Source organism: Bubalus kerabau, chromosome 1 (assembly GCF_029407905.1).
Source record: "Bubalus kerabau isolate K-KA32 ecotype Philippines breed swamp buffalo chromosome 1, PCC_UOA_SB_1v2, whole genome shotgun sequence".
Lineage (NCBI taxonomy): Eukaryota > Metazoa > Chordata > Mammalia > Artiodactyla > Bovidae > Bubalus > Bubalus kerabau.
In genome coordinates this window covers 177561173-177633261 of record NC_073624.1, presented here as the reverse complement: position 1 = coordinate 177633261, position 72089 = coordinate 177561173, and the positions used below count along the sequence as shown (strand labels likewise).

Sequence of the window (72089 nt, the reverse complement as noted above, 5' to 3'; positions counted from 1 at the left end):
TCCAGGAAGAGAATCAGACTTCCACACAGAGACCTTCCCTTCAGAATTTCCATGTAGGTGAGTTCAAGAGTCCGGAAGACACAGCAGAAGAAGGTTAGAGACAATGAATTAAGAATGTTTACCTGAGTCCACCAGAGAACCAACTCAGCCTAGGTCAGAGAACAGAGAACACTGTGGTTAATTGCTTGCATGATTAAAATATATCAATGTTTTTTTTATAATGCTAAAAAGAGAACTGAACATTGAACTTGGTAAAGCAATGTTCAGTGATATCAAATAAATGATAAAAATGGAAGCCCAATTAGGAAAGGGATGTGAGGCATAAGGGGCTTCCCAGGTGGCGCAATGGTAAAGAATCTACCTGCCAATGAAGGAGCCACAGGAGATGCAAGTTTGATTCCTAGATCAGGAAGATCCCCTGGAGGAGGGTATGGAAACCCGCTCCAGTATTCTTTCCTGGGAAATCCCATGAACTGGCGAGTTACAGTCCATGGGGTCGCAAAGAGTTAGACACTGCTGAGCAACTGAACACACACGAGGCATAAAGTGCTTCCAGTAAAAGTAGAACTTATGTCCAAGTATCTTATTAATGGTTTGAGTAGAGAATTCATATATTAGTGATGTAAGGATATAAATATAATTAGGTCATTTCTTTCTAATTTTTTTGATGAAGCATATTTGACCATGCTTCAGTATTCATTAGAAAGACACACTGGGCTTCCCTGGGAGCTCAGTGGTGAAGAATCCACCTGCCAGCGCAGGAGACATGGGTTTGATCCCTGGTCAGGAAGATCCCATGTGCCTTGGAGAAACTAAGCCTGCACACCACAACTACTGAGCCTGTGCTCTAGAGCCCGGGAACCACAACTATGGAGGTCCTCACACACCCTACAGCCCATGTTCTGCAATAAGAGAGGCCACTGTAATTAGAAGCTCATGCACTACAGCTAGAGAAAAACCACACAGCAACAAAGACTTAGCACCGCCAAAAATAAATAAGCAGATATGCACACCAAAGAATGCTTGTGAATATATCCTTGCGACAGTATTTGCCAGATATATACACTTCACAGTATCTTCTGTGAAAAATAATTCAAATGTAAAGAGCGGGTGTGCTGACGAGCTTGTTGTTTTGTTTAGTCGCTACCTTATGTCCAACTCTTTGTGCCCCGTGGACCGTAGCCTACAGGCTTCTCTGTCCATGGGATTTCCCGGATAAGAATACTAGAATGGGTTGCCATTTCCTCCTCCAGGGGATCATCCAGACCAGGGACTGAACCTGTGTCTCCTGCATTGGGAGGCGGCTTCTTTACCTCTGAGCTGCCAGGGAAGTGCTAATAAGCTTACCTTGCGATTGTTTCATTATCTCTGAGGGTGAATATGTGTGTGGATTTGTCAGCCACTTTCTCTATCTTAAATGATGTGTGCGAGTCGTTTGCTTTTCGACAATAGGATCAGAATAGGATTCCTATCTTTGAGTGCAATCTTTCAAACAAAGAACTGGAGATGTTTATTAGTCATTAAGATGTTTCATTGTTAAATCACGTCCGACTGTCTGCGACCCCTTGGGCTGTAGCCCACCAGGCTGTTCTGTCCATGGGATTTCCCAAGCAAGAATACTTCAGTGAGTTGCCATTTCCTCCTCCAGGGCATCTTCCCAGACCAGAGATTAAACCCACGTTTCCTGTATCGGCAGGTGGATTCCTTACCACTGTACCACCAGTGCGGTCACCGTTCCTACCTTTTATCCCATTTGCCTTCTTTTTTTTTTTCAATTTTCCTTTTTACTCAATAGTTTCTCACTGACCTGCCTCAAATCACAAGTATAATAATGAATTCACTATTTTTATGGCAGTACAACAGGTCTTGGTATGCCTATACTACTAACACTTTGATGGTCTTTCATATCCTTTGAGCTTCCCTGGTAGCTCAGCTGGTCAAGAATCTGCCTGCAATACAGGAGACCCCAGTTCAATTCCTGGGTCAGGAAGATCTGCTGGAGAACGGATAGGCTACCCACTCCAGTATTCTGGCCTGGAGAATTCCTTGGACAGTATAGTCCATGGGGTTGCAAAGAGTCAGACACGACTGAGCGACTTTCACTTTCACTTTAATATCCTTTATCATTTAGTTGCTATTCTACCAAAGCTACACAATATGTTAAGATAGTGAAATTCAAACTCTGACTATAACTGTGGATGGTTTCGTACCTCAGGGATTTTTGTCTGTCACACATGGAAGGCTCTATAGAGTCAGGGATGCTCTAAATATCTTATAATGCACAGGACAGACGTCACCACAAACAGTGATCTGGCTCAGAATGTCAATGGTGCCAACACTGCTGCTGCTGCTGCTGCTAAATCACTTCAGTCGTGTCCGACTCTGTGCGACCCCATAGACGGCAGCCCACCAGGCTCCCCCGTCCCTGGGATTCTCCGGGCAAGAACACTGGAGTGGGTTGCCATTTCCTTCTCCAATGCATGAAAGTGAAAAGTGAAAGTGAAGTCGCTCAGTCGTGTCTGACTCTTCGCGACCCCATGGACAGCAGCCCACCAGGCTCCTCCGTCCATGGGATTTTCCAGGCAAGAGTACTGGAGTGGGGTGCCATCACCTTCTCTGGTGCCAACACTGGAGAACCCTTAATTAAAGAATACCTGTATTTTGTTTTTTTAATATAAATTTATTTATTTTAATTGGAGGCTAATTACTTTACAATATTGTATTGGTTTTGCCATACATCAACATGAATCTGCCACAGGTGTACACATGTTCCCCATCCTGAACCCCCCTTCCTCCCCATACCATCCCTCTGGGTCGTCCCAATGCACCAGCCCCGAGCATCCTGTATCATGCAGAATATCTGTATTTTGAATGTTTATATCTGTCTTCAGGTTTTTCCCTAAAACATAACACTTCACATTTCTGGCAGAAAAAAATCAGAGTCTCCTTTGCTACTAGTCCAGAAGTTCTCAGCTCAGATTTGACCAGTCTTCAAGATTTTTCCCAGGACCATGGTAGGAAAGAGATTTCTTGCTGCTTTCTTAAACTACATACTGAGCTAGAGCAAAGATTTATATATTTGGTCACCTTTTTGATTTGCCTATTATTATGTGGGGGCTTCTGTGGTGGCTCAGTGGTAAGTTAGAATTTGCCTGCCAGTGAAGGAGACGTGGGTCCGTCCCTGGGTCAGGAAGATAAATTCCCTGAAGAAGGAAATGGCAGCCCACTCCAGTATGCTTGCCTGAAAAATCCCATGGATAGAGGAGCTTGGCGGGCTACAGTCCATGGGGTCACAAAAGAATTGGACACGACTTCGTGACTAAACAACAAAAACAATAATTATTATTATTATGTACACATATTAGAACTGAACAGCAACACATATTTTATGCCCATTTCTACAGATATAAGCCTTTCAAATAATTCTTTAAAAAGATTGTTTTTCAGTTGATTTGTGAGCCATATATTTGGCCTTAAATTTTTTTAATTTTATTTAATTATATAGGTCTATTATCTTGTTTCTGAGTCTTTTGCATTATTTAAGGTGATTCTCCCCCCCCATTCATATTTATATTTACATGTCAAAGTGTTCATCTAAAATGTGCTGGCTATTCTTACACTAAGGATGTAATGTCTCTAATATTTGTAAAATGTTTGAGGTAAGCGAGAAACCATTTTTTACAAGATAGATATTTATGCCAGCTTTAGGAACATTTCAGTCTTTCAAAATAAATTGAAATGTAACCTTGACATATATTAAATGTCCATATATAAGGAGACCTAAGTCCTGATTTATTCAACAAATAGTAACTGAGCATATGGTACATGCCAAATTACTCTAGGAACATTATATATCATATTATTTTGCATTTTGATCATTGCCAATTTTATTAATACATATTGATTGCTAATTGCTAAGTCACTTCAGTCGTGTCCAACTCTGTGTGACCCCATAGACGGCAGCCCACCAGGCTTCCCCGTCCCTGGGATTCTCCAGGCAAGAACACTGGAGTGGGTTGCTATTTCCTTCTCCAATGCGTGAAAGTGAAGTCGCTCAGTCGTGTCTGACCCTCAGCAACCCCATGGACTGCAGCCTTCTAGGCTCCTCCATCCAAGGGATTCTCCAGGCAAGAGCACTGGAGTGGGGTGCCATTGCCTTCTTCGATACATATTGATAACATAACTTTTTTCTATTATATTTCTTCTTCAATTAGTTTTCAGTGCTCCATTCAATTCTGTTTACCACAGTCTTGAAACCATGCTATTTAACTTGGTTTCATTCTCTTTGTTATTCTTTTTATTTCCTAACTTTTCATTTATCGAAATTCATTTTTATACAAGGGCACATATATTTACATACTCAGTTAAAATACAAAGATAAACAAAACAGCTGAAGTCCCTCCATGTATGGATCAAGCATTATAATTGGGAAGACAGAGTGCAAAGAAGGAAATAAGTGTATAATACAATATCCCCAGATGACTAACATGAAGAGTGTTGGTGAAAAGGTTGAAGCTGTCACAGTGTATCCAGGTTTTATGTGTATGGATTTTTGATCTTTTGGGCAAAGATCAGAACCAGGGCTAGAGTGCACCCTTAGGACTCATCAAAAAAAAAAAAAAGATTAAAATCCAAGAATAACAACAACAAGAAACAAGATGTCACATATAAAAGGGGAGAAAGAGGCTTGCTCCTCTGCTTTCGTATAAAAACACTTAGTCAAACAAAAATGAAAAAAAAAAAAAAAGGAAAAACAAGTTTTTCTACCTGATATTAAAAATGGCCAGTGTTCAATTCCTATCCATTGTGCTTTGTAAGCATCCTTTTGTGAAGTGCTATTTTGTTCCCTTTACTCATTTTTCTCTTGGGTCATTCAACCCATAAGTATTTTAGACCATAAGTTATTGCTACTCTAGATAAATTTATTTTTTCTTTTTAATAATTTCTGCTGGGCATCAAGGGAATATAATAGCATGTGAAATGTTATAAGAACCAAAGAAATTTTCTTACCACAGTCTCTCAGGGACCATTTGAGTTTATCAGATCTGTATTCTCTTTCATGTCCATTCTCTATTTCTCTCTTTCTCTCATGTGCAGAAATATATATTGTTGTTGCTATTGTTCAGTTGCTAAGTCGTGTCTGAAACCTTGTGACCCCCTGGACTACAGCACACCAGGCTCCCCTGTCCTTCACTATCTCTCGGAGTTTGCTCAAATCCCTGTCCATTGAATCACTGATGTGATATAACCACTTTATTCTTTGCTACCCCCATCTCCTTTTCTTTCAGTCTTTCCCAGCATCAGGGTCTTTCCCAATGAGTCAGTTCTTTGCATCAAGTGGCCAAATTGTTGGAGCATCAGCTTCAGTATCAGTCCTTCCAATGAATATTCAGGGTTGATTTCATTTAGGCTTGACTGGTTTGATCTCCTTGCAGGCATATATATATATATGCTCAGTCATGTCCAACTCTATACAGTCCATAGAATTCTCCAGGCCAGAATGGTGGGTAGCCTTTCTGTTCTCCAGGGGATCTTCCCAACCCAGGGATCAAACCCAGATCTCCCACATTGCAAGTGGATTCTTTACCAACTGAGCTATCAGGGCAGCCCCATATATATATACATCCATATTTAAAGATATAATACTGATATATAATATAGTTGAATGCTGAAAAAAAATTATATGTCTTTAATACATGGTATAAAATGGTCATACCAAAATTAAACGCCAAGTTTCATTGATACCTAGGAAAATTACAAACTGGAATTTCTGAATACCATTTGTACATAATCTTATCTGATCAACTTGAATTGTATCTAACTCTAAATCATTTGTGGTTGTTAAGGGTGAAAAATTCATGGAAATAACACAGCCTAGGAAGCCAGGGTCTTATTGTGTGTCTTTTGTTTTCTTGCCTTGTGAAGGGTGAGAAGTCTTCAGAGCAGGGGTACTGAGCTCACATATTCCAAAGTGATTCTCATACACAGAGGCCAGAACTCAATCAGCAAAAGGTACTAAAGAAGAGATTCATTTAAATATAGGCTACGACTTCCCTGGTGTTTCAGGGCTTAAGAATCCACCTTCCAATGCAGGGGATGCAGGTTCAATCTCTGATCTGGGAACTAAGATCCCACATGCCACGGGGCAAATAAACCAATTCACCACAACTAGAGAACGTGCAACTACAGAAGCCTATACACAGCAGTGAAGACTCAACAGAGCCCCCACCCTCCCCCCCCAAAAAAAAAAATACAGGCCACCTTTGCAGCAATTTCATAAAGTGCTAGAGAAATGTAATACGGAGGAGGGACTCCTTGTAACTTGCAGTCTCAGCAGCAGCAAGGAGACCACCTTGCTCAACATCCTCTGACACCATCTCTCCTCACTCTCCCTCCTACTCATTTCCCTCACCACACCAGTTTCCTTTTTTCACCTAGAACTTCTTAAACGAGCACCTTCCCCAGGGCCTTTGCACTGGCTGTTCTCCCTGCCAGGTACACAGTTCTCCTGATAAGTTCATGGCTCCTGTTCTCTCTTCCATGAGGTCTCTTTTCAAATGTCACCTTATTTGTGGTCTTACCTGAACACCCATAAAAATAACATCCCTTCTTTACTCTTTCCTTTACACTTGCTTTCATTTTATTCATAGTATGTGTCACCATATGACACTATATTTATTTTTATTTGCTACATTGATTCTCCATGACTGGATTTCAGGAGCTTTGGATTACCAAAACACTGTACTCATTGCATGAACAAAATATTGACATTAATTTCCTAATCGCAAAATACATAAGGTAGCATTTCAACAATGTGAGTAATGTTCACTTGCATGAAAATTAGTCACGTTTTCTCCCTTTACTTGTAGTCGCTTCCACTACATGGCACCAAAGAACATCACAGAAGTTTCAGAATTTCTTCTTCTCGGATTCTCAGAGGAACAAGAACTACAGCCCCTCATATTTGGACTTTTCCTCTCCATGTACCTGATCACTGTGTTTGGAAACCTGCTCATCGTCCTGGCTGTCTCAGACCCCCACCTCCACACTCCCATGTACTTTTTCCTCTCCAACCTGTCCTTTGTAGACATCTGCTTCACCTCCACCACCATCCCAAAGATGTTGTGGAACATCCAGACACAGAGCAAAGTTATCACCTATGAAGGCTGCATCACCCAGATGTTTTTTTTTACACTGTTTGCAGGGTTGGATGACTTCCTCCTGACGGTAATGGCCTATGACCACTTTGTGGCCATCTGCCACCCCCTGCACTACACAGCCATCATGAATCCCCAAATCTGTGGGATTCTGGTTCTGGTTAGCTGGGCCATCAGTGTCCTTCATTCCTTGTTACAAACCTTAATGGTGTTGAGACTGTCCTTCTGTGGAGAGCTGGAAATCCCTCACTATTTCTGTGAACTCAATCAGATGGTCCAACTTGCCTGTTCTGACAACTTTCTTAATGACTTGGTGATGTATTTTGCAGCTGGGCTGCTGTCTGGTGGTCCCCTGTCTGGGATACTTTACTCTTACTCTAAGATAGTTTCCTCCATATATGGAATCTCGTCAGCTCAGGGAAAGCTTAAAGCCTTTTCTACCTGTGTGTCTCACCTCTCAGTTGTCTCCTTATTTTATTGTACAAGCTTAGGAGTGTACCTTAGCTCTTCAGCTACCCAGAGCTCACACTCAAGTGAAATTGCCTCGGTGATGTACACTGTGGTCACACCAATGCTGAACCCTTTCATCTACAGTCTGAGGAACAAAGACATAAAGAGGGTTATGCAAGCATTCTTTAGAAAGGCAGCTCTAAATAGGCCATTTGTCTTCAGCTGAAGAAGGCTACCTGATTGAAGGGTTCAAAACCCAGAGCCAGAAATTGCAGATCTTTTTTTTTTCAGATTCTTTCATTAGATTGAAGAAGTAGGACATGCTCCTTGTATTTATTTCCTAGAAGTTAAATTTCTTTGAACTCCTCCATATAACTTAATTTCACTCACTTGATTAAGATTTGTGATCTCTCTCATTTTCGAGAGTTTTTCCATGTTATGGTTTTCCCACTCTCTCAAATTTATTCTCAACATTGGATCTAAACAATTAGGGGAATTTCCATTATCGTGTGATTAGATATATCCCTTGATACAAATATACTATTATGTCATGTGTACAGGCATACTCAGTCCCTCTGTTGTGTCTGAGTCTTTGCTATCCCACAGACTGTAGTCCGCCATGCTCCTCTGTCCATGGAATATTCCATGCAAGAATACTGGAGTGAGTTACCATTTCTTACTGTATAGGTCATGTATATGTGGAATCTTTTTGAAAAGCCAAAATCATGCAAATCAGTTCAGTTCAGTTCAGTCACTCAGTCGTGTCCGACTCTTTGTGACCCCATGAACCGCCGCATGCCAGGCCTCCCTGTCCATCACCGACTCCCGGAGTCCACCCTTGCCCACATCCATTGAGTTGATGATGCAATCCAACCATCTCATTCTCTGTCGTCCCCTTCTCCTGCCCTCAATCTTTCCCAGCATCAGAGTCTTTTCAAATGAGTCAGTTTTTTGCATCAGGTGGCCAAAGTATTGGAGCTTCAGCTTCAACATCAGCCCTTCCAATGAACACCCAGGACTGATCTCCTTTAGGATGGACTGATTGGATCTCCTTTTAGTACAAGTGACTCTCAAGAGTCTTCTCCAACACCACAGTTCAAAAACATCATATTTTTGGTGCTCAGCTTTCTTTATAGTCCAACTTTCACATCCATACATGACCACTGAAAAAAACCATAGTCTTGACTAGATGGACCTTTGTTGACAAAGTAATGTCTCTGCTTTTTAATATGCTGTCTATGTTGGTCATAACTTTCCTTCCAAGGAGTAAGCGTCTTTAAATTTCATTGCTGCAATCACCATCTGCAGTGATTTTGGAGCCCCGAAAAATAAAGTCAGCCACTGTTTCCACTGTTTCCCCATCTATTTGCCAAATTTTGCAAATAGAGAGTAGAATAGTGGTTGCCAGGAACCCAGGCTTTTGGAGAGATGTTGATTAAAAGGTACAAACTTCCAGTTAAAAATGAAGATGCCTTGAGGAGCTAAGAGAGCATGATGACAACAGTTAATGAGTCTCTATTATATCTTTGAAAGTTGCTAAGAGAGTAATTCAGAGAAGGGAATGGCACCCCCTCCAGTACTCTTGCCTGGAAAATCCCATGGACAGAGGAGCCTGGTGGGCTGCCGTCCATGGGGTCGCTAGTGTCGGACACGACTGAGCGACTTCACTTTCACTTTTCACCTTCATGCATTGGAGAAGGAAATGGCAACCCACTCCAGTGTTCTTGCCTGGAGAATCCCAGGGACAGGGGAGCCTGGTGGGCTGCCATCTATGGGGTCGCACAGAGTCAGACACGACTGAAGCGACTTAACAACAGCAACATAGCAAAGAGAGTAATTCTTCAATGTTCCACCACAAGAAAAAAAAATGGTAATTTTTTTCAGGTAATGTTAACTAAATTTATCATGGTAACTATTTTAGAATACATAAATATATCAGATCATTACACTGTTGACTGAAAACAGCATCTCAAGTAACCCTGAGCAGAGAGCTCAAAGGATATGGGGGTAGGAACCAGATCATGCCAAAGTTTTGCAACAAGGGGCAGATAGTCTGAATGTCAAAAGATTTTTTGTAAATTAAAGAAAACTAAATACCCCATGTTAAGGACAAAAATTAGTCATGAAATATCTTCCAAATATTAGTCAAATTCCAGACCAAGAGGAGGAACTGATGAATGGAATATTTCCTGCCATATCAGTAAACAACAGATGTCAATAATCAGCAATTTCAGCCACCACAGAAGGTGAGCTGGTGAGCCCTGAGGGAACTCAGGAAGGAAAGATTATCTGCCATCTAGCAGCCATCAAACTGCTGCCACTCCCTATGGTGAGCCCCAAGGATGCTCGGGATGTAAAAAATACAGAATGAAAGTGAAAGTGTTAGTTACTCAGTTGTGTCTCTTTGAGACCCCATGCACTGTAGCCCACCAGACTCCTCTGTCCATGAATTCTCCAAGCAAGAATACTGGAGTGGGTAGCCAGTCCCTTCTCCAGTGGATCATCCCAACCCAGGGATCAAACTCAGGTGTCCCTCATTGCAGCGATTCTTTACCATCTGAGCCACCAGGGAACCCCAGATAGCTGAGGTGCATATCAAAGGAATAAAGTCTCATGCTTTGTCAGAATGGATGTCTCCTCAGACAATTCACTTCTGAGTGTTAGACAAGAGCCCACTCTCAGGCCCTAGGGGGTCCCCCTTCCTACAACAGATTACTCCTGGAGGCTCCAGGGAAGAATCCGTTTCCTGTCCTACTCCAATTCCTAGAGAATACTTGCATTCCTTGACTATTGCCACATCACCAAAGTTAGCAGCTTAAGATTTTCAAATATCTCTATGAGTTCAATTCTTCTGCCTCTCTCATCCATGTTTAGAGGATCACTGATTAATAATCATGGCTAATAGTCTTAAAGTGACTTATTAGGAACTTTATTCAACTAACCACCTTAATTTAAACATCCCTGCTATGTTAAATAACAAACTCAAGATTATAGGGATATGAACGTGGACTTCTTTTGCAAGCCCTTATTCTGCCTACTACACCAACTTTTCCAGAAGTGCATTATTTGGGGTGATTCAAGGGCCCTTTTTTGCCTTTTCATACTGTTCGTGGGGTTCTTGCAGCAAGAATATTGAAGTGGGTTGCCATTCCCTCCTCCAATGGACCATGTTTTGTCAGAACTCTCTACTATAACCTGCCTGTCTGTGTGGCCCTGCATGGCATGGCTCATAGCTTCATTGAGTTACACAAGCCTACTTGCCTCGACGAGGCTGTGATCCATGAATGGAACACAAACTGGATGCATATTTTCACAGCTTCTGGAGTGAATGCACGTGCTTTTCTTCAAAATTTCATACAAAGTTGATTTGCGATAGAGAAAATGTAAAACTCTGTAGAAGACTCTAAAACATAACCACAGCCTTATTTACTCAATAATGGTCAAAATCCAGTACCTGCATCATCAACACCATCCAGGAGCCTGTTGACTCACCAGGCAAGATCTGCTGATCAGAAACTGCATTTGAACCTGCATCTGGGTGACTGGTATGAATACTGATGTGGGAAAGTGATGGTCTAGGTTAGGTTTAATCATTTTCTCACTGTTTTCCTTTTGGGCAGGATCATTATTTGTGTTGGCTGCTGATTGGGCATTATAGTATAGCTGTTTAGCAGCACCCCTTCAGACATGACCAAATATCACCCAGGGTAAAAGCATCTCTGACTGAGAACCACTGGCCCAGAGTTTGAAAGCTGGAAACAACTGGGGAATTCCAGAGAAGGTCTCATACCTTACTCAGATTATAACTGGCAGATCACTAATCCCTATGAAGCTCATTTCTGCAATGGAAAATGGAGTTCATAGAAGTACTATCCTTCCCTGGAGGCTCAGATGGTAAAGAATCTGCCTACTTATGCAGGAGACCCAGGTTCAGACCCTGGGTTGAGAAGATCCCCTGAAGGAGGAAATGGCAGCCCACTTCAGTATTCTTACCTGGAGAATTCCATGGACAGAGGAGCCTGGCAGGCTACGGTCTATGGGGTCACAAGATTCAGACATGACTGAGTGGCTAGCACTTTACACTTACCACATAGAATGGGGTTTTCTAAAAATTAAGCTGTAGAAACCCCAAAAGGAGCTAAGATCTATGCATTTCTTATAATTAAAAACATTTTCTAGTGAAGAACTGACAGCTCTTAACTTTTGCTTTAAGTGCAAAATTCCTAACATTTTTTACAAAAGTGTAATGAATTCAAGCAGTGTACTGCCCAAGGTTTCACATTAAAAGAACAAATTTATCCCGCTGTTTGAAGGTGAGAATAGTAATTTTCTAGAGATATTAGAGGCTGGGACCCACCAGGAGTAAATGCCTTGATCATGGACCTAGTCAAGACAGAAACCTCGATCTTAGACTCTGGAGAAAATGTGAACTCAGAGTTGGGATAGGACCTTAAGTTTTACTCCTCCAGAAGGACAGGAAAGATTATGGAGAGAAATAATAAATACTAAATCCATCTGACACTGTCACCTAGAAACAGAAAATGAAAAGAAAATATTCCTATCTGTCCAGACCAGTGTCCCACAGGGATATCAATTATTAGAGATGGTACTAACAGGAGGGAATTGTACCTAATGAGCAGACATGGGGAGCTGTAAATATCTCCTCTGCTGCATCCCTCACCCTGGGCAACCTTGGGATGGACAGGGCATAGCTGTTGCTTGCAGACTCTTAATTCTGACTAGAAGACCAATGCTTGACTCCATCCCATTGTCTTGTCTGGAAACAGAGCCTCTGTCTCCATTATCAGTCATCCAAGAGCACCTGGGACATCTATGTTGCAAACTTCCCCTCAGAGACTCCACCCAGGTGAGTCCAAGAGTCCAGGAAATACTGCAGGAGAAGGTCAAATGGAATGGAGGCAAGAGCATTTACCTGAGTTCACCTGATCCAGTCTGAACTAACTCATAACCAAGATCGCTGGGGTTGTTTGTTTACTTGGTTAATTAATGTTTTAACTTATAATGCAAAAAGAAATGTAAATATTGAATTACTGGTGGCACAGTGGTAAAGAACCTGCCTTCAATGCAGGAGATGCAGGTTGGATCCATGAGTCAGGAGGATCCCCTGGAGAAGGAAATGGCAACCCACTCCAGTATTCTTGCCTGGAGAATCCCATAGACAGAGGAGACTGGCAGGCTACAGCCTATGGGGTTGGAAAGAGTCAGATATGAATGAGCGACTGAGAAGTGCAAGGGTCAGTGTTGGCCATTAAATGATGGACATAAAGGCTCCATTAAGAGAGTGACTTGGAGGTGTGAAACTTCCAGTAAAAGTAGAAGCAAAGTCCAAGGATTTTTGCTATTAACTGAAGTAAAGATACTGAGTATTAGCTGTGGAGGGTTGTGCAGACATGTAAGGACTTTTATTTTTTAAGATGGAGCCAAGTGACCACAATGAGAGGGATCCAGACAAAGGAATACTGGCAAACATTTCCCTACAGAAGTAGTTCATGAGACATACCTTTCACAGTATCTCCTCCCTCCTCATATTCAAATTAAAGAGTATTTATTATGTAAAAATGGACATGCTAATGAGCTTACTTTGCAATTATTTCATTACCAGTGAGGCTGAATATATTTATATATTAATAAGAAAGTTAGTTGAAAACTGTCTGTTCAATTCCTTTGCTTTTGCATCATGAATTTGGCAGGATTCTTGCTTTTGATTGTATTCTTTCAAAGACTAAAATTTTTTTCATCATTTTTGCTCTTTGCCACTTTGTTGTTTTATGTATGTATACAAGTTTTGTGCAGAATGTCTGAGACTTTATAAATTTTGTGTGGTAAAAATCAACAAGTCATTTATATTCTATTCTTTTCATTGCTTTTTAATTTTTTTAACTGAAAGAATAGAGCAGTCACTTACACGTTCTTCACTGCTTTCACCAAAAATGAAAATGAGCGTTCTTCTGCATTGTGTTGTTGTGGTTGCGTTAGTTGTTCAGTTGTGCCCAACGTTTTGCAACCCCATGGACTGTAGCCTGTCGGGTTCCTTTGTCCATGGAATTCTCCAGGCAAGAATACTGGAGTGGGTTGCCATTCCCTTCTCCAGAGGATCTTCCCAGCTAGAGATTGAATCCAGATCACCTGTAACACAGACAGATTCTTCACCATCTGAGTCACGAGGGAGGGCTTGATGCTAATAAATCATACTTATACATATTTGCAACTACTTTTCACATCCCTTATTACTTGCTTTTGTTCTTTGTGATTAGACATTGCATTTTTATTTCTTAAAGTTGCACCATATTTCTAAAACTTACATCATATTCAGCCACCATTTGGAAGGCATTTCTCTTTACACTTGACTAAATATCACCTCTATCTTCCATATGCATATTTGAATCTATATGTTTCTATGTAAGAAGAAATTGTAATTTAGATACGGCTTCCTCCCCACATTTTAAAAGACCTTCTGTCATATTTTTTTATTTCCAAGTTTTTGGTAATCTAAAATTGAGCCAGTGACCCAAGCTTATATAATTAAAACATGTTGCTGTTCAGTGGCTAAGTCATGTCTGACTCTTTGTGACCCCATGGACTGCAGAATGCCAGGCTTCGCTATCAGTGTCTCCCAGAATTTGCTCAAACTCATGTCTACTGACTTGGTGATGCTATCTAACCACCTCATCCTCTGCCATCCCCTTCTCCTTTTGTCTTCAGTGCTTCCCAGTTTCAGAATCTTTTCCAGTAAGTCACCTCTTTGCATCAGGTGACCAAAGTGTTAGAGCTTCAGCTTCAGCATCAGTCCTTCCAATGAATATTCATGGTTGATTTCCCTATGGATTGGTGGTTTGATCTCCTTGCATTCCAAGGGACTCTCAAGAGTCTTCTCTAGCACCATAATTTGAAAGCATCAATTTTCCAGCACTCGACCTTCTTTATGGACTAACTCTCACATTCGTACATGACTACTGGAAAAAACCATAGCTTTGACTGGACAGACCTTTGTCACAAAATGATGTCTCTGCTTTTTAATATGGTGTCTAGGTTTGCATAGCTTTCCTTCCAAGGAGAAAAGTGTTTTTTCATAAATTTAATTAACTAATTAATTTTAATTAAAGTATAACTATTGTATATTTTTGATGAAAATATAATGTCTATAGTTTTTCTTCTAGAAGTTGGTTTTGGATTTTCCTTAAATTTTGTTTCATATGGCTGTGGGTTTTTTTATATTGAATTTCATAAAGTGCTGGAGATGTGGACGAGTGGAGATGTGGACGAGGGACTCCTTGTCACTTGAGGTTTCACCAGCTTCAGGGAAGCTTCCTTGTTCCTCAGCATCCTCTGACATCATCTCTCCTCCTTCTCCATCCTGCTGATTTCCCTCACCAGACTGGTTTCCTTTTTTTTGAACTTGAACATCTTAAACCAACACCTTTGTGCTGTGCAGACCTGTGAACTGGCTGTACCCTTGTCAGGCACACACTTCCCCACAAATGTTCAACTACTGGCTCTCTGTTCAAGAATCACCTTTTTGGCAGGTCTGGCCTGAACATGCGTAAAAATTAGCATGCATACACCTCCTTTTCTCTTTTCCTTCCACCTACTTCCTTTTTCTTTATAATACCTGTAATCATCTAGCATGCTTGTTATAATACCTGTAATCATCTAACACATGTATGTGTGTGTGCGTGTGTGCACATGCATGCTTAGTTGCTCAGTTGTGTCTGACTCTTTGTGACCCCACGGACTGTAGCCCACCAGGCTCCTCTGTCCATGGGATTTCCCAGGCAAGAATAATGGAGAGGGTTGCCATTCCCTTCTCCAGGATATCTTCCCAACCCAGGGAGTGAACATAGTTCTCCTGCACTGCTGGCAGATTCTTTACCATCTGAGCCACCAGGGAAGACCCCTAAACATGATATACAAGTTTTTAACTTGCTTATGTTCTTTCTCAAATCTGGATTTTAGGAGCTTTTGTTTTTCAGCATGTCACAATCCCTACATAGACTATATGGGGAACATTGTTGCAATTCAATTTTCAGGTGCAGGAATTTCTCATTAAAACTGTGAATACATGACATCATGGGAGAAAAGTTAAAAATGGGACAAGTTTGCTTATTAGAGAAGGCATGGGGAATTCTCTGAAGGGGATAAGAACCATACATAAAATATTGATTTCTTGATGACCAAATATGAATTGTATTATTTCAACAATGTGAGTAATGCCTATCTGTGTGAAAATTAGTCATGTTATTTTCCCCTTCCTTACAGTCACATCTACCACATGAACCCACAGAATGATACAGAAATTTCAAAATTTCCTCTTCTGGGATTTTCAGAGGAACGAGCACTGCAGCCCCTCACATTTGGGCTTTTCATCTCCATGTACCTGATCACTGTGCTTGGAAACCTACTCATCATCCTGGCCATGTGCTCAGACCCCCACCTCCACACCCCCATGTACCTCTTCCTCTCCAACCTGTCCTTTGTAGACATCTGCTTCACCTCCACCACCATCCCAAAGACACTACAGAACATAAGGACAAAAAGCAAAGTCATAACCTATGAAGGATGCATCAATCAGATGTATTTTTTGTAATCTTTGCAGGATTGGACATCTTGCTCTTGATTGTGATGGCCTATGATTGGTACGGGGCCATCTGTCACCCTCTGCACTACACAGTCATCATGAACCCCCAGCTCTGTGGACTGCTAGCGCTGGTGTCCTGGATTATAAGTCTTCTGCATTTCTTGTTAGAAAGCTTAATGGTGTTGCAACTATCCTTCTGTACAGACTTGCATATCCCTCACTTTTTCTGTGAACTCAATCAAATGGTACCACTTGCTTGTTCTGACACCTTTCCCAATAACATGGTGATGTGTTTTGCAGCTGTCCTGCTGGGTGTTGGTTCTCTTACTAGTATCCCTTTACTCATATTCTCAGACAGTGTCCTCCATATATGGAATCTCATCAGCTCAGGGAAGGTATAAGGCCCTTTCCACCTGTGCATCTCACCTCTCAGTAGTCTCCTTATTTCATTGTATGAGCTTAGGAGTGTATATGACTCTGCTGCTACACACAGTTCCCATTCAAATGCAAAAGCCTCAGTGATATACACTGTGGTCACACCCATGCTGAACCCCGTCATCTACAGTCTGAAGAACAAAGACATCAAGAGGGCTCTGAAAATGTTCTCAGGGAGGGCAACTCTAAAAGGACATGTGGTCCTAAGGCTTAAGAAGTGCCCGTGATGAAAGCCTCAGAGCCAGAAATTGCAGTTCACATTAGATATGGAAGTAAGTAAAACAGGCCTCGTCCGTTCCTTATTGGAATTTCCATTTCTTTTATCTCAACTTCTCTATACAATTTATGCAACTCATTTTATGAAACTTTATGATCTCTCTTATATTCAAGAATTCTCTTGGAAGATTGGGACCGACAATATACACTGTTGATACTATGTTTAAAATAGATGACTAATGAGAACTACTGTGTAACACAGGGAATTCTACTCAGTGCTCTGTGGTGACCTAATAGGAAGGAAATCCAAAAAAGAAGGGATATAGAGTCGGACACGACTGAAGCAACTTAGCATGTGTATTCATACAGCTGATTCACTTTACAGTATAGCATAAATTAACATCGTAAAGCAACTATATTCTAATAACTTTTTTTTTAATTTTTTCCTTTGTCATTATCCTATTATCCCAAGGTTATCTTCAACCATGGATCTAAGATATTTGGATTTTCCCATTATCTCAAGGTGCTGTGCGTGCATGCTAAGTTGCTTCAGTCGTGCACATCTCTGTGGGACCCTATGGACTGTAGCCCACCAGGTTCCCCTGTCCATTGGATTCTCCAAGCAAGAATACTGGGGTGGGTTGCCATGACCACCTCCAGGGGATCTGACTGACCCAGGGCTTGAACCCATGTCTCCTGCATCACAGGTGGATTCTTTTACTGCTGAGCCATGGGGGAAGGCCCCTATTGGAGGGGAGGGAATATTTTTGGCAATCACAGCTACTTAAATAAGCTTATAGCAGAAAAAAAAAAATCTGAGACCACTGTTTTCCTTTTGTGAATGTCATTCCTTTATATATCACTTCCTTAACTGCTCTTCCTAATACTCCAGACCTTAGCATACTCCTTGTTATAGTTGTTCATGGGTAATTTTCTACTCTTTTGATTTCTGTTGTTATTCAGATTGATGTTCTCCCTGTTTACAACTGACACTGGCAAGAATTGATAATAAAATAGATGTCTCCAAGTGGAAGCTACGCAGAAAGACAAAAATGAATAAATAGATTTACATAATATGGCCTTAGAGTTACACTTGACTTTAAATATGATGAGGAAAATATTAATAAAACATTTATTACTACACAAAAGATAGTTGTGTATATGTGTAAGTGTTTGTCGCTCATTGGTATCCAATTATTTGCCACCTCATGGACTGTAGCCACCAGGCTCCTCTGTCCGTGGGATTCTCCAGGCAAGAATACTTGAGTGGGTTGCATGCCCTCCTCCAGGGGATCTTCCCAACTCATGATAGAACCCAAGTCTCCTGCATTGGCAGGCAGGATCTTTATCGCTGGTGCCACCTGAGAAACCCAATATATATGTGTCTCTATTTGTATACATTTCTCTTTCAAATAACCATGCTCACACACACACATATGTACATGCACACAGAACCATTTATAATCCAATTTATTCTATTAAAATAAACCTTACAAGACTGTTGGAAGGTAAAGAAATTTTAAAAATGAACATTGCATAGTTAACATGAAGTCCAAGGAAAGTAGAAATTTAAACACAAAGATTTAAGGTAGAATGGGTGATCTAATTTAATAATTTTAATTACTTTTTCTATCTTAACACCTCAAAGTTCTCAAAATCAAAAATATATTTACACTCATGCAGTGTGGGATTCCCTGTATCAGTTAACAGAAGCAACTATCTCCAAATTGACTCTAATTTTCCTCTTTTAAGGTGGGATTTCAATGGAAAATACTACCTGGAGGAACCTAAGTGAATAAATTGAGAGGCTTAAACTCAGTTTTTTGAACAAAATCTTATTGGATAAAAATATATGATTTATATTTTACTGGGGTGTCCCAGGTGTCAGAGTGGTAAAGAATCCATCTGACAATGCAAGAAATGCAAGAGAATCAAGTTCAATCGCTAGGTCGGGAAGATCCCCTGGAGTAGGAAATGGCAACGCAGTCCAGTATTCTTGCCTGGAAAATCCCATGCATGCTGAAGCCTGGCAAGCTACAGTCCAAGAGGTCCCAAAGAATGGGACACAACTGAACAACTAAGCATGCACTCATGCTGCTGTAAAAAATTATACCATTATAACTATGTATATATGTTATATATGGCTGTGTATATGCAAAGATAGATAAATAGATTGGTAGATAGATAGATGGATAGATCAGTTCAGTTCAGTTGCTCAGTCGTGTCTGACTCTTTGTGATCCCATGGACTGCAGCATGCCAGGCTTCCCTGTCCATCTCCAACTCCTGGAGCTTGCTCAAGCTCATGTTCATTGAGTTGGTAATACCATCCAACCATCTCATCCTCTGTCATCCCTTTCTCTTCTTGCCTTCAATCTTTTCCAACAACAGGGTCTTTTCTAGTGAGTCAGTTCTTCACATCAGGTGGCCAAAGTATTGGAGCTTCAGCTTCAGCATCAGTCCTTCCAATGAGTATTCAGAATTGATTTCCCTCAGGATTGACTTGTTGGATCTCCTTGCAGTCTAAAGGACTCTCAAGAGTCTTCTCCAACACCATAATTCCAAAAGCATCAATTCTTCAGTGCTCAGCTTTCTTTATAGTCCAACTCACACATCCCTACATGACTACTGGAAAAACCATAGCTTTGACTAGACAGACCTTCATCAGCAAAGTAATGTCTTTGCTTTTTAATATGCTGTCTAGATTAGTCATACCTTTTCTTCCAGTTAGCAAGCATCTTTTAATTTCATGGCTACAGTCATCATCCCCAGTATTTTGGAGCCCAAGAAAATAAATTCTGTCATTATTTCCATTGTTTCCCCATCTATTTGCCCTGAAGTGATGTGATCGGATGCCATGATCTTTGTTTTTTGAATGTTGAGTTTTAAGTCAGCTTTTTCTCTCTCCTTTTTCACTTTCATCAAGAAGCTCTTTAGTTCCTCTTTGCTTTCTGCCATAAGGGTGGTGTTATCTGCATATCTGAGGTTGTTGATATGTCTCCCAGCAATCTTGATTCCAGTTTGTGCTGCATCCAGCCTGGCATTTCGCATGATGTACTCTGCATATAACTTAAATAAGCAGGATGACAGTGTACAGCCTTGATGTACTCCTTTCCCAATCTGGAACCCGTTCATTGTTCCATGTCCAGTTCTAACTGTCGCTTCCTGACCTGCATACAGATTTCTCAAGAGGCAGGTAAGGTGGTCTGGTATTCCCATCTCTTTAAGAAACACAATTCATTTTGATCCACACAATCAAAGGCTTTAGTGTAGTCAATGAAGCAGAAGTGGATGTTTTTCTGGAACTCTCTTGCTTTTTCGATGATCCAACAGATGTTGGCAATTTGATCTCTGGTTCTTCCTCTGCCTTTTCTAAATCCAACTTGAACATCTGGAAGTTCTCAGTTCACTTACGGTTGAAGCATAGCTTAGAGAACTTTGAGCATTACTTTGCTAGCATGTGAGATGAGTGCAATTGTGCTGTAGTTTGAACATTCTTTGGGATTTGAATGAAAACTGACTTTTTCCAGTCCTGTGGCTACTGCTGAGTTTTCCAAATTTGCTGGCTTACTGAATGCAGCACTTTCACAGCATCATCTTTCAGGATTTGAAATAGCTCAGCTGGAATTCCATCCCCTCCACTAGCTTTGTTCATAGTGATGCTTCCTAAGGCCCACTTGACTTCACACTCCAGGATGTCTGGCTCTAGGTAAGTGATGACACCAACATGGTTATCTGGGTCATTAAGATCTTTTTTGAATAATTCTACTGTGTATTCTTGCCACCTCTTCTTAATATTTTCTGCTTCTGTTAGGTCCATACTGTTTCTTTTATTGTGCCCATTTTTGCATGAAATGTTCCCTTGGTATCTCTAATTTTCTTGAAGAGATCCCTAGTCTTTCCCATTCTATTGTTTTCCTCTACTTCTTTTCATTGATCAATTAGGAAGGCTTTCTTATCTCTCCTTGCTATTCTTTGGAACTCTGTATTCAGATGGATATATCTTTCCTTTCCTCTTTGCTTTAACTTCTCTTCTATTTTCAGCTATTTGTAAGGCCTCCTCAGACATCCATTTTGCCTTTTTACATTTCTTTAACTTGGGGATGGTTTTGATCACCACCTCCTATACAATGTTATTAACCTCTGTCCATAGATAGATATAAATAGATAAATAGATAATGACTTGAAGTTCTATGGATCCAAAGCTCAAACCAGAAAGGGGTCTCAGGGGGCTAAAGTCCACATGCTTGCAGTGCTGGGATCCATCTCGATGCTCCAGAAGAGAATGCATTTCCCTCCTAAATGACTTTCTGGTAGCCACCTACATTCCTTGGTTCATGGTCCTTTCTCAGTCTTCAAAACCAGCAGCATAGCATATTAAATGTTCTTTGACCTCAATTTGCTTATTCTCGTCCAGTATTTAGAGGACCTTGTTATTACATTTCACTAACCTGGATAACCCAGGCTAATCTTTTTATCTTACTATGAAACAAAGTCTTTTTCAGGTGTATGTTATTTGATGACACTGAAGAAACGTCAGGTAAAAGGATCAACTACTGAATGTATCACAGCCTTCATAATAAGTGAAATGCTTTTCCTTCAAAATTATATACAAATAGCAGAAGAAGGGATAAATAAATGTGGTGTATATACACACACACACAAACAGACACATAGTGGAATACTACTCAGCCATAAAAAGGAATGAAATAGTGCCATTTGCAGAGGCATGGATGGACCTAGAGACTGTCATATAGAGAGACATAAGTCAGAAAGAGAAAAATAAATATCATATAATATTGCTGTTATGTGGAATCTAGAAAAATATAGATGAATTTATTTGCAAAGTAGAAACAGACACACAGACATAGAGAACCGACACATAGGGATACTGGGGAGAGAAAGGGGAAGAAGGGGGATAAATTGGGAGATTGAGACAGATATATATACACTACTATATATAAAACACATAACGAAGGAGAACCTACTGTATACCACAGGGAACTCTACTCAATGCTCTGTGGGACCTAAATGAGACGGAAATCTAAAAAATAGGGGATTTATGTGTACACATAGCTGATTCATTTTGTTGTACAGCAGTACTTAACACCACATTGTAAAGTGACGCCAATAAAAATTACTTTTAAAAAAGAATAATAATCAAAATATTTACATATACATCTTATGACCTGGAATCAACTTTTTCTTGCTGTTCATAATTCAAGAACTAACTAGATTTCAATAGTGATGGGGCTATCTGGTTTTTTAATTTTCTTTTTCTTTTAGAGACACATGCTGAAGTTGCTTAAATATTAGTAGGTAAATGATACTATATGTGGGAATTGCTTAAAAATAATCACATCATCTGAACAGGAGTAGTGTGGCCAGGTTACAGGTCAGTAACTTGTGAAACCCATTGATGAGTTGATGAGTGTTCATTATACTCTTCACTACTCTTCACTTCTGTATATGTGTGAATTTTCCATAATAAAAAAGGTTTTAATGGTCCCAGTGGGAGAAGACACATTCTTCCAATATCTACCCCTGAGGACATAACTGCAATTTTTCCCATTTTGATTATAGTCCCCATATTCCTGCAGTTATATTGCCCCAAGCTTACAAAAATAAAAAATTTTAATGAGAAGCTTTGAGAATTCAGCTTCTGGAGCTCAATAAACTTAGCCCCTCACCTTCAGTTCACAAATATGAGGGAAAAAAGACATTCTCTCATGCTTCCTAGAAACATCACCCTGGTCCAGAGATCCACGTGCTGTTAGTTGTTCAGTCGTGTTCGACTCTTTGTGACCCCATGGACTGTAGCCCATCAGGCTCCTCTGTCCGTGGGATTCTCCAGGCAAGAATACTGGAAGGGGTTGCCATTCCCTTCTCCAGGTGTGTGGCACCATCTCCCTCATGTTAGAGACACGACTACTGGCTACAAGATTCACTTTCCTGGGATAAGTCCATCAGACTGGGAATAACAACACAGAGCATCCTCTGGAAATAGAAGAGAGGAATTTCCCCAGGAGCACTGTCAAGAGTAAGAAAATTGGACAAATCTATAGATTAAAAATGATTCAGAAATGTTCAAGTGCTAACCAAGAAGGAATCCTCAAGTTTAATTACAGCCTCTTCTCTCTTCTCATCTCCCTTGCCTTCTGCTCATTCCCACATTATTTCTACAACCCTCTCCTAACTCATCAGGAACCATCTCTCTCCTAGTTTTCTCTTGGGCTACACTGGTCTCCCCCTAACATTTTACCCAGTACCCAGTCTCCTTCTGCTCACCTTACTGTAATTTGCACATCAGAGGGGCCACACTCTTCATTAACTTGTGCATTTCAGCGAGCACACAGAGCCACATTCAGTTGTCTCTGATGGACATGAATGACAGCACTCTCATCCCATTTGTTTCCAGGGAGATGAAATGAGACCATTTGGGAGAAGAGATTAGCATGATTCCTGTACCTGGTAAATTTAATAAATATTAACTGCTATTTATATCATTTCTTGAGTGCCTTCAATGAGCCAGACTGTTAGTTTGTATATGCCATATGTGTTAGTCACTCAGTCGTGTCTGACTCTTTGCAACCCCATGAACTGTAGCCCACCCCTTTCCTCTGTCTATGGAATTCTCCAGGCAAAAATACTAGAGTGAGTAGCCATTCCCTTTTCCAGGGGATCTTCCCAACCCAGGGGTCAAACCTGGGTCTCCCATGTTGCAGGCAGATTCTTTACCGCCTGAGCCACCAGGGAAGCCCTATTTTTGTACAATTTCAAATAGGATTTTTTTTTCTATTATGCATCTGCTTATTGCTGGAAATGGGAAAGAAAATGATACAAAATGATACATGTTTATATTTCAATCTAGTTTCACCAGAATGACTTCTTAGTTGTAATAGCTTTGCAATTGATTTTACATAGCCAGTTGATCATCTGAAAATGTGATCAATTTACTTTTACCCAGGATGTGACCCTATGATTGCTTTTTTATTCTTTGGTCATATTGGTTTGAAATTTCAGAACAGAATTGGGTAGTGGCAGTGACAGGCATACTTGTCTTGTGTATGATCTTCATGTAGATTTCTTAAATATTTTCATGTGAGGGCTGACATAAGCTGATGACCAAGGAAACTATTTTCATAGTAACGAAACCTATTTAGTTTCCTCAGAACTCCTTTCTCAGAACTCCTTTCAAGTAGTATCTTTAGCATTCAATTAGACTATCCAATTTTTTGGATGATTTTTTTCCTACTTATTTGCTCTACTGTAATAAATACATTACCAATATGAAATGCTGGTTGCTTTCTAGGGTTAAATGTTACCTGGGCATAGTATTTGGTTTGCATGATAAACTGCTAAATATTTTTATATTTTATTGCTATTTTCTTTGAGTTTTTTAAATAATATGCTAATTAGAGATTAGTCTCTGGTTTTTCTGGAGAAGGCATTGGCACCCCACTCCACTACTCTTGCCTGGAAAAATCCCATGGATGGAGGAGCCTGGTGGGCCGCAGTCCACGGGGTCGCTAAGAGTCAGACAAGACTCAGCGACTTCACTTTCACTTTTCACTTTTCACTTTTCTGCATTAGAGAAGGCAATGGCAACCCACTCCAGTGTTCTTGCCTGGAGAACCCCAGGGACGGGGGAGCCTGGTGGGCTGCCATCTATGGGGTCGCACAGAATCGGACACTACTGAATTGACTTAGCAGCAGCGGCAGCAGCAGCTCTGGTTTTTCTTATACTGCTGCTATTGTAGAAGGCATGTTGTATCATGAGTAACATAGATCTAGAAAATTCACTAGAACACTTATTTTCATGTGTCTCCAGATAATTTTTATGTATTTCAAACAGGTTTTGTGAGATTTCAAAATTAGCAATTTTTTTCTGGGAAAAATTGATAACTCCATATCTTATTTCATGATTGTCCATTATACATATTAATCAAGTGAGTAGAAAATACCATGTCATTACCATAGCTTATGGAAAGTACACAGACTCATGCTTTTTTAATTAGCATTTAAAGTAATAATTTAAATAAAATTAATAATAATTAATGGTATTGATTAATTATAAATTAATGATAATTAAATAAAATGAATAATAATTTAAATAAATAATTGTTTTATTATAAAGGCATTTAGTAATAAAGTACAAATTAATTCAAAGGCATCTGAGAAGGCTGGGTGACCAAGGGTCAAGGTAGTCAAACAAATGAGATCTTCTTTGTGTGCAAAATTAGTTTTCATGTGAAACCTTTCTAGCTACTGGTGGCAACACAGAAAAAGATGATTGCATTAGGAGACCTCAAACTAACAGACAAGAGAGAAGAGACCATTAAGCAAAAGCATTGTCTCATCAATATATTGAGTTCAAGCTAAAAGTGACCACATTTCTAAGATGCCTGTTGATCACCAATTTAATCTTGCTTCTGCTTCTCTCTTGGCAGACAATCCTTCACATGCAACCAGGAAACCACTCACAGCTTCCAATATTTCTCCTCCTGGGACTTTCTGAGAAGCCAGAGATTCAGTCTGTTCTCTTTGGGCTCTTCCTCTCTTTGTACCTGGTCACCGTCTTTGGGAACCTGCTCATCATCCTGGCCATCATCACAGACTCCCACCTCCACACCCCCATGTACCTCTTTCTCTCCAACCTGTCATTATCTGACATCTGTTTCACCTCCACCACCATCCCAAAGATGTTCCTGAACATCCAAACCCAGAGCAAAGCCATTACCTACACAGGCTGCATCACCCAGATGTATTTTTTCACAGTTTTTGGACTTTTGGACAACTTACTCCTGACCGTGATGGCCTATGACCGCTTCGTGGCCATCTGCCACCCCCTGCAGTACACGGTCATCATGAACCTGCGGCTCTGTGCACAGTTGCTCCTCCTGACCTGGCTCATCAGCGTTCTGGGGGCCCTTCCTGAGAGTTTAACCATGTCCTGGCTTTCTTTCTGCGCCATCGTTGAAATCCAGCACTACTTCTGTGAACTCCCTGAGGTCCTCAAGCTTGCCTGCTCTGACACCTTCATCAGTAATGTCGTATTGTATCTTGTGACAGGCGTTATGGGCTTTTTTCCTCTCACCGGCATCCTTCTCTCTTATTCTCGAATTGTTTGTTCTGTACTGAAGATCTCAACGACAGGAGGGAAGTATAAAGCATTTTCCACTTGTGGATCTCACCTCTCCATGGTCTCCTTGTTCTACGGAACCTGCCTTGGGGTCTACCTCAGCTCCACATGGACACATGACTCTCAAACAGGGGCGTTTGCCTCTGTCCTGTACACCGTGGTCACCCCCATGCTCAATCCTTTCATCTACAGCCTGAGGAACAGAGACATGAAAAGAGCTCTGAGAAAGCTTCTCTGCAACACGTTGTCTCCCCAGTGACAACAATGACCTGGAGCCTGGACATGTGTGATCAAGAGCAATGGAACAGAACACTTAAGAGTGTGGACTCTTCAATTTTTCAGTGCACTTAGTTATGAAGTTGGAATGAACCTGTTGAGAGAGGCAAGGGTGGGGAAGCAAGCTAACTGTCCATCCTTAGGACACTGGGAACAGGTGTAGACTAGAGATGGAGAGGTGTGTGTTTTCAGGAGGACAGGTGGAGTGTGTGTGGGTGTGTTCCATCATGTCCGACTCTTTTAGTGACCCCATGGAGTGTAGCCTTTCAAGCTCTTCTGTCGATGGGATTCTCCAGGCAAAAATACTAGAGTGGGTTGCCATTTCCTCCCCCAGGGGATCTTCCCAACCCAGAGGCTGAACTCAAGTCTCTTGAGTCTCCTGCATTGGCAGATGGATTCTTTACCACTGCACCATCAGGGAGAGCCCCAAAATTTTCCTGAATTCAAACAGTGATGCCATCTTAGTAGATGGTGATTTTTTCTCAGTGATAAGATAAATATACTTTATTGTATTATTTTTATCTTTCTTAGATTTTTTATTTTTAAAAAAATGTTTTAATTATTTATTTTTAATTGGAGGATACTTGCTTTACAATATTGTGTTAGCTTCTGCTATATATAACATGAATCAGCCACAGGTACAGGTATCTCCCCCCTCTCTTGCACCTCCCTCCCTCCTCCTATCCCTCCCACAACTCTAGGTTATCACAAAGCATCAGATTTGAGCTCCCTGCATCATACAGTAAATTTCCACTGGCTATTCTAATTTTACATCTGGTGATATATATGTTTCAATACTATTCACTCAGTTTGTCACACCCTCTCCTTCCCCCACTGTGTCCACAAGTCTGTTCTATATCTATGTCTCCATTGCTGCCCTGCAAATAGGTTTATCAGTACCATCTTTCTAGATTCCATATATATGCATTAATATATGATATTTGTCTTTCTCTTTCTGACTTATTTCACTCTGTATAATAGGCCCTAGGTTCATCCACCTTATTAGACCTGTGTTAAATATGTTCCTTTTTATGGCTGAGTAATATTCCATTGTGTATATGTACCACAACTTCTTTATCCAAAGAATATTCAACCCCCATGTGCTTCAGTTGCTCTATCTGAAATGAACCTATAACAAGGCATGCCTCAGATGGGTGACAAGAGGTTTAAATGGAATAAAATGGCAAAGCTTCAGCATAAAGAATGCAGGTGGCAAGTCCTAAATAAACTTCAGCTCTCATTACATACAAGAGTAATTTTTGTAATGCTACAGCTTTTTGTTCCCATATTATTTTGTTCCCATATTATTAAGCCAATTTCTCCCCATGTACACTCTCCTCCATTAGGACTAGGTCATAAGGCTCAGTGTAGCCCAAGAAGAAAGAGGGTGTGGCTTGTGGAGCAGAATTTCTCAACCTTGATATTTGGGTTTGGGTCATCCTTTGCTATAGGGGCTATTCCTGTACATTGTAGGATGTTTAGTCATATCCCTGGATAAAATACATCACCACCCAAGTTGCAAGGACTAAAAATGTCTTCATATACTCCATAAGGGGCCAAATCACCCCCACTTGAGAACCATGGGAAAGTGACTTCCAAAGGGAAAGAGAATATATGAAAATTTTCCATGTGCCAAATCCCCATGGGAGTGAGCTAAAGCAGGAGTCCCCAAGCTCCAGGATCTAATGCCTGATGATCTGAGGTGGAGCTGATATAATAATAATAGAAATAAAGTGCACAATAAGTGCAGTGTGCTTGAATCATTCCAAAACCATTCCCCCTCCCCCCGCCACCCCATGTGTGCACACATGCTTACTCGTGTCTGACTCTGCGACCCTATGAATGAGAGCTCACCAGGCTCCTCTGTCCATGGAATTCTCCAGGCAAGACTACTGGAGTGTGTTGCCTTTTCCTTCTCCAGCAAAATATTTTTTTTTTTTTTTTTTTTTTTTAATTTTATTTTATTTTTAAACTTTACATAACTGTATTAGATTTGCCAAATATCAAAATGAATCCGCCACAGGTATACATGTGTTCCCCATCCTGAACCCTCCTCCCTCCTCCCTCCCCATTCCATCCCTCTGGGTCGTCCCAGTGCACCAGCCCCAAGCATCCAGTATCGTGCATCGAACCTGGACTGGCAACTCATTTCATACATGATATTTACATGTTTCAATGCCATTCTCCCAAATCTTCCCACCCTCTCCCTCTCCCACAGAGTCCATAAGACTGTTCTATACATCAGTGTCTCTTTTGCTGTCTCGTACACAGGGTTATTGTTACCATCTTTCTAAATTCCATATATATGCGTTAGTATACTGTATTGGTGTTTTTCTTTCTGGCTTACTTCACTCTGTATAATAGGCTCCAGTTTCATCCACCTCATTAGAACTGATTCAAATGTATTCTTTTTAATGGCTGAATAATACTCCATTGTGTATATGTACCACAGCTTTCTTATCCATTCATCTGCTGATGGACATCTAGGTTGCTTCCATGTCCTGGCTATTATAAACAGTGCTGCGATGAACATTGGGGTACTCGTGTCTCTTTCCCTTCTGGTTTTCTCAGTGTGTATGCCCAGCAGTGGGATTGCTGGGTCATAAGGCATGTCTATTTCCAGTTTTTTAAGGAATCTCCACACTGTTCTCCATAGTGGCTGCACTAGTTTGCATTCCCACCAACAGTGTAAGAGGGTTCCCTTTTCTCCACACCCTCTCCAGCATTTATTACTTGTAGACTTTTGGATCGCAGCCATTCTGACTGGTGTGAAATGGTACCTCATAGTGGTTTTGATTTGCATTTCTCTGATAATGAGTGATGTTGAGCATCTTTTCATGTGTTTGTTAGCCATCTTTATGTCTTCTTTGGAGAAATGTCTATTTAGTTCTTTGGCCCATTTTTTGATTGGGTCATTTATTTTTCTGGAGTTGAGCTGTAGGAGTTGCTTGTATATTCTCGAGATTAGTTGTTTGTCAGTTGCTTCATTTGCTATTATCTTCTCCCATTCTGAAGGCTGTCTTTTCACCTTGCTAATAGTTTCCTTTGATGTGCAGAAGCTTTTAAGGTTAATTAGGTCCCATTTGTTTATTTTTGCTTTTATTTCCAATATTCTGGGAGGTGGGTCATAGAGGATCCTGCTGTGATGTATGTCAGAGAGTGTTTTGCCTATGTTCTCCTCTAGGAGTTTTATAGTTTCTGGTCTTACGTTTAGATCTTTAATCCATTTTGAGTTTATTTTTGTGTATGGTGTTAGAAAGTGTTCTAGTTTCATTCTTTTACAAGTGGTTGACCAGAGTTCCCAGCACCACTTGTTAAAGAGATTGTCTTTAATCCATTGTATATTCTTGCCTCCTTTGTCGAAGATAAGGTGTCCATATGTGCGTGGATTTATCTCTGGGCTTTCTATTTTGTTCCATTGATCTATATTTCTGTCTTTGTGCCAGTACCATACTGTCTTGATAACTGTGGCTTTGTAGTAGAGCCTGAAGTCAGGTAGGTTGATTCCTCCAGTTCCATTCTTCTTTCTCAAGATCGCTTTGGCTATTCGAGGTTTTTTGTTTTTCCATACAAATTGTGAAATTATTTGTTCTAGCTCTGTGAAGAATGCTGTTGGTAGCTTGATAGGGATTGCATTGAATCTATAGATTGCTTTGGGTAGTATACTCATTTTCACTACATTGATTCTTCCAATCCATGAACATGGTATATTTCTCCATCTGTTAGTGTCCTCTTTGATTTCTTTCACCAGTGTTTTATAGTTTTCTATATATAGGTCTTTAGATTCTTTAGGTAGATATATTCCTAAGTATTTTATTCTTTCCGTTGCAATGGTGAATGGAATTGTTTCCTTAATTTCTCTTTCTGTTTTCTCATTATTAGTGTATAGGAATGCAAGGGATTTCTGTGTGTTGATTTTATATCCTGCAACTTTACTATAGTCATTGATTAGTTCTAGTAATTTTCTGGTGGAGTCTTTAGGGTTTTCTATGTAGAGGATCATGTCATCTGCAAACAGTGAGAGCTTTACTTCTTCTTTTCCAATTTGGATTCCTTTTATTTCTTTTTCTGCTCTGATTGCTGTGGCCAAAACTTCCAAAACTATGTTGAATAGTAATGGTGAAAGTGGGCACCCTTGTCTTGTTCCTGACTTTAGAGGAAATGCTTTCAATTTTTCACCATTGAGGATAATGTTTGCTGTGGGTTTGTCATATATAGCTTTGATTATGTTGAGGTAGGTTCCTTCTATTCCTGCTTTCTGGAGAGTTTTGATCATAAATGGATGTTGAATTTTGTCAAAGGCTTTCTCTGCATCTATTGAGATAATCATATGGTTTTTATTTTTCAATTTGTTAATGTGGTGTATTACATTGATTGATTTGCGGATATTGAAGAATCCTTGCATCCCTGGGATAAAGCCCACTTGGTCATGGTGTATGATCTTTTTAATGTGTTGTTGGATTCTGATTGCTAGAATTTTGTTAAGGATTTTTGCATCTATGTTCATCAGTGATATTGGCCTGTAGTTTTCTTTTTTTGTGGGATCTTTGTCAGGTTTTGGTATTAGGGTGATGGTGGCCTCATAGAATGAGTTTGGAAGTTTACCATCCTCTGCAATTTTCTGGAAGAGTTTGAGCAGGATAGGTGTTAGCTCTTCTCTAAATTTTTGGTAGAATTCAGCTGTGAAGCCGTCTGGACCTGGGCTTTTGTTTGCTGGAAGATTTTTGATTACAGTTTCAATTTCCGTGCTTGTGATGGGTCTGTTAAGATTTTCTATTTCTTCCTGATCGAGTTTTGGAAAGTTGTACTTTTCTAAGAATTTGTCCATTTCTTCCACGTTGTCCATTTTATTGGCATATAATTGTTGATAGTAGTCTCTTATGATCCTTTGTATTTCTGTGTTGTCTGTTGTGATCTCTCCATTTTCATTTCTAATTTTATTGATTTGATTTTTCTCCCTTTGTTTCTTGATGAGTCTGGCTAATGGTTTGTCAATTTTATTTATCCTTTCAAAGAACCAGCTTTTGGTTTTGTTGATTTTTGCTATGGTCTCTTTTGTTTCTTTTGCATTTATTTCTGCTCTAATTTTTAAGATTTCTTTCCTTCTGCTAACCCTGGGGTTCTTCATTTCTTCCTTTTCTAGTTGCTTTAGGTGTAGAGTTAGGTTATTTATTTGACTTTTTTCTTGTTTCTTGAGGTGTGCCTGTATTGCTATGAACTTTCCCCTTAGGACTGCTTTTACCGTGTCCCACAGGTTTTGGGTTGTTGTGTTTTCATTTTCATTCGTTTCTATGCAAATTTTTATTTCTTTTTTGATTTCTTCTGTGATTTGTTGGTTATTCAGCAGCGTGTTGTTCAGCCTCCATATGTTGGATTTTTTAATAGTTTTTCTCCTGTAATTGAGATCTAATCTTACTGCATTGTGGTCAGAAAAGATGCTTGGAATGATTTCTATTTTTTTGAATTTACCAAGGCTAGCTTTATGGCCCAGGATGTGATCTATCCTGGAGAAGGTTCCATGTGCGCTTGAGAAGAAGGTGAAATTCATTGTTTTGGGATGAAATGTCCTATAGATATCAATTAGGTCTAACTGGTCTATTGTATCGTTTAAAGTTTGTGTTTCCTTGTTAATTTTCTGTTTAGTTGATCTATCCATAGGTGTGAGTGGGGTATTAAAGTCTCCCACTATTATTGTGTTATTGTTAATTTCTTCTTTCATACTTGTTAGCATTTGTCTTACATACTGCGGTGCTCCCGTGTTGGGTGCATATATATTTATAATTGTTATATCTTCTTCTTGGATTGATCCTTTGATCATTATGTAGTGACCATCTTTGTCTCTTTTCACAGTCTTTGTTTTAAAGTCTATTTTATCTGATATGAGTATTGCTACTCCTGCTTTCTTTTGGTCCCTATTCGCATGGAAAATCTTTTTCCAGCCCTTCACTTTCAGTCTGTATGTGTCCCCTGTTTTGAGGTGGGTCTCTTGTAGACAACATATGCAGGGGTCTTGTTTTTGTATCCATTCAGCCAGTCTTTGTCTTTTGGTTGGGGCATTCAACCCATTTACGTTTAAGGTAATTACTGATAAGTATGACCCCGTTGCCATTTACTTTATTGTTTTGGCCATGCATTATTTGAATAATGGATTTTAGTTTTTCAATGTCATCAGCCTTGTAGTCTATCCAGTCTCCTTTCCTTCTTTTGACTGTTATGCAAAATAGAGTCAAATCTGGGACTCTGCTTTTCTATTTGTACAGGCATTTTTATGGTCCATTCTTATCATGTGTAAAAAATATTTTGCTTTGCCCAAAGCAAAATATTTTTTACACATGATAAGAATGGACCATAAAAATGCCTGTACAAATAGAAAAGCAGAGTCCCAGATTTGACTCTATTTTGCATAACAGTCAAAAGAAGGAAAGGAGACTGGATAGACTACAAGGCTGATGACATTGAAAAACTAAAATCCATTATTCAAATAATGCATGGACAAAGAAGATACTTGGCACCCTGTCTCACTGGGATGATCCAGAGGGATGGGATAGGGAGGAGGTGGGAGGGGGGTTCAGGATGGGGAACACATATACACCTGTGGCGGATTCATGTCAATGTATGGCAAAACTACTAAAATATTGTAAAGTAATTAGCCTCCAATTAAAATAAATAAATTTAGCCGTGATGCCTTTTATTTTTTTTTAATTTTTTTTAATTTTATTTTATTTTTAAACTTTACATAACTGTATTAGTTTTGCCAAATATCAAAATGAATCCGCCACAGGTATACTTGTGTTCCCCATCCTGAACCCTCCTCCCTCCTCCCTCCCCATTCCATCCCTCTGGGTCGTCCCAGTGCACCAGCCCCTAGCATCCAGTATCGTGCATCAAACCAGTCCATCAGCAGATGAATGGATAAGAAAGCTGTGGTACATATACACAATGGAGTATTATTCAGCCATTAAAATAAATAAATTTATATTAAAAAAAAAAAGAAGACACTTGGCAACATCATTTTTTAAGACTTTTTTACATTTATTTATTATTTTTGGTTGCACTGGACTTCCCTGTTGCACTCGGGTTTTCTCTAGTTGTGGCAAGCAGGGACTGCTCTTCATTGCAGTGCTCCGGCTTCTCATTGCACTGGTTTCTCTTGTTGTGGAGCACCAACTCGAGGGCACGCAGGCTCAGTAGCTGTGGCTACAGTCATTCAAGAGGAGTATGCCCTAGATATCCTATTGTTTTTATTTGTTTGAAAAATTTTAATATTTGATTTGGGTTATAAAAGTTATTCCCTTATATACCAGTGTTCCTTTTTACTTTTTTATTGAGGTATAGTTTATTAACAATATTACATAAGTTTCAAGCCCACTGAAAAAATGGACAGAAGACCTAAATAAACATCTCTCCAAAGAGAACATACAGATTACCAACAGACACATGGAAAGATATTCAATATCACTAGTTATTAGAGAAATGCATATCAAAACTACAATGAGATATCACTCATTCCTGTCAGAATGGCCATCATCAAAAAAAATCCACAGACAACAAATGCTGGAGAGAGCATGAAGAGAAGGGAGCCCTCCTACATTGTTAGTGGGAATGTAAATTGGTACAGTCACTATGGAGAACAGTGTGGAGATTCCTTTAAAAATTAAAAATAGAGCTACCACATGACCCTGCAATCCACTCCTGGGCATAAATCCAGAGAAAAATACGATCTGAAAGGATATATGAACCCCAGTGTTCATTGCAGCACTGTTTATAATAGCCAAGACATGGAGGCAACCTAAATATCCAACAACAGAGGAATAGATAAAGAAGATATGGTACATACATACAGTGGAATATTACTCAGCCATAAAAAGAGTGAAATAATGCCATTTGCAGCAACATGGATGAACCTAGAAAGTGTCATACTGAATGAAGTAAGTTAGACAGAGAAGGAGAAATATCATATGGCATCTCTTATATGTGGAATCTAAAATGATACCAATGAACTTACTTACAAAACAGAAAGAGGTTCATGGACTTAGAAAATGAACTTATGGTTGCCAGGGGGAAGGGATAGTAAGGGAGTTTGGGAAAGTCATGTACACGCTGCCATAATCAAAATGGAGAGCCAACAAGGACTTAGTGTGTAGCACATGGAACTCTGCTCAACATTATGTACCAGCCTGGATGGGATGGGGGTTTGGGGGAGAATGGATACATGTATACATAAGGCAGTGGATGAGATGGTTGGATGGCATCACTGACTCAATGGACATGAGTTTGAGCAGGCTCCAGGAGTTGGTGATGGACAGGGAAGCCTGGCGTGCTGCAGTCCATGGGGTCGCAAAGAGTCAGACACAACTGAGCGACTGAACTGAACTGATGCATAAGGCAGAGTCCCTTCTCTGTTCACCTGAAAAAAAACCACAGCATTGTTAACTAACTATACCCCAATATAGAATAAAAAGTTTAAAGTTTGCAAAAAATATATTATATAAGTTTCAGGTGTACAACCTAGTGAGTCACAATTTGTAAAGGTTATACTCCATTTACTGTTACTATAGAATATTGTCTATATCCCTTACTGTACAGTATATATCTTTGTGACTTATCTTATGCATGGTAGTTTGTACCTCTTAATCCCTTGCCCCTGTTTTGCCCCTCTCCCTTCCCTCTTCCTACTGTTGGCCACTGGTTTTTCCCCTATAACTTCGAGTCCAGACTTCCTTGGTGGTCCAGTGGTTAAGACTCCACACTTCCAGTGGAGAGGGCATAAGTTGAATCCATGCTCAGGGAAATTCTATATGCTGAGCAGTGCAGCCAAAGAAAGAAAAAAATTCTATGCCTGTGAGTCTGTTTCTTTTCTGTTATATTCACTAGTTTGTTAGTTTTGTTTTTGTTTTTGTTTTTTTAGATTTCACGTATAAGAGATATACAGAAAACAAAGTCACTCGCTTGTGAATTATTTAGGATAGCCCGTTCTCTCTGGACTAGAGTGTTGAGGACCATCCAATGAACTTGACCCTTGAAGTCAAGTTTTGTTTTGTTTTTTTAATTTTATTTTATTTTTAAACTTTACATAATTGAAGTCAAGTTTTGACCCTGAAAATCCACATATTCCCACAGAGTCTGCCTGAACAGCCAGTCAGTCCACTTCTCACACTACTTTTCTTGTTGTATTCCTGGAACATCCTTCAGATTGCCCTTTCAACAGTGGGAACAGAAGCTGTGGCAAACTCATTGGTCTGGCTTTGTTGGTAGTTGGGTGCAACCCACAGCCTTGTTCATAATTTCAAGTTAAGCTGCTTGACATTCACATGATCTTGAAAAATGTGCCATCATGCTCTTGATAAACAAAGAAATTCCATCTCAGATGTTGAGGAAGTGCTTGTGGGAAAAGATAGTGGAGATCAGATCCTGAGGAAAGAGCATTGTGACTAAGGTACATGGGGAGGGGTGTTCCCATGGGAACAAAGTTAGCAGGAAAGAAGGTCCTTTCTGGTTTGGCTTTCACACTCATGGGAACCAAATTGCTCAGAGAGCAGAGAGCAATGGAACAATTACCTTAATGAGCAGTTGTGAGAATTCAACCTCTGAAGTCACAGAAACAATAAATATGTCCCTTACTCCTCTCAGTACAGCTTCATTGTCCCAGAAAGGAGGAAGTTCAGCGGTGCCCTTTCAGAGAATGGATGCCTGATGCCACCTCCTTGCATTTTATTGGAGCTGAGTTGAGGATCCATCACCCAGGAATGAAAGGATCCAGGGAACTAGAGGCTCACTGAGGCCATTAAAGTGTGTGCTGTGGGAAACAGGTATGGAGGCAGGCAGAACTCTCAGAGTATTAACTTGGAATGCATAAATGAGGATAACACAGTTGGTAAGAGTCCATTTACTTAAAACACTGCACAGTTCAAGTCCTGAGTGTCTCAAAATCTCTCTTCCACTCAGGTTCCTTCCTCTCTTCTGGAACCCAATTCTGAGAATCTCTCACCTTCCTAATGGAAACTGACCTTGTTTAAGCTCCCAACATCTCTTCTTATTTCTTATCCAACCATCCTAGCTATTTCTCAGGAGCTATGTTTCTATTCTCCATCTGATTCTCCTGTATTCTTTTATCTACCAAATCTTACTCATGTATTTACTCACTCAAGAAGCATTCTCTGGGATTCTTCCTATTTAGCACTTCATATATGTGTGTGCCACTAGTAAAGTAATGCTCAAAATTCTGCAAGCCAGGCTTCAGCAGTACGTGAACTGTGAGCTTGCAGATGTTCCAGCTGGTTTTAGAAAAGGTAGAGGAACCAGAGATCAAATTGCCAACATCTGCTGGATCATGGAAAAAGCAAGAGAGTTCCAGAAAAACATCTATTTCTGCTTTATTGACTATGCCAAAGCCTTTGACTGTGTGGACCACAATAAACTGTGGAAAAGTCTGAAAGAGATGGGAATAGCAGACCACCTGACCTGCCTCTTGAGAAACCTATATGCAGGTCAGGAAGCAACAGTTAGAACTGGACATGGAACAACAGACTGGTTCCAAATAGGAAAAGAAGTACGTCAAAGCTGTATATTGTCACCCTGCTTATTTAACTTATATGCAGAGTGCATCATGAGAAACACTGGGCTGGAAGAAGCACAAGCTGGAATCAAGATTGCCGGGAGAAATATCAATAACCTCAGATATGCAGATGACACCACCCTTATGGTAGAAAGTGGAGAGGAACTAAAAAGCCTCTTGATGAAAGTGAAAGTGGAGAGTGAAAAAGTTGGCTTAAAGCTCAGCATTCAGAAAACAAAGATCATGGCATCTGGTCCCATCTCTTCATGGCAGATAGATGGGGAAACAGTGGAAACAGCATCAGACTTTATTTTGGGGGGCTCCAAAATCACTGCAGATGGTGATTGCAGCCATGAAATTAAAAGACGCTGGTTCAGGATGGGGAACACATGTATACCTGTGGTGGATTCATTTTGATATTTGGCAAAACTAATACAATTATGTAAAGTTTAAAAATAAAATAAAATTTTTAAAAAAAGGAAAAAAAAAAAAGGACACTTACTCCTTGGAATGAAAGTTATGACCAACCTAGATAGCATATTGAAAAGCAGAGACATTACTTTGCCAACAAAGGTCCGCCTAGTCAAGGCTATGATTTTTCCAGTGGTCATGTGTGGATGTGAGAGTTGGACTGTGAAGAAAGCTGAGCGTCGAAGAATTGATGCTTTTGAACTGTGGTGTTGGAGAAGACTCTTGAGAGTCTTGGACTGTAAGGAGATCCAACCAGTCCATCCTAAAGGATATCAGTCCTGGGTATTCATTGGAAGGACTGATGCTGAGGCTGAAGCTCCAATATTTTGGCCACCTCATGTGAAGAGTTGACTCATTGGAAAAGACCCTGATGCTGGGAGGGATTGGGGGCAGGAGAAGAAGGGGACAACAGAGGAAGAGATGGCTGGATAGCATCACCAACTCGATGGACATTAGTTTGAGTGAACTCGGGGAGTTGGTGATGGACAGGGAGGCCTAGGGTGCTGTGATTCATGGGGTCACAAAGAGTCAGACACAACTGAGCGACTGAAGTGAACTGATATATGTGTGTGTCCTCAGTCATGCACAACATTTTGCAACCCCATGGACTGTATAACCCACTAGGCTCCTCTGGCCATGGAATTTTCCAGGCAAGAATACCGGAGCAAGTTGCCATTTCTTACTCCAGGGGATCTTCCCAATCCCCAGGTACTGAACCCAGGTCTCTTTCGTCACTTGCATTGGCTGGCAGATTCTTTATCACTGTGCCTTACAAACCCATTCAGCCCATTCAAACAGCTTTGTGATATTAAGTTACTGAATGTTTCTCTGCCTCAGTTTCCACATTTATAAAATGAGGATAATAATAGTATCCATTTTGTGAGGTTAATATGAAAATTAAATTAAAAGAGATAATGCACAAGAATGTTTTTGTCTCCATCACCCAGTAAGTATCTATACATGTTAATGATTATTGTATACTGTTTATATATATGCATTTGTTAAATCAAAACAATAATGATCATGATAAAATGAGCTAAGGCATACAAAACTTAGCACAAATACTTGACATATGGAGGTCCTCAAGTCATTTGACTTATTTAGTAAATGTATCACTTTCATTTATTGTGTATTTGCAAATTTCCAGTCCCTGTTTTAAGTGGCTTACATTTTTGTTAATATGTGAAATGATTGTGATCTATTTTCTGAGAGATTTAACTGCACATATGAACACTGCTGGGGTTATTTTTCTCTTGTACCCATTTTTTATGTTAATTTTTATTTTTTAATAATTTTAGAGAAATTTTAAAGAAAGTTACAAAGATAGCACAGAGAGTTCTCATAGTGGTAAAAATGTTTCAAAACTTGATAGAAACAATGATTGCAAAACATCTGAATGCCACTGAATGTTACTTTAAGGTGACTATTGGTTTTTACATATTTGTTTTGTATCGACTGCCTTACTAAAATCATTTTCAGTCCAGAGATTTTCCTCCTCTAATTAAAAATAATTTTTTTTAAAAAAAGAGGTTTTCAGTTGCCAATTTAATATCTTCAGCCAATCCATCATCTTCAAACAAATAATTGCTTTTTTGATACTTACATCTCTTGTATCTTTTCTCCTTGTACTGCTTTAGCTAGAACTTCCTCAGAATTGATAATAATGATGATAAACTTTCTTTTCTTCTTTAATATTTAAAGGAGAAATCTTTTGTTCCTGCACTCAGGTCCCACAAAGGCATTTTTGGAGGTAAATCTTGTTGTTTGCTTAATTCCCTCCTTAATTTTTGATCTATTACCCTCCATTCTCAATCAACTTTGGACACCTACATAGTCCCAGAAATAAATTAATTTCTTAGAGATTTTCTAGTTTTTTATGCCAAGTTTTAAATAATATTTTCTTGCAAAGTTGAGCATTTCCTTACATCTATGTTTATTTTTCTCAATCCTAATTTTAGGCATTACTGTTCTCTTTCTTATTTCATTCATTAGACTAATTTTGCGTGTATGTTTGCTTTTGCCAAAGAATTAGCTCTGGATTGTCTCAACTTTAGACCTGTTCTTCTCTTTAATTCCTTAACTCTGCTTTTACCTTAATTTTCTGCTTTACCTAGTTCTGTTGTATGCAACTTGTATTAAAAATGTCTTCCAAATCTTCAAATGTTTTTCTTAAGGATAGCCTACATGTGTGTTCATTTGTAGTTTTTGAAAGATGTAATAGAAGAAAATGAGTTGAAAAATCCACACTCATTTTATCACTCCAAGATGATTCTTGTCCACATTTTGGTATATCTTGTTGATCATTTTCCTTGGATTTGTGCAAGGAAACTTATAAAAGATCTGTACACTGATGTAATTTCTCCAGTCCAGAAATACAGATCAATTATCATCTCATAGCAGTATGTGAAGTGCTATTTCTCTTTCCACTTGATGAAATTTTGCATTCTTAGTCTTTATTTTTCTCAGTGGCTTCTTAATTACCTTAGTGAAAAGGTATCTTATTTTACTTTCATCCTCATAAGTTAATACTAGAAAAAATTCTCAAACATTTATTATCCTTTTTATACTTTTTAATAAATCTTTAATATTCTATGCCTTTTTCCCTGGTAATATATTAATGTTTATATGATTTATAATTAAGGCTTTATAGATTAAAGATACTAACTTTTATTAGTCAAATAATTATCTTTTGCATTCCAACTTTCTGCAGGGCACATTTTCTCATTAATAATTTTTAAATTTTTTGTCCAATTATTGATCTTTTCTTACCTTATTTCCATCAAAGACTTTTTATTCATAGTGATCGTCTACTTTTAAAGATTATTTATGCATGTGTGTGTGCTAAGTCGCTTCAGTCAAGTCCAACTCTATGCGACCCCGTGGACTACAACCTGCCAGGCTCCTCTGTCCGTGGGATTCTCCAGGTAAGAATACTGGAGTGGGTTTCATGTCCTTCTCCAGGGGATCTTTCCAATCCGTTGATTGAACCAATGCCTCATACATCTCCTGCACTGGCAGGTGGGTTCTTTACCACTAGCGCCACCTGAGAAGCCCAAGATTACATATATTCATGTATAAATTATATTATCTATGTATTTTAATTATATTCTTCTGATAGCTTATATGGTCCCTAGCTCCACACCCAACATTTGAAATTTATTAGGGAATATAGGGATAAGATTTCACACTATTTTTTTCTAAATTATTAATCAATTGTGAAACACTTATTTGTATCTTTAAAAGGCCCTCTAAAATATATAGGAATAAAAAAATGCAAGTTAAGATGATAAAATACATAGAGATATATCCTAAATTATGATAAACATCATATTAAATAAAAACTCTAGAATTATTCCCTTGAATAAAGGAAGAATAATAAGAATTCCAACTCAACATAAATTTGAACAGCGTTGTGGAGTTTTATAGCAATGTAATAAGACCTAAAGATAAATAGATGTTGTAAATTAATACTATTTGGAGAAAGCATATATACATTAGAAAAAAAATTTAATTAATGAAATCTAGAAAATGTCCATAAGACCTTATAAATACAGAAAAATCTAAGGTTTTCCTAATGTAATAGTGATACCAAAGATACAATGTGAGAGAATATCATTATTAATAGCATTAAACCTAAAATACATTAAAATGCCATGTAGAAATTCTGCTATTTGCAACACCTCAGATGAATCTAGAGGACATTATAATAAGTGAAATAAGCCAGACAGAAAAGAACAAATAGTGTATGATTCCACTTACATGAAGCATCTAAAATCATCAAACTCATGGATGCACGGAATAGAATGTTGATTGGAATTATTGGCTGGAAGGGAAGGGAAATATGGAATTCTTATTCAGTGTATCAAGATTTGTTATGCAAAATGAATAAATTCTAGAGATCTGGCATATAATGTGGTGGTGGTGGTGGCGGTCTAGTCACTAAGTCGTGTCTGACTTGCAACCCCATCAATTGTAACCCGCCATGCTCCTCTGTCCATGGAATTTTCCAAACAGGAATACTGGAGTGGGTTGCCATTTCTTTCTCCAGGGATATAACATAGTAAACAGAGTTAATAATACAGTATTGTACTCTTTAAAAATATGTTAGAGGAATAGATTGCAAGTATTCATACCACACAAAAGAATACAAGGACATTTTTGGAGATGATAGGTATGTTTTTATGGGCTTCAAAGATTGCTCATTGGAAAAAAAATCCAGCAGCCAATGCAGGAGACTCAGGTTCCATCCCTGGGTTGGGAGTAGGAAATGGCAACCTACTTCAGTATTCCTGCCTGGAAAATTCCATGGACAGAGGAGCCTGGCAGGCTACAGACCCATGGGTTCTCAAAGAGTTGGACAGGACTAAGCATGCACCCACCCAAAGCTAAAAATAAAAGATGATTTATGTGAAGATAAACTCAATATTTAGAAACTCTAGGAGTCTATATTTAGAAATTCAATTTTGATTGAATTTATATAGGGACATTGATAATAAAAATGAAATATACATGGTGATTAACAATAATATTAGGGTTTTTTTCTTTTTTAGCAAAAGGAGCACCCAAGGTCCAGAGGATCTAAGAACTTCTCAATGAGTGAGAAGAGCTGCCTAGAGTTAGGGAATTCCCCATTCCCAGAAGCACTGAGCAGAACGCTCAAGAGTGATAATCAGGGACTCCAGGAAAGGGATGATTGTTTGGGGATGCAGGCAAGCACTAGAGCAGTGCTCCTCAAACTTGTATGTGTCAGAATTTCCATGAGGGCTTGTTGAAGCGTCAAGTGCTGGCTTCACACCCAGTATATCTGATTCAGTAGGTCAGAGATGACTCAATGGAAAAGAATCCACCTGCCAATGCAGGAGATACAGGAGATGCAGGTTCTATACCTGGGTTGGGAAGATCTCCCGGAGGAGGAAATTGCAACCTACTCCAGTATTCTTGCCTGAGAAATCCCATGGACAGAGGGGTCTGGCAAGCTACAGTCCATGGGGTCGCCAAGAGTTCAACACACACCTGAGCACACACACAGGTCAGACGAGCCTTAAAAATGTGTATTTCTAACATGTCTAGAGGTTGCTGATGGTGCTCAGGAACCACAATTTGAGAAGTGCTGAACTTGAGACAATTTTTCTAGATGTCAGCAGTAACCACAATTTGTCATCAAAGAAAGTCAATCCTTAGCCAAAATGAATGACTTCATGATCTCCCTGGGTTTGGGTTAAGGATATTTCTGTCTTTCTGGGGAATATTTATTTGGGGTAAATTTTGTATTGCTTTTTTCCTCCTTGTTGGCAAGCCCAGCAGACTCATGGAAAGAGGAAACCAAACAGGAGTCAGAAACTTTCTCCTCCTGGGATTCTCAGAGGACCCAGACCTGCAGCCTCTCCTCTTCGGGCTGTTTCTGTCCATGTACCTGGTCACATTCACTGGGAACCTGGCCATCATCCTAGCCATCATCTCAGACTCCCACCTCCACACCCCCATGTACTTCTTCCTCTCCAACTTGTCCTTTGCTGACATCGGTTTCACCTCCACCACCATCCCAAAGATGCTGTGGAACATCCAAAAACAGAGTCAAGTTATCACCTATGCAGGCTGCCTCAGCCAGGTATTTTTTTTCGTTGTGTTTGGATGCCTGGACAATTTACTCCTGGCCGTGATGGCCTATGACCGCTTCGTGGCCATCTGTCACCCCCTGCACTACCTGGTCATCATGAACCCCCGGCTCTGTGGGCTTCTGGCTCTGGGGTCCTGGAGCCTCAGTGTCACAGGCTCCCTGCTCATGACCTTAACAGTTTTGAGGCTGTCCTTCTGCAGAAGCATGAAGATCCCACACTTTTTCTGTGATCTTCCTGAAGTCCTGAAGCTCACCTGTTCAAACACCGTCATCAATAACACAGTGGTGTATTTTATGACTATTATCCTAGGTATTTTTCCTCTCTCTGGGATCCTCTTTTCTTACTCTAAGATTTTCTCCTCCATCCTGAGAATTTCATCAGCCAGGGGGAAGTACAAAGCCTTTTCCACTTGTGGGTCTCACCTCTCGGTGGTTTCCTTGTTCTATGGCACAGGCCTAGGGGTCTACCTCAGTTCTGCAGTCACTTCATCCTCTAGGACAAGTCTGGTGGCCTCAGTGATGTACACCATGGTCACCCCCATGCTGAACCCCTTCATCTACAGTCTGAGGAACAGGGACATGAAGGGGGCCCTAGGGAGACTCATCAGCAGGGCACCATCTCTCATTCACAGGGTCTTTAGAGGGCTCTCATAAGTAACTGAGCACATAATATTGAGGACCAGACATCCTGGCTTCTTTCATTTAATGCTTTTCTCTTTCCTAATACTCACTTTTTAAAGAAAAACTTTCCTTGGGTCTTCACAGCCCTATTTTCCTTCATACTATATCTTTGGTTCCCTTTTTCAATTTGTAACCATATGAATTTTAACTTCATATAAATTGAACCTGATATTTTCTGTTACATTTAGTCATGATTTAAATTTCTTAAAAAATAAACTAAATCTCATGTTTTTAATATATATCCTCACAGTGAGGGGATGTATACCTATTAGGGAAATGTTGCCCTGCAAACTCATTTACAGTGATGCTTTCTGAGGCTGGGTGAATCAAATCAACTAGAAGAAGTGCATTTTTTATGAATAACTTTCAGTCACATCAAAACTTAGTGATGTATATTCCATTTCTGAAACATGAAGTCTGGAGCTAAACAGTTCAAAGCTGGCCTTCAAGTACTCAAGATCTTTGTGCTTTTTTGCTCTAGCTCTAGCATGAGTCTTCCACCCTAGTGGTCACAAAATGGCTTCTGCCCTTGCAGCCACGGTAACTGCATCCCAGGAAGGTGGAATGGATAAATATAATATAAAAGATATTCTTTCACCATTTATCATTTCAGCACATTCTGTCTGGCTTCCAACTTTCGTATCTGCATCCTTTGCCTAAGGGATTTCTCTAGCCTGCCCTGCCCATGTTCAGAGAATTAATGTCCCAGGAATCACTCCTTAACCAGAGAGGAACAGGAGTTGGTGTATAAATCACTTGCACATTGGGTAAGATAAGTCTGTGGCATATATGTTTGTATTGGCTCCCTGTATTTCCCCAGCAGAAGTCCACCAGTCGATTGTGGTGGTAACTGGCTTGATAAACACACCTTTTATGGCTGTATTCTCTTGCCTGACTCACTGCTCTATTTCCTGGGACCACTAAAATCTTTGTCTTAACTGGACTGAGCTACATTTCCTGTACCCCATAGGCTTTATAGGAAACATCACAAAAGGTATGCCTACCCAGAACCTGTGAATGTGACCTTTTTAGAAAAAGCTTCTTTGCCAATTTAATTAAGTTAAGGGTCTGGAAATGAGATAATCTTGAATTACTTCAGTTCAGTTCAGTTGTGGAGTCGTGTCCGACTCTTTGCAACCCCATGAATCACAGCATGCCAGGCCTCCCTGTCCATCACCAACTCCCCAAGTTTACCCAAACTCATGTCCATCGAGTCGGTGATGCCATCCAGCCATCTGATCCTCTGTCGTCCCCTTCTCCTCCTGCCCCCAATCCCTCCCAGCATCAGGGTCTTTTCCAATGAGTCAACTCTTTGCATGAGGTCGCCAAAGTACTGGAGCTTCAGCTTCAGCATCAGTCCTTCCAATGAACACCCAGGACTGATCTCCTTTAGGATGGACTGGTTGGATCTCCTTGTAGTCCAAAGGGCTCTCAAGAGTCTTCTCCAACACCACAGTTCAAAAGCATCGATTCTTCGGCACTCAGCCTTCTTCACAGTCCAACTCTCATATACATACATCACCACTGGGAAAACCATAGCCTTGACTAGATGAATCTTTGTTGGCAAAGTAGTGTCTCTGCTTTTCAATATGCTATCTAGGTTGGTCATAACTTTCCTTCCAAGGAGTAAGTGTCTTTTAATTTCATGGCTGCAATCACCATCTGCAGTGATTTTGGAGCCGAAAAAAATAAAGTCTGACACTGTTTCCACTGTTTCCCCATCTATCTGCCATGAAGTGATGGGACCAGATGCCATGATCTTAGTTTGCTGAATATTGAGCTTTTAAGCCAACTCTTTCATTCTCCACTTTCACTTTCATCAAGAGGCTTTTTAGTTCCTCTTCACTTTCTGCCATAAGGGTGGTGTCATCTGCATATCTGAGGTTACTGATATTTCTCCCAGCAATCCTGATTCCAGCCTGTGCTTCTTCCAGCCCAGTGTTTCTCATGATGTGCTCTGCACATAAGTTAAATAAGCAGGGTGACAATATACAGCCTTGACGAACTCCTTTTCCTATTTGGAACCAGTCTGTTGTTCCATGTCCAGTTCTAACTGTTGCTTCCTGATCTGCATATAGGTTTCTCAAGAGGCAGGTCAGGTGGTCTGCTATTCCCATCTCTTTCAGACTTTTCCACAGTTTATTGTGGTCCACACAGTCAAAGGCTTTGGTATAATCAATAAAGCAGAAATAGATGTTTTTCTGGAACTCTCTTGCTTTTTCCATGATCCAAAGGATGTCGGCAATTTGATCTCTGGTTCCTCTGCCTTTTCTAAAACCAGCTTGAACATGTGGAAGTTCACGGTTCATGTATTACTGAAGCCTGGCTTGGAGAATTTTGAGCATTACTTTACCAGCGTGTGAGATGAGTGCAATTGTGTGGTAGTTTGAGCATTCTGTGGCATTGCCTTTCTTTGGGATTGGAATGAAAACTGACCTTTTCCAGTCCTGTGGCTACCTCTGAGTTTTCCAAATTTGCTAGCATATTGAGCGCAGCACTTTCACAGCATCATCTTTCAGGATTTGAAATAGCTCAACTGGAATTCCATCACCTCCAATAGCTTTGTTCGTAGTGATGCTGCCTAAGGCCCACTTGACTTCACATTCCAGGATATCTGGCTCTAGGTGAGTGATCACACCATCGTGATTATCTGGGTCGTGAAGATCTTTTTTGTACAGTTCTTCTGTGTATTTAAGGGAAGCCCCTTAATCATACTCAAATACAAAATAAAAAATTTTTAAAGGTCTATACTTCCTTTCACCCATGGGATCAAATCAAATCCAAACCACAGTCCCCTCCGCCAAAAAAAAATGATCTATCTTTCCCTAGTTTCTTTATTCTTTAAAATGCAGGCTTATAAAGAAAATAGAGCTGGAAGGGGTTCTAAGGATTGGAGGCAATGGGGTCATGGATCCCTTGACAGTATGTCACACTTTGTGTGATGACCTGAGTTGTGTCCTCTACAAAATTCATATGCTGAAGTCCTAACCCCCTATACCTGGGAATGTGGCTGAATTTCAAGATGGGATCTTCAAGCCATAGTAATAAGCTTCCCAGGTGGTACTAGTGGTAAAGAACCTGCCTACCAATGTAGGAGATGTAAGAGATGTGGGTTAGATCCCTGGGTCAGGAAGATCCCCAGGAGGAGGGCATGGCAACTCACTCCAGTATTCTTGCCTGGAGAATCCCATGGACAGAGGAGCCTCTGGGGCTATGGTCTATAGGGTCGCAAAGACTCAGACACGACTGAAGGAACTGAGCGTGCACGCAGGTTAAAATGAGTTCATTCAGGTGGGCCCTACTCTAATTTGACTGGTTTCCTTAAGAAGAAGAGATTAAGACTCAGACACACACAGGAGGAAGACCATGTGAAGACACAAGGAGAGGACAACCATCTACAAGCCAAGGAGAGAGGCCTCAAGAGAAACTGACACTGCTGGCATCTGCATCCATGACTTCATTGTTTGTGTTGTTGTTGTTTTAACACAGTGAAAACTTTTATATTTGGAATTAGCCAGCTGGACTCAGTTTAGACGATCCCAATTTTTTTGGCAACATCCAAACCATCACAGTCAGGAGCCAGTCGAACATATGCCCTCTTCTCTCTGTCAGGCCTGATCATGGTATTGACCTCAGCCACATCAATGTCACAGAGCTTCTTCACAGCCTGTTTAATTTGGTGCTTTTTAGCCTTGACTTCCACAGTGAATACCAGTTATTTTCTTCATGGCTGACTCGGTGGTGAGGGGGAATTTGATGATGGCATAGTGGTCCTTTGTTTCCCCTAGAGGCGCTCTTCTGAGGACATTGGGGCTGCCTCCTGAGCAGTGGTGTTTTGGGCTGCCAGAAGGTGGGTAACACCCAGATCTTCTCTTTTTTATGGCTGTGGACACCTTTCAACACTGCTTTCTTGGCCATCAAAGCCTTTGCTTTGGCTTCAGCTTTCGGAGGAGCAGGGGCTTCCTTCTTCACCTTCGGTGCCATCTTCATGAAAAGACGTGACTTTATTTATTTGGCTGTTCTGGGTCTTAGTTGTGGCATGCAGGATCTTTGATCTTCATTGAAGCATGAAAACTCTTAGTTATGGAATGTTAGATCTAGTTCCCTGACCAAGGATAGAACCCAGGACCCCTGCATTGTGAGTGCAGAGTCTTAGCCACTGGACCACCAGGAAACTCCTAGATCTAGGACTTCTAACAACCAAAACGATGAGGGGAAAATTCTATTGTTTAAGCCACTCAATCTGTGGTATGTTGTCATGGCAGCCCTAAAGAACTAGCATACCCTGCTTCCACAGGAGCCCTCTGGGGATGTAGAACACTGACCATGGGGTGGATAGAGATAAAAGCTGAAATGCTAGTTTAACACTGGGATCTCAGGCAAAGTTCCCCAAGGTCCATTGTAGAGTTGAATATTTTATAAGTGGATGAGCTTCTTGTCTCCTCATGGAATGTTTCTAAACTCTTACCATAATTGTCTCCAATTGGTGTTGTTCAGTCACTAAGTCATGTCTGACTCTTTGTGACCCCACAAACTACAGCACACCAGGCTTCCCTGTCCTGCACTATCTCCCAGAGTTTGTTCAAACTCATGTCCATTGAGTCAATGATGCCATCCAGCCATCTCATCCTCTGTCGCTCCCTTCTCCTCTTGCCCTCAATCATTCCCAGCAGCACAGTCTTTTCCAATGAATCGGTTCTTCAAGTCAGGTGGCCAAAGTACTGGAGCTTCAGCTTTAGTATCAATTCTTCCAATGAATATTCAGGGTTGGTTTCCTTTAGGATTGACTGATTTGATTTCCTTGCTGTCCAAGGGACTCTTCAAGAGTCTTCTCCAACACCACAATTTGAAGGCGTCAATTCTGTGGCCCTCAGCTTCCTTACGGTCCAACTCTCACACCTATACATGACTACTGGAAAAACCATAGCTTTGACTACACAGACCTTTGTTGGCAAAGTGATGTCTCTGCTTTATTAATATGTTGTCTAGGTTTGTCATAACTTTTCTTCCAAGGTGCAAGCATCTTTTAATTACACCATTCACAGTGATTTTGGTTCCATGGTAAGATAAATAGATTAAAGATTTATGAAGCGCTTCTCCCAAGTTCTCTCAGTTGCTTATTCTCTTAAAACCTTTATGAAATGGAGGATGGAGCATCCCAAAACCTACCCATGTTTGAATTTCCCACCCTATCCTCCCCCTGCCTTTAGTAGAGGTAAGTGCTCAAGAGAAGTTTAATTTGATTTAGAAAAAATTAATATTATATTTCTTAAACAAAAGGATCATGGAGTTGAGTTATATTTATAGCAGTTATAATCATGTTACCTTCTGTTTTTCCTTGTTCTCCCCACACCTTTAGTAAGGTCTCATGTAATTTCCCACCTGGTTCATTAGCCTGCAAGAAAATAATGGTTAAACTCTGACATCCACCCTTACATATAAGGGGCCCCCTGGGGCCAGCCTGGAACTGTCCAGGCCAATTAGTCCCAGGGGTCAAGTGCCGGGGTTACAAGTCCTCACTACTCATCTCCATGGGACCTGCTTCCCCAGTTCCCAACAACGAGGTGTATGAAGTTAAAGGTTTAACGCGGAGGATAAGGGGTGCTCAAAGCCTGTACATCCCAAAGAAAGCACTGACTCTAGACTGCTTCTTGAAACATGACCTCTGAACCCCTGGAATATCCTGCCTGATAAAAGTGTCTTTGTTTACCTGGGGCTTTAATCCATGCCAGGTAGTCTGGTTGATGGTGAATGCCCGTTTTTGTTCACCTGGGACCCAGGGCAATGCTATACTGTTTGTGTGTAGTGGCTCACTTATATCTGCAGTAGCCCACCAGTCCATGGGATTTTTTAGGCAAGAATACTGGAGTGGGTTGCCATTTTCTGCTCCAGGGGATCTTTCTGACCCAGGGATCAAACCTGCGCCTCCTGTGTCTCCTGCATTGCAGGCAGATTCTTTACCCACTGAGCCATTGGGGAAGCCAGGCTTTGTTCACCTGGGACCCAGGACAATGCTTTATTAGTTTGACCTCTGGAGGGACTCAGGCTTCCCTGGTGCCTCAGATGGTAAAGAATTTACCTGCTACTGCAGGAGGTCTGCAGTCTCTGGGTCAGGAAGACCCCCTGGAGAAGGGAATGGCTACCTACTCTAGTATTCTTACCTGGAGAATCCCACAGACAGAGAGGCCTGGTGGGCTGCAGTCCATGTGTTCGCAAAGAGTCAAACATGACTGAGCGACTAACACTGGAGGGACTCAACAATGAGCTGTGAAGGTCAACAGGAACTCCATGCCTATGTGACACACCTGGATAAAAACTCTGGACACCACGGTTCAGGTGGGCTTTCATGGTTGGCAGTATTTCATACGTGTTGTCACACCTCGCTGCTGAAAGAATTAAGGGCTATTCATGCAATTCCCCTGGGACAGGACAAGTGGAAGCTCACATCTAATCTCTTCTGGACCCTGTCACCTGCATCTTTTGCCTTTGCTGATTTCAAAGTGTCTTTTCAGGGCACTAAACCATAAATGAGAGTATCCCAGCTTTTTCAAGTTCTATGAGTCCTTCTGGTATATCATCACATCTGAAGGTGGTCATGGGGACTCCCCACACAGAGGCCATGGATATTGTTTTAAAGCTAGACAGTGTATTTAAAAAGCAGAAATACCACTTTGTCAATAAAGGTCCATATAGTCAAAGCTATCATTTTTCCAGTAGTCATGTACGGACGTGAGAGTTGAACCATGAAGAAGGCTGAGCACCGAAAAGTTGATGTTTTGGAACTGTGGTGCTGGAGAAGACTCTTGAGAGTCCCTTGGACGGGAAGGAGATCAAACCAGTCAATCCTAAAAGAAATCAACCCTGAATATATACTTGAAGGACTGATGCTGAAGCTCCAATATTTTGGCCACCTGATGCAAAGAGCAGACATTGAAAAAGACCCTGATGCTGGGAAAGATTGAAGGAAAAAGCAAAAGCGGGCAGCAGAGGATGAGATGGTTAGATAACATCACCAATCCAATGGACATGAATTTGAGCAAATTTCGGGAAACAGTGGAAGACAGAGGAGCCTGGTTGTGCTTCAGTCTACAGAGTCGCAGAGTACTGAACAACACTGAGGAATAGTAGTTTACCTTCTTGAGTTCCATCACTCTTTGAGAAAATGACGAACACAAGCTGACCCCTCATCTTGTTGAACCTGAAGCTTCTCTTACCCCTAATCCCAGGGTAAATATCTCCTCCTCTGCCCGCTCATGGCCTCCCCCACAAATTTTCAGTATACGCCCAGAGAGAAACAGACACCTTAGACATCTTTCATTCCTGCTCCTTTATCTCAGTTTCCCCCCAAACACACTGGAAAGAACATGTGTGTTCAGTGCACAGTCACTCAGGTAGTGGTTCTTCACCAGGAACCCCCTCCCCAACCCGCTTCCCTCCTCTCTGGGTGGCAAAGCAGGGGGCTCTCACATAGCACTCTCATTTCCTCCCCGTCCCCTGGACGCCCCTTTCTCCTGTGCCATGAGCGACTTGTAGGGCTTCCCCAGGCTGGGGAGGGTGAGTTCAGCTTCCTGCAGCTCCAGCTCCCGCTGAGACAGATGTTCAATGACGGCCGCTCCGATAGAGTCCCCCAGCACATTGGTCATTGTGCGAAGTCGGTCACTGCAGAGGGGAGGGGAGAGAGAAGCCTGCCATTAATCAAGGCTTGAGGCACTCCACAAAGAAGGTGCAGCAGCTGGGGGCTCCTTGTGCCCTGGAGTCAGGGCTCACACTCCAGTCCAACACAGACTGGACCAAGCTCTGATGTGCTCATATTTGTTCTCAGCAGTGCAATGCCTTTTTTTAATGTAAATGTCTGATATAGCAAATTAGGGGTATGGACATATATATGGAATCTAGAAACATGATACTGATGAACTTATTTGCAGGGCAAGAATAGAGACACAGACGCAGAGAATGGACATGTGGACGCAGCGGGGGAAAGAGAGGGTGGGACGAGTTAAGAAAGTAGCACTGACATATATGCAAGACCTTGTGTAAAACAGATAGCTAGTGGGAACCAAAAGCAGAGACATTACTTTGCCAACAAAGGCCCATCTAGTCAAAGCTATGGTTTTTCCAATAGTCATGTATGGATGTGAGAGTAGGACTATAAAGAAAGCTGAGTGCCAAAAAAAAATGATGCTTTTGACCTGTGGTGTTGGAGAAGACTCTTGAGAGTCCCTTGGACTGCAAGGAGATCCAATCAGTCCATCCTAAAGGAGATCAGTCTTGAGTGTTCATTGGAAGGACTGATGTTGAAGCTGAAACTCCAATACTTTGGCCACCTGATGTGAAGAACTGACTCATTTGAAAAGACCCTGATGCTGGGAAAGATTGAAGGCAGGAAGAAAATGGGACGACAGAGGATGAAATGGTTGGATGGCATCACCGACTCGATGGACGTGAGTTTGAGTAAACTCCAGGAGTTGGTGATGGACAGGGAGGCCTGGCATGCTACAGTCCATGGGGTTGCAAAGAGCTGGACATGACTAAGCGATTGAACTGAACTGAACTGGGAACCTGCCTAGGGAGCTCAGCTCAGTGAGATCAGTGCTCTGTGATAACCTAGAGGGATAGGAGGGAGGGGGAAGAAGGGAGGCTCAAGAGGGAAAGGACATATGTATACCTGTAGCTGATTCATGTTGCTGTACTGCAGAAACTATAAAGCAACAATACTCTAATTTTTTAAGTAAATTAATTCATTTTTTAAAAGAAAATTAGGGGTTATGAGCTGAACAGCATACAGAATGAGGAAGGTAACCACTGTGAGTAAATATGACCCTGCTGGAAACCATCTAAAAGGGAGTGAGATCCAGGCAAGAGCTCCAAGGTGGAAATGAAAGTCCAGATTTTTATATGTAAATCTCCTATTATTAAAAGTTGAGAAAATTCCCTGGCATTCCAGTTGTTAGAACTCAGATTTCACTGCCAGGGCTTGGGTTCAATACCTAGTCAAGGAACTAGGGATTCATCCAACAAGCTCTGCAGCACAGTCAAAAATAATTAAAAAATAAAAGTTGAGGGGAGCTCTCCCGGTGGCACAAGTGGTAAAGAATCTGCCTGCCAATGTACGAGACATAAGAGATGGGGGTTCAATCCCTAGATCAGGAAGAACTCCTGGAGGAGGACATAGCAAACCACTCCAGTATTATTGCCTGAAGAATCCCATGGACAGAGGAGCCTGGTGGGCTACCTACCATCCATGGGGTCACAAAGAGTCAGACACAACTGAAGACACACACACACACACACACAAAAGTTGAGGGACTTCTCTGGTGGTCCAGTGGCTAAGACTCTTCACTCCCAAAGCAGAGGGTGCAGGTTCAATCCCTGATCAAGGAACTAGATCCCACATGCCAAAACTAAGAGTTTGAATACCGCAACAAAGATAGAAGACCTGCATGCCCCAGCTAAGACTTGGCACAGTCAAATAAATAAATAAAATTTTTAAAATAAAAGTTGAGAATTTTTTTAAAAAATTTGCAAGTCAGCTCTGCCCCATGGATCACCTTTTTTTTGATTTCTACATAAGGCAGGTACAATAAGGCTTTTCTGGAAGATGGGTAAAGCCCTTCATGGCTTACTTCCCTATTTCCAAAGATTAACTCTATGGAATTTGGGGTCCATACTGCTTGGGATGTCCTCCAAGGCCCTCTTTTCATTCTAAAATTCTAGAGCTCTGTCCTTGCTGCAATGAGAGCCCATTCATTGGGAGTCCTACAGGGAAAGCAGGGGATTCGAGGAGAGAGTAGAAGAGTCTGAAGAACACTCACAGGAACCAGTCCACAGCGATGATGAGCGTGATGTCCTCAGTGGGCAGGCCAACCGAGGTGAGCACAATCACCATGGTAACCAGACCTGCCTGGGGGATGCCGGCAGCCCCGACGCTGGCTGCTGTAGCTGTGATACTGCACAGGGAGAAAGGACACAGGGACGCAGGCAGGGGAAGGGAGAAATGAGGGAGTGTTAGGAGAGACACAAAAGAAGGGAAGGGGTCAGATCCCCAAAATAAAGAGCAAATTCAAAGCGACTTTTATCAAAAGCCAATGCAGAGATACCCCCTCGTCTTTTATTGGGATCTGGCTGGAGTTTCATCCTATGATGGACATTTAAACAGTTCATATTGCAGATGCAAGAGCAGGTGTTTTGTTTGTTTGCTTGTTTTTAAGCTGAGTTGTTGTTGTTGTTTAGTTGCTCAGTCGTGTCTGACTCTTTGCAACCCCATGGACTGCTGCCCACCAGGCTCCTCTCTCCATGGTATTTCCCAGGCAAGAATACTGGAGTGAGTTGCCATTTCCTTCTCCAGGGGATCTTCCAGACCCAGGAATCAAACCCCCATCTCCTGCATTGGCAGGCAGATTCTTTACCACGGAGCCACGAGGTACACCCCTTAAAGCTGAGAGTTATGTTTTATTCTGGGACCTTACTGAGCCAGAGTGACAGCCAGTCTGATAGCTCTGAGGAAAGGTTCTGGAGAGGTTAAAGACGAAGGAGTTTTTGTTGAAAAAAAAGAGAAAAGAAAAAAGCTTGTCAGGAAACATCTAAAAGATTACTGCTAAACACAAAAATAAAAATTAAAGAAACAAGAGAGTATCCCTGACATATAGATACTACCCTGTGTAAAATAGATGGCTAGTGGGAAGCTGCTGTGTACCACAGGGAGCTCAGCTCAGTGCTCTGCGGTGACACAGAGGGGTGGGATGGGGGAGGGAGAATGGGAGGGAGGCTCACAATGGAGGGGATATGTGTTTACTTATAGTTGATTCACACTGTTGTACAGCAGAAACCAACACAACACTGTAAAGCAATTATCCTTCAAATAAAAATTAAAAATTAATTTTTAAAATCATCCTCCAATTAAGATTTAAATTAAAAACACCAGACATCTCAAGTCAGTGATTTGAGTGCTTTTCTATGTATGGGATAATACAAGAGTCTGGCCTGTTGATATCATTTCTAGATGTGAACTCTATAGGGCCAGTAGCCTGCTTTGCTCCATCCTGAATTGTCCCCAAGGGGCACCTTTGGGGGCAGCTGCAGCGGCCAATAGCTGATGGAAGGGTGACAACCTTTGTTAACTGAAAAGACCAGCGACATTTTTTTGTCCACAGATGCAAAGGAAAGCAAGCAGTCAGCATGGCATGAGTGTCTAGGGATGTCATATCCATGCCACCCAGCTTCCCTTGTGGTTCAGTGGTAAAGAATTCACCTGCAATGCAGGATTCGTGGGTTTGATCCCTGGGTCGGGAAGACACCCTGGAGGAGGAAGTGGCAACCCACTCCGGTATTCTTGCCTGGAGAATCCTATGGACAGAGGAGCCTGGTGGGCTACAGGCCAGGGGTGTCGCAAAGAGTCAAACAACTGAGCGACTAAACAACAAGCCCATGCCACCCAGTGCCTCACCCAGAGAGAGCAATGTGAGAGGTGATCCTGACACTCTTTACAGTTTCCTCAATGTTTCTTTCTTTGCTCCTTTAGTCTTCCTAGGTGTAAAAGCAGGGATTTAACCAGCTGCCTCTGGGGGCTGGAAGAGGGCAGAAGTATCAACCTGGGCAGCAGCCATGAAGCAGAAGCTTGAGTCCCCCATACACACATGTGCTAGAAGTAGGTGGGTCAGTATAGAGAGGTCCTGATGCCAGGAAGGACACTCTGGAAGGTGGGCTAAGTTTAGAATCAAAAGAAGAAACTGTCTATGGCACTGAGTGAAAAAATGTATACACTTACATGTGTATGGCTTAGGAAAACTAAAATGTACAACACCTAGAAAATGAAAAAGATGGTGGTCCACCACCAAGTAGAGGGTCAGACTGAATCAAGAGTAGGCTAACGAATTGAGAGAGCAGCATCAATATGTATACACCATCAGGTGTTAATAAGACATCTAGTGGGAAGCTGCTGGGTTTCCCAGGTGGCGCTAGTGGTAAGAACCCACCTGCCAATGCAGTAGATATAAGAGATATGGACTCGATCCCTGGGAAGATCACCTGGAGGGCATGGCAACCCACTCCAGTATTCTTGCCTGGAGAATCCCATGGACAGAGGAGCCTGGCAGGCTACAGTCCATGGGCTCACAAAGAGTCACACATGACTGAGTGACTGAGATGATACATAGCAAGAGTTTCATAAATGTTGGCCATCATCATCACCACCAAAACCATTACCACCTCCGTCACCATGATCAACACCATCCACGTCATCTCCACTATCACCAACATAATCTACATCATCATCATCATCACTGTCATCAGCATTACTATCATCAGTGTCTCTTCCTTAGACTAGATCTTCCCTAAGTTCAGGAACCATGTCTTATTTTTTCCTGCACCCCTCAATACACCCCGCCAACCAATATCCAAACGCTCCCTTCCCTTCAACACCATCCCCGCTCAGGTCTCACCTGTTGGCAGGTTCCAACCAAGGCCAACTCACCTGATAGTTGTGATCTGGCCCAGGTTGAGCTCATAGTTGTTGACTTGGGCGATGAAGATGGCGGCCAGGGCCTCATAGAGGGCAGTGCCATCCATGTTGACAGTGGCCCCCACGGGCAGTACGAACCTGGTGATGCGGCGGTCCACACCGAGGCCCTCCTCCAGACAGCGGAAGGTGATGGGCAGTGTCGCAGAGCTGGGGAAGAGAGCACCAAGGGCTGAGGATAGGGGGTAGCCATGGGCCCAAGGAGGGCTCCCCTTGAGAACACTGGGATGCAGGCTGGGAGAGTAAGGGGAAGGGGAAGGCTAGAGTAAGGGGAAGATGGCAGATGAATTACATTTCAGGAGAGGGACTCTTCATGACACAGGGAGCACACAGCAGTGACATCCCCCAGGCTCAGGTCTCTTGACCACCTAAAGTCAATAGCTTAAGGCTACTTACTACACACTAGTTCAGGTCACTGGTTCATGCCACTAGTTCACTCTAACTATCCACTCCCAGGAAGAAGAGGAAAGGCCTTCTAAGTTCCCACCTCTCAGGGCTAAGAGAAGGATATTACAGAAGACTCCTATTCCCCACTTCCCATGTTTACTTGGGGACTGACCTCAGCTATACTAGCCTTCTCAGTCTTTCTCCCCACTTGGAATCAGCTGATCCATAAAACATGTGCTTTGTCTGGTCTGCTTTATATCATGCAAAGAGAAGCCTGAACCCACAAAGAGGATCTTTAGGTGTCCATGCCTGTGGCAACCTGGTGAGTTTAATTCTGGGGGTACAAGCGAGCCAATCCTACTTGACCACAGATCAAGAGGCACATTCTTCAGTGTATAAGCAATAAAAATTACATTCTTCTTCCATCTGGTTGGCTCTAGTGATACGTCTCAGATTGTTTTGAATTTGGTTGATGGGAGAAAGGGAAGCTTCTTAGGAACCCCCTGAAACCACAAAATAAAAGAAGCCAAGAGATCTCCCAGAGGCCACCTCAAGGAAAGATGAGACCCTAAAAGCTAGAAAATGACTGAGATCAGGAGGCATGTTGGAACCTTTGTCCTAACCCTCAAAGTTGGTACCTGGCTCTCTGTCCATATTAAGTAGAGAAACAGAAAAAGAGGGGGAAAGAGTCACAACAGCCAGCGCATGACAAAGATCAGTGCCCAGGTGTTGGGTGCTAAGTCACTTCAGCCATGTCTGACTCTTTGTGACCCTATGGACTGTAGCCTGCCAGGCTCCTCTGTCCAAGGGATTGTTCAGGCAAGAGTACTGGAGTGGATTGCCATTTCCTCCTCCAGGAGATCTTGATCCACCTTCAAAGAGCCACTGACACTACTCAATAGCCCAGATGAGGTTCTGAAGTGGTAGAGAGGACAGGACTCCCAGGAGATCCTGGGAAACACAAAGAGTGGATCTAGGAAAGGTACCAGCAGTAGGGGTCAAGGCCATACCTGGAAGACGTGCCCATGGCGGTGATGAGAGCCTGCAGTATTCCTCCAATGAAGGGGAAAGGATTCCGGTGGGTGATGAGGAAATAGATGAGAGGCAGGATGCCACCAGCATGAACGAACAAACCCACGATGACGGTCAGGGTGTACATGCCCAGCTGACCCCCCAGGACGGCCATGTCTTCCATCTCTAAGATCTTGCCAGCAATCAGGAACAGGATACCCACGGGTGCATACCTGGGCCAAGCCAGACACCTGTCAGGCCTTCCTCGTGACCTCCCCTGGCACTAGCAGCCCCAAGCCTTTGCCCATATAGACCCTGAAGCCAGGCAACACCCACCATACAGCACCTGACTCCCCTCCAACCTCCCCCACACAATAACCTATGGGGCGAGGTTCCATGAACACATCCCCTCTTTTCTTCCTGCTTATCCACAGCTCAGCCTCAGTCCTACAACTCCAAGATATACTCTCTTACAAGGGCACTCCTTCACCCATTCCCCACTTCAAAGATCTCCCAATAATCGTCTTCAGGACTTCATCCTGAGGCAAACCCAGATACTCCCTATCTCTTACCCTCTAACTTCCTTCATTTCCCATATTTGTACCTCATATGCCCCTATTCTCTTCCCTAAAAGTGCATATCCTCACTCATTCACCAGCCTTGAGCTATTTCACCTGGATTTCCCACAGACATCTCAAAACAATCTCTCTCAAATATCCTATGATATCACTTATATGTGGAATCTTTAAAAATGGTACAAATGAACCTATTTACAAAACAGAAATCGTGTCACAGATGTAAAAAACAAACTTATGGTTACCAAAGAGAAATAAATTGGAAGAGTGGGATTAACAAATGCACACTACTATATATAAAATGGATAACTAATAAGAGTCGGACATGACTGAGCGACTGAACTGAATAAGAACCTATTGTATAGCACAGGGAACTCTGTTCAATACTCTGCGATGACCTACATAGGAATGGAATCTAAAAAAGTGGATATATGTATGTATATTATATATAACTGACTCTCCTGTACATCTGAAACTAACACAACATTGTAAATCAATGATATGCCAATAAAATTTAATTATAAACAACTTGTCTTATTAAATTACCTATTTATTCATTTACTCAACAAATATCCATTGAGCACCTACTATGTTCCAGTCCCATGGTCCCTGCCCTCTTGGTGCTTACATTCTAATGGGTGAAATATGAAGTACACAGAGAAATATGTCATTAAAAACTTCAGTGTGTGATAACTGCAAAATCCCCACTTTTGAGTGGGGCTCTAAGAAGGAGCGGTCAGGGAGGGTTTCTCAGAAGAGATGACATTTGCACTGAGACCTGAATGATGAAAAGCAACCATGCACATCTGAGGGGAAAGCACTGCAGGAACAGTGCAAAGACCCAGAGGTGAATGTGAGCTAGGAGTATAGGAGGAGCAAAGAGAAGACCAGTGTGACTGGAGCAGTGAGTGAAACAAAATAGTAGAGGAAACAGAAGAAGCAAGTTCATCAAGGCCTCGCCTGTTTTCCCCTCAAATCAGCTCATTGCTTAGTTTTATGAGTTTCTGCCAAATGTGCCCTAATTAACCCATTATCTGGCTTCCTCTGTTACTTCTCTTTAGAAATTGAAGTCTACACTTGTTCATTGTCATGGAGGATGTACTACAAGAGGTGAGGACCACTTGGGAAGTTGGCGCAACAGCTTAGGACAGAAATGATGAGACCCAAGCTAACGTGGAAATAAGAATACAGGAGACACCTCCAGACATTTCTGGGCTCAAGGATAGGCCTGGTGGATGATTGCTGAATTGTCCCCAACTCTATGTCTATGAATATTCCCAAACTCCTCACCTCCATCCTTCTTTCTCATCCTCTGCAAAATTCCTCAACTCTGGATCAATTGTACATGATTTCTTTCCTTCCATACTCAGCTACCTGGCACATATAGCAGACAGGAGTGCTTGCTCAGTCGTGTCTGACTCTTTGTGATCCCATGGAATGAAGCCCACCAGGCTCCTCTGCCCATGAAATCTTCCAGGCAAGAATATAGGAGTGGGTTGCCATTTCCTACTCCAGGGGATCTTCCCGATCCAGAGATTGAACCTGCAACCCCTGCATCTCCTGCATTGGCAGGCAGATTCTTTACCATTGTGACACATAGATATTTTCCCAAACATGTCAAATACCGATGCTTGGGGCTGGTGCACTGGGATGACCCAGAGGGATGGTGTGGGGAGGGAGGAGGGAGGAGGGTTCAGGATGGGGAGCACATGTATACCTGTGGCGGATTCGTTTTGATGTTTGGCAAAACTAATACAGTGTTTCAGGTTTAAAAATAAAATAAAATTTAAAAAAAAATAAAAAGTAAAAAAAAAAAAAAAAAAAACCATGGTTCCCAATTCAGTTGAGTTTTCAATACTTCTTTTCAATCTTCTTGCTTATCCTTGATAAGCTTCCCCTCCAAGCTAAGTTGAGATCTTGGAAAAGCAGCTGGAAGGGTCCAGGGCATCAGACCTCATAGGGTTAACTGGACCCAAGTGGGTAAGAAAGGGGAGAGGGAGACTTTTCCCTCCTGCACAGCCTCAGAACCCCAATTGTGAATACAGTGGAGTGACCTTACTGGCCCTACAGTCCCCGTCCCCTCCACTTCTGAAACTTGTTCCTAATCACAAAGTGGTTATGTGCAATGCATACAAACATACTGTGGGTCTTCTGGTTCAGTACTGGACTCCTTTTAATATATTTTATGTTGCAAGTTATTTTGCTTCCTTCTCTTGTACTTTCAGTCCTGTTTTGCTTTCCTTCTTGGGTTTTGTTTTGTCTATTTTTTGTTGTAACCTCTTGAAGTAACAGCACTTTAAAAAGGGTGACAACTGGGGCTTCCCTGGTGGTCCAGTGGTTAAAAATCTGCCTTGCAATTCAAGGGACATCAGTTCAATCCCTGATTCAGGAGGATCCCACATACTGCGGGGCAACTGAGCCCATGGGCCACAAGTAATGAGCTGGCACTCTAGAGACTACAGGCTACAATTACTGAGCCCAACAGGCCACAACTACCGAAGGGTGTGCAACGTGCCCTAGAGCCCGTGTTCTGCAACAAGAGAAGCCACAGTGAGAAGCCTGTGCACAACTGCAGAGTGGCCCCCACTCGCCGCAACTAGAGAAAGCCTGTGTACAGCAACAAAGGCCCAGCTCAGCCAAAAATAAATAATTTTTTTTCAAAAAATGACAACTGAATTACAAGACGGAGACCACCTTGAGCCTGACTGGGGAGACCACTCTGTATCCATGACTTTTGTTTTTAATCAGGAAATTTTGTTTTAACATTTGCCCTTTAATTTTCATTTGAAATCAATTTTTTAAAATATTTTAGCTGTAAGTTCTGAATAGTGAAGATATAGTAGATGCTGTGAGCACTCAGTACTGTCTCCCACTCCCTCTCCCCACCCCAATCCCCAGGCCTTGCCTCTTTGCTCAAGATACAAACAGGCACTCTGCACCCTGCTGCTTTCCCAGGCTCTCAACTTAGCCTCTAGCCCCTCCTGGCCACTTTCACCTGATTTTGGATGATGTACAAAGTCTCCCCCAATTTGGGAAGACAGCCTTGTTCACATCTTCCACCACTATTCCCAACATATGCTCCCACTTTCTTGAACTCCTCACCATTCCCCAGACAACTCAAATTCTTTCAAGCTTTGCATGTTCTGTTCCCTCTGCTTGAAGTACCTCTTCCTTCTTCATGTCCTATTGGACTCCTACTCACCTTTCAAGACCCAGCTAAGAGATGTACTTCTCCAAAACTTTCTCCTCACCTTCCCAGGCAGAGTTCACTGCATATACCTCACTGGCAGCTCACTTTTCTGTATTTCCTAAACTATTTTTTTCTTTTGAACCTTTTATTTTGTACTTCATCTAGTCGATTAACCATTTCGTGGTAGTTTCAGGTGAACAGAGAAGGGACTCAGCCATACGTATACATGTATCCATTCTCCCCCAAACTCCCCTCCCATCCAGACTGCCACGTAACATTGAGCAGAGTTCCCTGTGCTCTACAGTAGGTCCTTGTTGTTTATCCACTTTAAATAGATCAGAGTGTACATGTCCATCCCAAACTCATTTACTATCCTGTCCCCCTGACAACCATAATTTCATTTTCTAAGTCTGTGAGTTTTTTTCTGTTTCGTAAGTAAGATCATTTGCATCATTTCTTTTTAGATTCCACATATAAGGGATATCATGTTTTTCTCTTTCTCTGACTTACTTCACTCAGTATGACATTCTCTAGGTCCACCCATGTTGCTGCAAATGGCATTATTTCATTCTTTTTAATGGCTGCATAATATTCCATTGTGTATAAGTACCACATCTTTATCCATTGCTCTGTCAATCATATTCCCTATACTTTTTAAATGTCTCTTGACTCTAGAACCTTCCACCTTGTATCATATTTATCTAATATGCATCTGTCTCCTCTAAGACTTTGTGAGCTCTTTAAAGACAAGGACTGAATTCAAGTTATCTCTGTATTCCAGAGTTCAAAATAAAGTCTGCCTGGGAAAATGTCTGCTGAAAGAGTGATGGGATTTAAAGAGTGAATGAATGAATGTGTCAATTAATAAATAATTAGCAAGTGGATAAATGAATAAGAAAATGAGCAAATGAAACATGAATGATGGGTGTGTGAATGAATGAGTAGGTTAAGCAAACAGATGAATGAATGCAGGGGATATCTGATTGAATGATAGAATAACAAATGTAGAGATGAACAAGTCAGTCGAAGAATGAGTCTGAATGAATAAATGACTTAGTGAGAAAATCGATCAATCAATTAATCAATGGATTAACTAATGCATGGATGAGTTTGTGAATGAATTTATGAGTGAATGAATATATGAATGAGTGAATTAACTTATGCACAGACAAATGAACAAATGAGAAAATGAATAAATCAATGCATGGAAGAATGATGATAAATAAATAAATGAGTGAATGGATAACGTGGCTAATCCATAGAAGAATGAGCAGAGGAATAGATGAATGATGGAGTGAATGAACAATGCACAGAAGCATGAGTACAAATGAATAGATGAGTGAATACATAGATGAATAGGGGAGTGAATGAGTGAATAAACCATTGCACAAAGGACTGAACGAATGAGTGAATGAGTGGGTGAGTGCATGAACCAATACATATATAGATGACTTTGGCCAAAGGCTCCCCACAACCATTTCAGTAGCTAACCCACAGCCTGACTTCCCAATCCTGACATCCTTCCCATGTACCATCACCATCACTCCCTGCCCCCATCACAGCCCAGCACTCACCAGATAATGATGCCCACCAGCCTCATAATAGCCTCATTGAGGCTGTCGAAGAAGTCCCGCAGGACTCGGCCCTTGTGTTTCATGCCACCAATGACCAGCCCGAAGGCCACTGAGAAGACCACAAGGCCCAGGGCATTGATGCCGTTGGCTGAGCCAGGCACAGGGACAGTCTCTTCAAAGCTCAGCACCTCCTGCAGGGTGCCCAAGGCTCGCGTGACGTTTTCCAGGAGGCCGGTTTCATTCTCCAGTGAGGATAAAGGCGGCATAGAGGTGCCCAGCTCAGATCCATTATCTGTCCTCACGACAGTCCTGGTTACCAACCTCGTGCTGTACTGTGTCTTAAACTGAAATATGGAGATATCAGGCCACAGATGAATGCATAGTAGATTGAGTGCATCGATAAATAAATGAGGAAGTGAACAACCAGTGCCTGGGAGAATGAGTATACATTTTGCATGAGCAATGTTCAGACAGATTGGGGGAGCCTGTCTCCTCAACAATTTATGATCAGAAGCCCTGGTTCCTTCTCCATTACCATCCCCAGGTAGCCTTGGGTTGGCCTAAGTCCTTGTCTCTAACCTTCCCTGATCACCACACCATAGGAAGCACAGTCTTCCTTTCAGACTCTTCCAAAAGCCCTGAACAGTGCTCTGTCCCGCCCTTCTTCCCATCCCTCCCTCCTGGACCATTCACTCAGCAGCAAGCTCCCCCAACACCCCAAACCTCCTTGATCAGACAATGTCTTTCCCCCTGACCTGTTTGAAGCAGGCCTCCACAAGGTTGGGCGGAAACATATTTCTGCAGAAAAACATCAGATAAATGGACGTGGTTAGACCTTGGAAGAGAACCTAGAGTGATCATAGCAATAATAATAACAGCAACAACAATAATAGCAGACAGCATTTGAACACTGAGCTAAGTGCCTTACCTCTAGGATCTGATTTAAACATCACACTAACTCTGGAGAATCCCATGGACAGAGGAGCTTGTCAGGCTATGGGGTCCATGGGGTCAAAAAGAGTCAGACATGACCAAGTGACTAAGCACGCATGCAACCCTAGAAGTATTACTGATTCTCCCCATTTTACATACAAAGAAACCAAAGCAAAAAGAACTTATGTAAGTTACCGAAAGCCACACAGCTGCTAACGCGGGGGGAAGGGTAGATGGACCTCAAATTCAGGTCTGTCTGAGCCCTAGGTTAGGACACTATGCCATCTCAGGGACTTCATATACAGTGATGTCTCCAAAAAAATAAACAGAAAGCTCCTGAACTCTTCCAACACTGCTGCTACTGCTGCTGCTGCTAAGTCGCTTCAGTCGTGTCCGACTCTGTGCAACCCCAGAGACGGCAGCCCACCAGGCTCCCCCGTCCTTGGGATTCTCCAGGCAAGAACACTGGAGTGGGTTGCCATTTCCCTCTCCAATGCATGAAAGTGAAAAGTGAAAGAGAAGTCGCTCAGTTGTGTCCGACTCCTAGCGACCCCGTGGACTGCAGCCTACTAGATTCCTCCATCCATGAGATTTTCCAGGCAAGAGTACTGGAGTGGGGTGCCATTGCCTTCTCCCTTCCAACACTAGCTTTCCCCAAATTAAGTCACTAGGGGAGACTTGTGGCCAATCTTGACGCTGGCAGGCAAAATCTTGCTACTCCAAGAGAATTATTCACTTTCCAATGCATCTCTGGAATACCAAACAAAACACCATTTGTCCTGAGCCCATACCAAGAAGGTGCAACTATAGCCTTCTGAGCCTAAGGATCAAAAGATCACATTTTGGAAGTAAGCAAAATCGATCTCAGGGGATCTGTGGGATTCCCTGGTGGCTCAGTCAGCAAAGAATCTGCCTGCAATGCAGGAGACCCAGGTTCCATCCCTGAGTCAACAAGATCTCCTGGAGAAGGAAATGGCAACCCACTCCAGTGTTCTTGCCTGGGAAATCCCATGGACAGAGGAGCCTGGTGAGCTACAGTCCACGGGGTCGCAAAAGAGTCAGACACAACTTAGCAACTAAACCACCACCACCACCCAGGACAGAAACTGGGTGCCAAGAAAACCCATGTGGGCACTAGTGGTGATGAATCTGCCTGCCAACTCAGGAGACATAAAAGATGTAGGTTTGATCCCTAGGTCAGCATGATCCTCAGGAGAAGGAAACAGCAACCCATTCCAGTATTCTTGCCTAAAAAACTCCATGGCCAGAAGAGTTTGGCAGGCTACATACAGTCCAGGAACTCACAAAAAGAGACTGACATGAGCATACACTATTATTCTAAAACTAGGCTCAACTTGGGTGCTATATTTCCTGACTGGGTCCACCTGTCTCCCTATAGGTCTCCCCATGAGTAAAGGTTGTTACACGTAGGGCTGGAATTCCCATCAACATTAGAAAGGACGTCACCTGACCAGGTCCATGAAGGCATCTGCCGTGGGGATGGTCTCAATCCGACCCTCTCGGTGCAGCCCTTCCTTGGAGCCCTTCCCAGGGTGGATGATGGTGACCATGAGGATGCCGATGAAGACCGCGATGACCGTGGTCACCATGTAGTACACAGCTGCCCGCATCCCCATCCGCCCTGTCGCCTTGTTATCCAGGGACGCCATACCTGGAGGACAGGTGATGCAGCCCCGAGGAGCCCCATCCACACCCCACCACCCGCTCTCCCATCCACTTGCTCCTCAGTCCCCATACTGCCACAACCAACCCTCCTCCCATGACCCAGCCCTCCTCCCGTGACCCACTCCCGACCTTCCACCCACATCACCATCCTCCAACTCCCATTCTGTGTTCCAAATACACCTTACACTCCATCCTTTATCCCAATTACCACTTCATTAACCTTCCTTCTACTCCAAGCCAACATTTTCAACTCCTACTCCATCCTCTAATTACCCCTATTTTGCACCATAACTTCATTTACATTCCTCTCTTTATCCTACTATCCACCCCAAGAATCACACCTCCCTTCAACCCACCTCACTATACACTATCTGTATGTAGTATATACACTTGGTACCCTATCCAGACACCCTTTACCAGGCTGATACACCGATCTTTCCACAGCTGAGCCTGCTGGCTGCTAACGACACACGCTGGCCCCTTCTCTTGAACGTTGCTCTCAGCACAGCAGGAGCTTCAGTCAGTTCAGTTGCTCAGTCGTGTCTGACTCTTTGCAACCCCATGAATTGCAGCATGCCAGGCCTCCCTGTCCATCACCAACTACTCACCCACAAAGGCCCCAGGGGAGGCTGGGAGAAATGACTGATCAGTACAGGGATTCAAAGGCTCAGCTCCTTTGATTTAGAGGCAGGCAGAGTTGTGGAGGACAACTCTGTAGTTTTATACATTCTCCAGAGCTCCCTATGGGATCAGACTGAGAGGCCAGCCTTCTTTGAAGCCATTTCTGCTTAGCTTCTTTATCCACCCCATCCTGCTCATCTCACTTCCTCATAGGTTTCTCTTGAGAACTATTTTATCCCTCAATAAATTACTTGTGCAAATATCCCCATCTCAGACTCTGCAGCTAGGGAAACCCAACCCAAGAAATCATTCTTCTATGCCTTTATCATCACCACTGCCCCACCAAAGCTGGTGCTTGGGAACTGACCATTCATGGGCCAAATATGGCCCGCTGCCTATTTCTATAAATAAAGTTTTATTGGAACACAACAATGCCCATTTGTTTACTTACTAATCTGCTGCTGCTTTTGCATGACAAGAGAAGTGAAGAGTTGCAACAGAGACCACATGGCCCTTGAAACTGAAAATGTGTTCTACCTGGCCCTTTATAGAAACCATTTTTCCAAGCCCTGCATAGGCTGTCTATACTTCCATCCTACCCTCCACCCACCAGGGCTTCCCTTGCGGCTCAGCTGGTAAAGAACCCACCTGCAATGCAAGAGACCTGGGATCGATCCCTGGGCTGGGAAGATCCCCTAGAGAAGGGAAAGACTACCCACTCCAGTTTTCTGACCTGGAGAATCCCAAGAACTGTATAGTCCGTGGGGTCGCAAACAGTCAGACACAACTGAGCGACTTTCACTTTCACTTTCTCCACCCACTATTTTGTAACCTCCGTCGCAAACACCTTCATCCACAGCCCACTCCATGACCATCCACACCATATCCCAGGTACCTTTCCTGGTGGCCCCACAACAGCCTTCCCTTCATCTCTAAGCCCCTAACAGGCTGGTATTTTACCTCCAAGGAAAAGTACAGGAACATTACTGAGATAAGTCATCTAGGTCATACGGGTTCTAGAACCCAGATCTGATTGGGACTGGGGCTTTGGTCAAGGACTCAGAGCGAGTTGCATGTTCCATGTTTGAGGTCCTGAGTTGGGGAGGTGGTCCCATGCTTGGAACAGCCTTGGCTCAAGGTGTGAGCCTGTGCTCTGGGCTGGGTCTTGGAGGCCAGCCCCAGCCTGGGTTCTCTCACCTGTGACCAGGCTGGAGACAATGAGGGGCAGCACCAGCATCTGCAGCATCCTCATGAGGAGCTCTCCAGGGAAAGAGAAGTACTTGATCTGGCGGTAGCTGAGCTGGTATGGGCGCAGGGCAAAGGCCAGGCTGACCCCTAGGGCCAGAATGAGGGGTGCATAGAGTTGAATTTGGTCACTGAGCCCCGAGGATGGGCCATCCATCCCAAACAGGGTCTGTGTGTGTGTGGATGGAGGTAAAAGAAAAGAGAAATATTTGATGAGTGTGTGTCGGTGTGTACATTGTGGAATGTATGAATTTATGTGCTACTGCTGTGGCATGTGTGTATATGTCTACACACACTCCTATGTACCTATGTACACATTTGTAACAGTGTATGCTCACTTGTGCACATGTATCTGTGCCTGTATGTGAGGGCCCATGGTACATGACATGTACATGTCTTTCCTATGTGTGCATATAGGTGTTACTTACATGTGTTGGCTTCCTTGGTGGCTCAGTGGTAAAGAATCTACCTGCCAATGCAGGACATGCAGGTTCGATCCCTGGGTTGGGAAGGTCCCCTGGAGAAGGAAATGGCAACCCACTCCAGTGTTCTTGCCTAGGAAATCCCATGGACAGAGGAGCCTGGCAGGCTACAGTACAAGAGTTGGACATGACTCAGCGACTAAACAACAACATGTTCACTTGTGCACACGTATCTGTGCCTGTATGTGAGGGCCCACATACATGAGATGTGCATGTTTTTCCTACATGTGCACCTAGGTGTGACTTATATGTGTGTGTTACTATTTTCAAGCATGGGGGTATACATGTATTTAAGCTTTTCAGTGAGCCAGTGTGTGGGGAGAATAATGCATATGTGTGTGTGAACATGTTTGTAAGTTCTACTATAGGTGTACAAATGTGTGAGTTTACATGTTTGCACCTGTAAATTTTGTGCATGCATAAAAATGTGTTCGTGTCTGTGTTCACATGCAGAAAGTGTACGCTGTGTGTTCATATGCATACAGTGTGCATTTGAACAGTGTATACTTATGCATGTGCGTACACTTGCATATCCATGAGACACTGCACATACAGCTGTGTTTGCAGGAGTGTGTACCATTTGTCTATATCATGGGGAGGTGGAATAGTGGATTTGGGCACGAGTGCAGGTGAGAATAAGTAAGTGGAGGGAAGAAACTTGAGTGCAGAGGGTGTCCCTCGAGTCCTCACCCTCCAAGGGCAGAGCCCGCCCCTCCCAGATGACTCACCAATGACCACGGCACTGACAGTCAGCAGGATGAAGGCATTCCCGCGCAGGAACCGCAGCACGTGCTCACGTGTCATGGTCTGCAGGCGCAGGCGCGTGCGCAGTGCTCTCTGCTGCAGGCTCTCCTGCAGCCGCTGTAGCCAGCCCACCCGGCCCAGCCGCTGGCCACTCTCCCGCAGAAAGAGGCTGTTGCCATGGCTGCTCATCGTCTATCTGTAGGGAACAGAGGGAGCAGGCCTGGTGAGGGATGAGACAGAAGGCGAATGTAGGTAGAAAGGAAAGAGCAGAAGAAGCTGGTGAGGAACTCGGGGAGAGAGCGGGTCCAGTGGGGATGTGCCCATGCTGGGCTGCCTGAGAACACCGCCTGGAGTCCAAGGGTGATGTCCCGGCAGAAAAAAGGATCAAGGTCTGCAGAACCATTCCCAGGCATGTGGGAGAGACAAAGAAGCAGATCACAGTTTCAGGGACGATTTTGCCATTCTGTATCTCTGGCCCCCCTCCTTAGTTCATGAAAAATGAAAGCATTTGTCGCTCAGTCCTGTCCAACTCTTTGAGACCAGATGGACTGTAGCCTGCCAGCCTCCTCTGTTCTCCAGGCAAGAATCCTGGAGTGAGTTGTCATTTCCTCCTTCAGGCAATCTTCCTGACCCAGGGAAGATCTTCCCAACCCATCGAACCTGGATTTCCCAAATTGCAGGCAGATTCTTTACCCTCTTATGAGATCGTTACAAGTAATTGGGAGCTTCCCTGGCTCACAAACCAAACTAACAAGCCTCTGCCAAGCACCAGTTTCACGCAGAGCCTTAAACAAGGTACTTTGGCGCTGCTGCTGCTACTGCTAAATCGCTTCAGTCGTCTCCGATTCTGTGCAACCCCAGAGACAGCAGCCCACCAGGCTCTGCCGTCCCTGGGATTCTCCAGGCAAGAACGCTGGAGTGGGTTTGCCATTACCTTCTCCAGTGCATGAAAGTGAAAAGTGAAAGTGAAGTCGCTCAGTCGTGTCCGACTCTCAGCGACCCCAGGGACTGCAGCCTACCAGGCTCCTCCGTCCATGGGATTTTCCAGGCAAGAGTACTGAAGTGGGTTGCCATTCCCTTCTCTTACTTTGGGGCTAGCACCCCAAATTAATACAATTTCATGTTTGGCCTAGTTGCTGTGCTGTGCTCAGTCATGTCCGACTCTGCCACCCCATGCATTGTAGCCCGCCAGGCTCCTCTGTCCATGGGATCCTCCAGGCAAGAATACTGGAGTGAGTTGCCATTTCCCACTCCAGGGATCTTCCTGACCCAGGGATCGAACCCATGTCTCCTGCATCTCCAGCACTGCAGGCAGATTCTTTACCACTGAGTCACCTGGGAAGCACAAGAGGTGCCACCAAATGGGCTTTCCACAACGACGGAATCAGCAGATGTCTGCATTTACTGGTGCCCAATAAATGGAGCTCCTCTGCATGAATGCCCAAGTGAGCAACAGGGAGAGGGAGAGTCCCATGGGATGAAAATGGTGATCTTTCTTGACACCAGCACCTCTTCAGGATCCATTTTTGAAAAAAAAAAAATGGGATGTTCAGAGTCACCCTGGGATGCCAGATACTGTTTCCCAAACTTCAGATTTCCGTGTCTTCACTTTACACTCAGCCAAATCCATGTCACTTCCCAGGTGGCGCTAGTGGTAAAGAACCCATCTGCTAATGCAGGAGACATGGGTTTGATTCCTGGGTTGGGAAGATTGCCTGGAGGAGGGCTCGGCAACCCACTGTAGTATTCTTGCCTGGAGAATCCCATGGACAGAGGAGCCTGGAGGGCTATGGTCCATAGGATCACAAAGAGTCGAACACGACTGAGCACATGTCATTTTACTTACTTATCTAAATAAATGAATCTACAAGTGAACTCACAAAACAGAAAGAGACTCACAGACTTAGAGAACAAACTTACAGATGCCGGTGGGGAAAGCTGGGGGGAAGGGATAGTTAGGGAGTTTGGGATGGGCATGTACATACTGCTATATTTAAAATGAATAGCCAACAAGGTCCTACGGTATAGCACAGGGAACTCTGCTCAATGTTATGTAGTAGCCTGGATGCGAGGGGAATTTGGGGAAGAATGAATACATGTATGGCTGAGTCCCTTTGCTGTTCACCTGAAACTATCACAACATTGTTAACTGGCTACACTCCAATACAAAATAAAAAGTTAAAAATATATATATAAACTGGAAAATTTAGATTATTACTTGAAATGCTGATTATATTTTAATACACATTAAATAAAATGCATATAGAGATTAAAACTTGCCTATCCTTTTAGCAATACCATATATGCACAGAGCAGTCTGGAAATTGTGATTTTCATGAGTCTGAGGAACATTTGCCTTTGTGGTCCCTTCCTCCATTAAAACATACATCAAAATTAACCTACAGGGGTATGATGGGGTGAGTGGGAGGTTGAAAGGAGGTTCAAGAGGGAGGGCACATATGTATACCCATGGCTGATTCATGTTGATGTATGGCAGAAACCAACACAATATTGCAACTATCCTTCAATTAAAAATAAATAAATTTCTAAAAAATATTTTACAACTGCATTGGCATAAAAGTGAATATATTATTTTGGAGCTTGATAAAGGTGATTGCTGTACAATGTTGCAAATGAACTAAATGCCACTGGATGCCATTTTAAAATGCGTGGTTGTTCTGTGTACATTTCACTCCAGTTTTTTTAATTATTATATTAATATTATATATTAAAACATTTGCTTCAACCTGAAAGTTAGAGGAACACATGTATACCTGTGGCGGATTCATGTGATATATGGCAAAACCAATACAATACTGTAAAGTTAAAAAATAAAATAAAATTTAAATAAAAAGAAAAAAAAATCTTTATTGTAGTTTTAAAAGAAGCACAAACAGGAATTTCAGTGGTTAAGACTCTGCCCTTCCACTTTTGGGGGAGCATGGGTTTGATCCCTGGTCAAGGAATTAAGATCCCACATGCCATGAGGCTCAGCAAAGAAAAAAAAAAAGCATAAACGTTTGCATGGGTCCCTAAAAAGTATTGTGGGCCCTGGGCACCTCCTAATCTGGAAAGAGAAGTAGACTTGCCTATATGACCTCACAGCAAGTGGCGGTGTCCCTATTGTAGGCATACTGGAAATTCTGTTATCCCTCTAGATTCATTCCCAGGCAAAAGGCTAACCACTAGAGATAGCATGGCCCAGGCTCCCCTGCCATTTCAGTCAGGCCAGTGGAAAACAGCAGAATGGAAAGTGGGAAAAGATGGAGATGGAGCATTCTTCCAGCTCCCCCTGCCAGGCTCATGTTTGGCAGTGACTGGCTTCCCAGGTGATGCAGTAGTGAAGAACCCACCTGCCAATGCAGGAGACGCAAGAGGGTTCGATCCTTGGGTCAGGAAGATCCCCTGGAAGAGGAAATGGCAACCCACTCCAGTATTCTTGCCTGGAAAATCCCCTAAACAGAGGAGCCTGGCGGGCTACAGTCCATGGGGTAGCAAAGAGTTGGACACAACAGCACACACACAGGCGTGT

The 72089-nt window shown here is 42.2% G+C and overlaps 4 protein-coding genes and 1 pseudogene across 5 annotated transcripts; 3 read left to right on the top strand and 2 right to left on the bottom strand.

Moving 5' to 3' along the window:
• The first annotated feature begins 6882 nt into the window (after positions 1–6882).
• On the top strand, positions 6883–7833 carry LOC129624482 (olfactory receptor-like protein OLF4). Its single transcript, XM_055542475.1, has one exon. It carries the CDS (start codon positions 6883–6885, stop codon positions 7831–7833), a length of 951 nt encoding a protein of 316 aa, XP_055398450.1.
• A 17482-nt stretch (positions 7834–25315) lies between these two features.
• LOC129641965 (olfactory receptor 7C1-like) lies at positions 25316–26254 on the top strand. Its single transcript, XM_055566538.1, has one exon. It carries the CDS (start codon positions 25316–25318, stop codon positions 26252–26254), a length of 939 nt encoding a protein of 312 aa, XP_055422513.1.
• Positions 26255–42548: 16294 nt separating this feature from the next.
• LOC129641964 (olfactory receptor 7C2-like) lies at positions 42549–50439 on the top strand (the record flags this gene model as incomplete). Its single annotated transcript, XM_055566536.1, has 2 exons — positions 42549–43517; positions 50416–50439. Coding segments are annotated over exons 1-2 (936 nt in total), but the record flags the coding sequence as incomplete, so codon positions are not given.
• LOC129641963 (60S ribosomal protein L23a-like) lies at positions 47125–47585 on the bottom strand (annotated as a pseudogene).
• Positions 50440–51058: 619 nt separating the features above from the next.
• Positions 51059–68746, bottom strand: SLC1A6 (solute carrier family 1 member 6). 2 transcript variants are annotated; one of them, XM_055566533.1, is made up of 9 exons: positions 68542–68746; positions 67284–67421; positions 65247–65451; positions 63602–63644; positions 62847–63190; positions 57507–57740; positions 56065–56259; positions 53408–53542; positions 51059–51254 (listed from the first exon to the last, which is right to left on the bottom strand). In XM_055566533.1, the coding sequence occupies exons 1-9, from the start codon at positions 68744–68746 to the stop codon at positions 51059–51061; spliced, it is 1695 nt and encodes a 564-aa protein (XP_055422508.1). The 2 variants fall into 2 exon arrangements, with proteins under 2 accessions (XP_055422508.1, XP_055422509.1); XM_055566534.1 differs by lacking the exons at positions 51059–51254; positions 53408–53542; positions 56065–56259; positions 57507–57740; positions 65247–65451 and having other exon boundaries at positions 63160–63190.
• Positions 68747–72089: the final 3343 nt, after the last annotated feature.

Coding starts and splice junctions, on each gene's coding strand:
- LOC129641965 (XM_055566538.1), top strand. CDS start 25,316: ATGCAACCAGGAAACCACTCACAGCTTCCAATATTTCTCCTCCTGGGA.
- SLC1A6 (XM_055566533.1), bottom strand. CDS start 68,746: ATGAGCAGCCATGGCAACAGCCTCTTTCTGCGGGAGAGTGGCCAGCGG. Junction 67,422..68,541: donor TGTCAGTGCCGTGGTCATTG/GTGAGTCATCTG, acceptor TTCTGGCCCTAG/GGGTCAGCCTGGCCTTTGCC. Junction 65,452..67,283: donor TGTCTCCAGCCTGGTCACAG/GTGAGAGAACCC, acceptor CCTGTCCTCCAG/GTATGGCGTCCCTGGATAAC.
- LOC129624482 (XM_055542475.1), top strand. CDS start 6,883: ATGGCACCAAAGAACATCACAGAAGTTTCAGAATTTCTTCTTCTCGGA.